The sequence below is a fragment of the Erpetoichthys calabaricus genome, chromosome 7 (genome assembly GCF_900747795.2).
Source record: "Erpetoichthys calabaricus chromosome 7, fErpCal1.3, whole genome shotgun sequence".
NCBI lineage: Eukaryota > Metazoa > Chordata > Cladistia > Polypteriformes > Polypteridae > Erpetoichthys > Erpetoichthys calabaricus.
In genome coordinates, this window is record NC_041400.2 from 147262568 (window position 1) to 147334656 (window position 72089).

The following is a 72089-nucleotide window of genomic DNA, read 5'->3' on the forward strand; positions in this document are numbered from 1 at the left end:
CACATACAACTTTGAGGCAGCTTTCTCTACTGTGAATATTATTAAAACTAAATATCACTCCAGGATCACAGATGAGCACCAACACATGTGTGAGAGAATGGCCCTGACACCATTCCAGCCCAGATTTTAAATCCTGACAGCACAAGGTAGAGCTTACTGCTCTCGTTGAACAAGAGAAAGTGGGAAACAAAGAGAAAAAGAGGTGTTAAAGCTGTTTAGCTGTTAATATTTGTTGAGATTGTTTATATGTGAAAAGTGGTTAAGAAAAAAGAAGAGGGAAAACTCAAACTACACCTTTTTATTTATTTTTTCTAAAATTAAGCACTTTATTTCAATATGCCTTTTTCAAAAGCTCTTTATTTTATTTTTAAATGGAAACTTTATTTTAATTGAAACAAAAAAAGAACATTCATTTACCCTCCAGTTCAATGTGAAACTTAATAATAAGCATTATTTAAATACAACTGAATTGTACTTCTTTATTTTATTAGACAGTCAGTCGTTGACTACACACAGACGCTGATACAACTACTAGGCTACTTCAAAATATATGGCACTAAATCATAATGCACATTAGACATTATGATGTTCCGAACCTTTGCTTAAGCAAATTTTCTCTTGCTGGACCTCTTTGAATTTTAATTGAAGACCCCTGTTTATGTGATCTAGTTGGGCATAGGGTTACCAGTCGCCCGGTAAAAGGAGAGCATGTCCTCATTTTGGGCTTCATGTCTTCTGTCCGAGAGGTAGAGCTAAAAACCTAGAAAATGTTTGGCTTTTTCATGTTTATAGTATGGCTCAGGGCTTGAACTTTGCCGGTACTACTCAGTTTAAGGAACTTAAGTACCAGCAGTAAATGGTTGCATACTGGTGCCTCTCAACCTCTATCCATGTTCAAAACTGCAAGAGGGACACAGCAGCAAACATCAGCCCCAAAGGTGTCATTTGATATAATGCAGGTGTATCAGCACAATCAAAGTTCAAGGGGGATAAACCCCATCTCACCAATGTATAACTGCACTGAAAACTCTCCAGCTCAAGCACGCAATATATGCCAACAAACAGACAGTGCTGGCAATTGTTTGATTCCACTTGAAGCACTGCTTAGGAGACCCCCTAGCTAAAACTTTCAATGCGTCCTCCTTTGGCTACTGAGGTATCTGGCAAATCTATTTGGGTGGGGAAGGGCAGGTTTAATTCATATTGGTTTTTGATTTTAACCGCCTTTTTGATTATTAAAGGCAATTACAAACCGGCAAAATTACAAATCCTGTCTTTTTTTAGCTTGCTTGTATGTTGAGATATTAAGTTCTAGGGATCGCGAAATGTTGAGACAGGCGCTAGATACACCAGCCTTTCGTGCTCAGTAAGAGATCATTTACTTGCAACATAAGATGTTGATAACAATTCGACCAAAAAAAAATGGCACGTCACAAATTCAATTAAAGCCATTAAAAAGTATAATACACAATAATGCACATTACGTAAACAAGGTAACATTAGGGTAATGAAATTGTCGTTCATTTCCTCGATCACAAAAATTTTGATGCAAACATTACCAGAAAAAAAAAATCTTAAAAAAGACCGTTCCAGGAAGTTGGAGGTGCGGTTGAAGGGAAACGCCACCAATCAACGTCCACGCTCTGTGGCGGCGTAAGGCTTGTCGGGAAGCCGAGGCCCAAGGAGTAACGACCGCCTTTTTGTCGAGGTTGGGAGTGGAAAGGTAGGTGGAAATTACTGGCGGCTATGAACTATCGCCAAGCGCCTAAACCTAACCAGGGGTCGGTTTATTTTATATGTGGATAACTGATCTGCATATGGCATGGTCTTTGTTTGGCATTCAGTGGGTAGAATATATATATTTTTATGCGCGGTTTGATGACGTAACGTCGACGGTCTGTCTGACAGGCAACATTGAATGGCGAGGGGGGCTTAAAATATGTCATTTGTAAATGAACCCTATATAATAAATCTTTAATTATTCGCCTTGAAACGGTGCTTTTAATTTCCTGCAACAAACATAATAGATTTATTTTCTCTCTTTTCAAAAAGTAATTTCGTTTTCTGAAATGGAACGTAACGTAGGCCTTCCGTTCAAGGCCCCTATCCTTATGTGATGCTTGGATGCTGAAGGCCCGCCTTTTCCTTTCTCCTATTTGATGTTTCCGAAGAAGTGACAGGGCACTCTTTACTTTTAATTGGACAGATTTTACATATCCCGCCGTCAGGGAGCGTACTGTTGCCGATTGGTGGGTGCTTTTGGCTGTGTTTCTGTTTATTGGATAACTGTGGAAGGGAAGTTCTATATTCGCTTTCTCCCGATTGGCCTACATTCAGATGTTGTACAAACATCAATAAGAGGTTGTGTGTTGAATTGGGAGGTAGAAGTTAGTGGTTTTGTGCATTTTGACAGGCAGAAAAGGGTAAAAATGGGTAATTGGAAAGTAAGGAGAATGCAGAAGCAATCAAATTGAAAATTAAGGGTTTAGGTGTTCTTTAGGTTTCTTTCTTTATTTCTTATTAGCAGTACCCTGGGAAAAAGAGCTTTGTATTTTCTTTATTGCCTCTGAATTTTTAATGAGTTTATTGAGAATTGTTTGACGCACAGTATAATATAGATACGCTGCAAGACTCGCAAATAAATATTTAAAAGTGTCGTTTATATTGTGTACACATGCGCATGGACAACTTGCGAACAGCTCCCGAGAGTAGCTTTGGCGCTGTTGGTTGTTGCTTAAAGATTTAATAATGCAACTTGTTTTTACCAAAGAACACTTAACTGGCAACGATAAGTGACCCATTTCACTTTGATTTTAAGAAAGGCTTGAAGTATTGAGGGTTGCAAGATGTAATTTGTTGCATCAGCAACTTTTTAAAAAATATTTTCAAGAAACATCGTTATATATTTTTTTAAATGAGGACTCTGTCGTGGTATTTTTTTTTAAATGATGGCTATGTCTGATTAGGGTCAATGCACGTAAGAGTCAACCGAGGCATTCCGACCAATTACTTCCGATTTGCTTCATACTTGCTAAAAATAATGTCATTGTACCCAATAAAGAGCGTGCATGTTTTAGGCTTATATGTTAATTAGTTTCTGAGATACTGCGGTTTTAAAACGGGGTGTGGCCCTACTTTTATTTGAAAACGTGCTACTAAAATACAGTGTTCTGTAACTCATAACTTTTTAACTGTTAATGCTAGATCCATTAAATTCTATGGGGTTGTTGTGTTTAGATGAATTACTTATGAACACTTTGAAGTAACTTTTTAGTCCGGCACCTCCTGACTCAACTGATATAAGAAAACTTCCACATATGATAAGCCGTTCGAATCATCATCTTGTCAGCAAGACGTCAAACTTTTTGGGGGTTCCACTGTATTTTTCGGACCTTATTTTGTGTAAGAAATTCCACCCTTATGATAAAGAGTAAAGCAATAGTTAGTAATCTTCAGCACATATAATCAGAAGGATTGGAAGTTGTGCATTCCACATCAACTTACACCAGGGTTTTTACCTTCTATTGTGATATGTGTGACAAAGTTAGTCTATTTCCCGAAAAAATGGGAATCAAGAATACAAGCACATGGAGTGTTGACTTATGCTGTTTCAAGGTTGCTGATCATAAACACAATTTTGGATATTTGATTTTTTGCCATTGGTTGTAGCCCTCTAAGGGCCACTCTTGGAAGGTTAAAAATGACAAATATCAGACATGATCATGTAGGGTATCATTTTAAACTACCTCATGAAGTAAATCATTACATTTCTTATCAACACCCCAAATTAAGGTGGCTTATGCCAATTAAGACATTAATTAATTAGGTGGCTTATGCCAGTTCAGACATTAATTAGTATTAGATGTCTTTAACACCTAAAATAGTCCAGTTTCATATTTGCTAATTTGTTTGCTGAAAATTGTATTAAAAAACTCATGCTTTAGCAAAACTTTGTCCCTCTGCATCTCCACATTAAACCACATCAGATCTTTTACATTTTGATAGGTATTACTGATGTTATAGTCCAGCTTTAGCACCTAGTTGCCTACCAGAAAGAAGTAAAACATTCTGATTTCTAAGGTATTAAAAAGGAAAACTAATTTCACGTCTATGTTTCAAATGCATATTGCCAATGTATGACAAAGTGTGCCATAAAAGTAATTGCATAACTGAAAATTTTGTGGATTTGCAGGTTTTAAAGTTTACTTGTAGAATCTACAGTGCATCCGGAAAGTATTCACAGTGCATCACTTTTTCCACATTTTGTTATGTTATAGCCTTATTCCAAAATGGATTAAATTCATTTTTTTCCTCAGAATTCTACACACAACACCCCATAATGACAATGTGAAAAAAGATTACTTAAGGTTTTTACAAATTTATTAAAAATAAAAAAAATTGAGGAAAGCACATGTACATAAGTATTCACAGCCTTTGCCGTGAAGCTCGAAATTGAGCTCAGGTGCATCCTGTTTCCCCTGATCATCCTTGAGATGTTTCTGCAGCTTCATTGGAGTCCACCTGTGGTAAATTCAGTTGACTGGACATGATTTGGAAAGGCACACACCTGTCTATATAAGGTCCCAAAGTTGACAGTTCATGTCAGAGCACAAACCAAGCATGAAGTCAAAGGAATTGTCTGTAGACCTCCGAGACAGGATTTTCTCGAGGCACATATCTGGGGAAGGTTGCAGAAAAATTTCTGTTGCTTTGAAGGTCCCAATGAGCACAGTGGCCTCCATCATCCGTAAGTGGAAGAAGTTCGAAACCACCAGGACTCTTCCTAGAGCTGGCCGGACATCTAAACTGAGCAATCGGGGGAGAAGGGCCCTAGTCAGGGAGGTGACCAAGAATCCGATGGTCACTCTGTCAGAGCTCCAGAGGTCCTCTGTGGAGAGAGGAGAACCTTCCAGAAGGACAACCATCTCTGCAGCAATCTACCAATCAGGCCTGTATGGTAGCGTGGCCAGACGGAAGCCACTCCTTAGTAAAAGGCACATGGCAGCCCGCCTGGAGTTTGTAAAAAGGCACCTGAAGGACTCTCAGACCATGAGAAAGAAAATTCTCTGGTCTTGATGAGACAAAGATTGAACTCTTTGGTGTGAATGCCAGGCGTCATGTTTGGAGGAAACCTGGCACCATCCCTACAGTGAAGCATGGTGGTGGCAGCATCATGCTGTGGGGATGTTTTTCAGTGGCAGGAACTGGGAGACTAGTCAGGATAAAGGGAAAGATGACTGCAGCAATGTACAGAGACATCCTGGATGAAAACCTGCTCCAGAGCGCTCTTGACCTCAGACTGGGGCGACGGTTCATCTTTTAGCAGGACAACGACCCTAAGCACACAGCCAAGATATCAAAGGAGTGGCTTCAGGACAACTCTGTGAATGTCCTTGAGTGGCCCAGCCAGAGCCCAGACTTGAATCCGATTGAACATCTCTGGAGAGATCTTAAAATGGCTGTGCACCGATGCTTCCCATCCAACCTGATGGAGCTTGAGAGGTGCTGCAAAGAGGAATGGGCGAAACTGGCCAAGGATAGGTGTGCCAAGCTTGTGGCATCATTTTCAACAAGACTTGAGGCTATAATTGCTGCCAAAGGTGCATCAACAAAGTATTGAGCAAAGGCTGTGAACACTTACAGTGGTGTGAAAAACTATTTGCCCCCTTCCTGATTTCTTATTCTTTTGCATGTTTGTCACACAAAATGTTTCTGATCACCAAACACATTTAACCATTAGTCAAATATAACACAAGTAAACACAAAATGCAGTTTGTAAATGGTGGTTTTTATTATTTAGGGAGAAAAAAAAATCCAAATCTACATGGCCCTGTGTGAAAAAGTAATTGCCCCCTGAACCTAATAACTGGTTGGGCCACCCTTAGCAGCAATAACTGCAATCAAGCGTTTGCGATAACTTGCAATGAGTCTTTTACAGCGCTCTGGAGGAATTCTGGCCCACTCATCTTTGCAAAATTGTTGTAATTCAGCTTTATTTGAGGGTTTTCTAGCATGAACCGCCTTTTTAAGGTCATGCCATAGCATCTCAATTGGATTCAGGTCAGGACTTTGACTAGGCCACTCCAAAGTCTTCATTTTGTTTTTCTTCAGCCATTCAGAGGTGGATTTGCTGGTGTGTTTTGGGTCATTGTCCTGTTGCAGCACCCAAGATCGCTTCAGCTTGAGTTGACGAACAGATGGCCGGACATTCTCCTTCAGGATTTTTTGGTAGACAGTAGAATTCATGGTTCCATCTATCACAGCAAGCCTTCCAGGTCCTGAAGCAGCAAAACAACCCCAGACCATCACACTACCACCACCATATTTTACTGTTGGTATGATGTTCTTTTTCTGACATGCTGTGTTCCTTATACGCCAGATGTAACGGGACATTTGCCTTCCAAAAAGTTCAACTTTTGTCTCATCAGTCCACAAGGTATTTTCCCAAAAGTCTTGGCAATCATTGAGATGTTTCTTAGCAAAATTGAGACGAGCCCTAATGTTCTTTTTGCTTAACAGTGGTTTGCGTCTTGGACATCTGCCATGCAGGCCGTTTTTGCCCAGTCTCTTTCTTATGGTGGAGTCGTGAACACTGACCTTAATTGAGGCAAGTGAGGCCTGCAGTTCTTTAGACGTTGTCCTGGGGTCTTTTGTGACCTCTCGGATGAGTCGTCTCTGCGCTCTTGGGGTAATTTTGGTCGGCCGGCCACTCCTGGGAAGGTTCACCACTGTTCCATGTTTTTGCCATTTGTGGATAATGGCTCTCACTGTGGTTCACTGGAGTCCCAAAGCTTTAGAAATGGCTTTATAACCTTTACCAGACTGATAGATCTCAATTACTTCTGTTCTCATTTGTTCCTGGATTTCTTTGGATCTTGGCATGATGTCTAGCTTTTGAGGTGCTTTTGGTCTACTTCTCTGTGTCAGGCAGCTCCTATTTAAGTGATTTCTTGATTGAAACAGGTGTGGCAGTAATCAGGCCTGGGGGTGGCTACGGAAATTGAACTCAGGTGTGATACACCACAGTTAGGTTATTTTTTAACAAGGGGGCAATTACTTTTTCACACAGGGCCATGTAGGTTTGGATTTTTTTTCTCCCTAAATAATAAAAACCATCATTTAAAAACTGCATTTTGTGTTTACTTGTGTTATATTTGACTAATGGTTAAATGTGTTTGATGATCAGAAACATTTTGTGTGACAAACATGCAAAAGAATAAGAAATCAGGAAGGGGGCAAATAGTTTTTCACACCACTGTATGTACATGTGAATTCTCAGTTTTTTTATTTTTAATAAATTTGCAAAAACCTCAGGCAAACTTTTTTCACGTTGTTATTATGGGGTGTTGTGTTCAGAATTCTGAGGAAAAAAATGAATTTAATCCATTTTGGAATAAAGCTGTAACATAACAAAAGGTGGAAAAAGTGATGCGCTGTGAATACTTTCTAGATGCACTGTATATATACTACCACTAATAATAATATTTAAGTACCTTAAAAAAACATTTCTGTGCACAAGTTGTATAATATGCCATGATACCTTAATAAATAAATATAGTTTAGTTCACGGAACCAACGTCACATTTTGTACATTTACTATTTAAAACTATGCTGTTTCCAGTGATATGTTGACGTTGTGATGTGTGAGCAATATGGATTTGAAATATATGCATGAGGGCGGCACGGTGGCGCAGTGGGTAGCGCTGCTGCCTCGCAGTTGGGAGATCTGGGGACCTGGGTTCGATTCCTGGGTCCTCCCTGCGTGGAGTTTGCATGTTCTCCCCGTGTCTGCGTGGGTTTCCTCCGGGTGCTCCGGTTTCCTCCCACATTCCAAAGACATGCAGGTTAGGTGGATTGGCGATTCTAAATTGGCCCTAGTGTGTGCTTGGTGTGTGGGTGTGTTTGTGTGTGTCCTGCGGTGGGTTGGCACCCTGCCCAGGATTGTTTCCTGCCTTGTGCCCTGTGTTGGCTGGGATTGGCTCCAGCAGACCCCCGTGACCCTGTGTTCGGATTCAGCGGGTTGGAAAATGGATGGATGGATGGATATATGCATGAAATGTTTTTTTTCTTCGTTTTTATTGCCTCCTAAATAAAAAAAATTGGTATGTCTCAAACAGGCTGCTAGTTGCTAAAAATACTGTAACATGAGTAATACCCTTTAGAATTTGAAATGTCTGATATGGTTTAATATAGCAATAATTCAGGCCAAAGTTTCTCTAAAGTACAAAAGAATTTGTTTTTACACTGTTTTTACCTAACTATAAACTGGAAAATACAGTATACAACTGTGCACCAACTATTTTAAATACATCTAATACTAAATAACAATCCCTGAAAATTGAATGCATTAACAGTTAAAAAGTTGTGACTTATGGAACAAGTCAAGTCAAGATGGGGAGCGTGCACTGGTACAGTGCATTGCCGCACCCACTACACAACGAAACAACTTGGGATCCCGGTTTGCAACCCCCTCAGGCAGACACGCGGTCCAGTCCCACCCTGCGGAAATGACCCTCTATCTGCCGCAGCCAGGTGTTACGTGGGCGACCCCTTGGTCTGGTCCAGCCACTTGGGTCCCCAATAATGAGGATTATGAACTGGATCACCCTCTGGGAAACACGCCACATGGCCGTAGTGCCGTAACTGACGCTCCCTCACAATGCAGGCAATGTGCCTCATTGGGGACTCCATGAGCAACCGCTCATTTGACACAAAGTCAAACCAATGGTACCCAAGGATTTTCCGGAGAGACACAGTACCAAAGGAGTCCAGTCTTTGTCTCAGGTCACTGGTTAGCGTCCATGTCTCGCAACCATATAGCAAGACAGGAAGCACGAGGACTCTAAAGACTTGGACCTTCGTCCTTTTACATAGATATCAGGAGCGCCACACACCCCTTTCCAGCGACCTCATGACCCCCCCATGCTGCCCCAATCCGTCTACTGACTTCATAGGAAGAGTCACCAGATACATGAATGTCACTGCCAAGGTAAGTAAACCTCTCAACAAGGTCAACACTCTCTCCGCAAACAGACACACTGCTGATGGCTGTGCCCAAGAGGTCATTAAAGGCCTGGATCTTGGTTTTTTCCAGGACACTCGCAAGTCCAGACACTCAGACTCCTCGTTCAGTCTCTCGAGCACCCTGATCAGAGCCTCAATTGACTCCGCGAAGATCACAGCATTGTCCGCAAAGTCAAGATCCATGAACCTTTTTTCACCAACAGATGTCCCACAGCTGCTGGACCCCACGACCTTGCCCAACACCCAGTCCATACAAGCATTGAACAGAGTAGGAGCAAGAACACACCCCTGATGAACCCCAGAATCAACTGTGAAAAATGCAGAGGTCCTGCCTCCACTTTGCACAGCACTCACTGTACCAGTGTACAGGCCGGCCATGATATCCAGCAACCATGAGGGGATCCCGTGAATCCTCAGGATGTCACACAGGGCAGCTCGATCAACTGAGTCGAACGCTTTACGAAAATCGACAAAGGCTGCAAAGAAACTCTGCCAATGTTCGTGTTTGCGCTCCATGAAAACCCTCAGTGCCAGGTTGCGGTCGATGGTAGACTTCTTAGGCATAAAACCAGACTGCTCCGGTCGCTGGTAGGTCAGCTAGTGATCACAAATCCTATTGAGGATGACCCTAGCAAGGACCTTACCCGGCACAGAGAGCAGTGTTATTCCCCTGTAGTTGATGCAATCCAGGCGATCACCCTTCCCTTTCCAGATAGGGAGGACAAGTCCCGTTTTCCACTCAGTTGGGATGATGCAAGTCTCCCAAATGGAAGCAAAGATTCCTTGCAATGCCAGGAGGTCAGCCTTACCACCAGCCTGGAGAAGTTCACCCCGGATACCACAGATCCCTGCAGCCTTTCCCCCCCTCAGCTGGTTCACCACCTGTGCAATCTCAGTGAGACTGGGTGGTTCACGGTTAATTGGAGGATCAGCCTCAAGAACTGTGGACCCAGAGATATCCAATGTCCTAGCCGGAGGATCAGCTTTGAACAACTGCTCAAAGTAGCCAGCCCAGCGGGTCACAACTGCAGTGTCATCCGTATGTCATCCTTATGGAACATGGTCTTTTTTTTAAATAACTTTTGTCTTTTTTTCTTTTTAACCAAAATTAGAGCCATACCACCTTTTTGAAAGCCCCCATATCTCAGAAATTAAAGAACATCCAGCACACTAGTTATTAGGTACAATGACAGTAGTTTCAGCAAGAACAAGGCAAATTGGAGATGGTCAGTTAGAAATATTTTCCAAAATCTGTTTATTTTGACACAGATTGACTCATTATCGTATTTTTTTTTAACACAGTACATTTTTTCCTTTGGAATTTTATGTACCAGGGCGGCACGGTGGCGCAGTGGGTAGTGCTGCTGCCTCGCAGTTGGGAGACCTGGGGACCCGGGTTCGCTTCCCGGGTCCTCCCTGCGTGGAGTTTGCATGTTCTCCCCGTGTCTGCGTGGGTTTCCTCCGGGCGCTCCGGTTTCCTCCCACAATCCAAAGAAATGCAGGTTAGGTGGATTGGCGATTCTAAATTGGCCCTAGTGTGTGCTTGGTGTGTGGGTGTGTTTGTGTGTGTCCTGCGGTGGGTTGGCACCCTGCCCAGGATTGGTTCCCTGCCTTGTGCCCTGTGTTGGCTGGGATTGGCTCCAGCAGACCCCTGTGACCCTGTGTTCGGATTCAGCGGGTTGGAAAATGGATGGATGGATTTTATGCACCATTCAAAGCATACCTTTTATGAGTGTGATAATCTCGTCCAGAAAAAGAAAAATTCCATTGTTGAATGATTCTTTCATTGGCATATTAGTTTTTAGAGTCTTTGCTTACATGTTCATCTTAACTGAGGGCATCAGTTATTTAATGAACCCAACAAATAATAAAAACATTTCTTTAATCACCTTAACTGTCATCTGCATTTCCCAAAATGCATAAATGATTGCCATATAAAACCTCTGATCATTTGTTTGCTTTGTATAGAAGTGAAAAATCCCTTTCATTTATTAACTGGTCAAAATGGTTTTATTTAGCAAATCAATCTGTTTTCAAATTTGCTTGTATTGTTTCAGGGCTACAGGAACTGAAACCAGTCCTGAACGCATTAGGCACAAGGAGAGGAACAACCCTGAATGGAGTGCCAGTCTATCTTGAGATATATTCATTCATACACCTACTCTCACATTGGACCAATTTAGAATCATTAGTTAAACTAATTTTCACATCTTTGTACGTTAGGGGAAAAAACAGAGTACCCAAAGAAAAAAGCCTAAACACACGTAGCCAGGATTTAAAAAAAACTGCAGGTGTGAGGCAGCCGCAATAACCATCACTATACTGCGCCACCCACATATACCAATTTATTAGTGTATTACTGGAAAGTCATTTACAAATTACAAATGTGAGTCATTCATCTGCTTTATTGGAGTATGGTCTTTGTAATAGGTACATTGCTTCTTATTCATTGCCACTGAAAGCAAGGTGGTCAGACTGTCTTCCTTGAGGACCATAGGTCAAGAAATGGGATTTACGTTTCAATTAAACCTTTAGAAATTCCTCCATATATCTCTAAGGTATTTATAAAGGGAATTTCTCTCGAAATGTAAGAATTATTGTTTTTGATTATGTGTCTTTTCATTATCACAGACACTTGTACAAAGGTAAGTTGCATCAGATGTACAAGTATGTGAAAGATTGGTGTGAAAGGAACCAACCCCCCTCGAGCACTATGGGATTTGTGTTTTCTTATGTTAATGCCCAACTTATTTTTTTTTTTTTTAAGACACCGTATTTAATCATGTCTACAGTAGAGACAACAGACAGTGAGAATGAGTTTCCAGACCATTACAAAGTCATGATGGACAGACTGAATGAACAACGGAAGTTGGACCAATTCACTGACATAACTTTAATTGTGGATGGTATGTTGTTTTAAAACTGTTTTTAAAATATCCATGATGGTCTCTAATCCTGTCCTTTTTACCTCATTTAGTCAGTGAGGTAATATACCCAAAGCATTCAATTAAGTTTCTTTTACCGATGTTTGATTTTTCATGGTAAGTTTGATATTTCCAATTTAGGCCTTTTTTTCCTCAATTTTTGTATTTTTCTGAAAAATGCCATTTCATATTTACTTTAGTCTCTTCTCAGCTCATTATATTATACGGCATGATTTTTACACTGTCTCCCTTGCCCTTCTGATGACATAGTAACTTGACCATTTAACAGTTCTGTCCTAGGCACTGAAAATCTTTTATACATTTTTTATTTATTTTCATATTGTATATGATTTTGCCTTAAGGTAGGTAGTATAGATTTCATGTATAAATTTGCTCCACAGAAAGAATGCATAAGCGGAGAAAAACATTGATACAAATTAATCAGATGAGTACAATTATACATGTTTAAAGGGATCTGAGGTAAAAATAATCAGGTACCTGCCTACTCAGTCCAGCGTTCAAATTAACCAGAGCTTTTCTTGGCTGCAGCTCCTGCAAGGTAGTAACCATTCCTTGTTGTAGTACCAGTGCCAAGGAAAGTATGAACTGACACAGCAAAACATAACTGAGGATCTTGGAATGGTCACTTAAACTGACAAGTGTGTCTTTTGACCATGGAAGCAAGCCAATGCAAAGACAAGGAAGACATATAGATTCCATACTGAGGCTGCCTTAACTTTATATTGAACTTGAACACAAAGAATAATTCCAGCCCATTTTCTATTTTTGCACCTTATATACAACTTCACCATTTCTGATTTGCACAATATTTAACTGGAGCCTAGATACGACCATATTTGTCTGTCAAGGGTTGATCATTTTAAAAGTCTTTTTTTTTTTAATTCTTTCATTATTAGCAGTTTGTATTATGTTGTAAGTAAATCACTGACTTCATTAGATCAATAAAGAAGAAACTTTATTGTGCTCACCAAGCCTTGAGCTCTCTCTTCTTCCTGATATTGGTGCAGTTAAATGAAAACATGGGTGACATATTTAATTTTTGGCATGTAGGTTAGAGCAAATTTATGCAGGCCTATGCATTTAAGCAGTAACCACCTGAAAAATGTGTTCCACTGTAAAGTGACAAATATCTCCAATAAACCCAGCTGTTGGGAGTTTGAACAAAATTATATTTTGACTTGCAAAGTTTTAATTGTACTATTTACATGAATAAATAATGAGTAAATGTGAGGTTCAGTAATTTAGGAGAATTGTTTGGATAGAGGAAGTTAGTGTATAAGCATTACCATGATTCTGCTCAGGTAGACATTTTTAAATGTATACCTCATTATAGTTTTGCAGGTTGTTGATAGCTATTTCTGCTTTCCTAGTTGAAATTCCTAGAATTCAGATATAAAGAAAATTACCTCAATATAATGGGACGTTGAACTTCTGCCTACAGAGCTGTGCAGTAGAACAAGAAAGTGTATATCTACCCTGTATACTCTAATTTTGTTTAAATATTATATACATTGTCAGGTTTGTGGTTCAGAGTTGCACAAATCACACTCCAGAAAATCCTTTTAAGTACACTTTATTCTTGAACTTGAAAGGATAATATTGATGTCTATTAAAGGCACACAGAAAACCTGATAAACTGCATGGAAGTACGATATTCTTTAGAATCAAGTATTTTGCTGTTTCTGTTGACCATAGTGATAGCTGTGTTTTTTTTTCTTCTAAAACCTTATTGAAGTTCATTTGTCCTGTTTTTTGTTAGTTTGGGTTAATTTAAAGTTATTGAATATTATTTAAGTTCTCATTATACTGGTGTGGTTCAGTGATCTCAAGGATCCAGACATTCGAGTCTGCATGTTCTCCCCGTGGTTGCATAGGTGTTCTTCTCACATCCTCAAAGACATGCATGTTTGGTTAATTGATAATTCTAAATTGAGCCAATGTGGGTGGGGGTTGTGTGTTAGTCCTGTTACTAATTGTTGTCCAATGCTGCTGGGATAAGCTTTGGCTTTCCCAGACCATTAATTGTGTTGATAATATATGTGTACATGTATATCATTTTACTTTTCATGATCTGTAACATTACAGGTTTACAAGAGTCAGGTATTCAAGAAACCAGAAATAATCATCTCACCATTATCTAAATTTCTTCAATACAGTTATGGGGTGGTGTCACAGTCTGTCCTAGCAGCTTTGGGCTTAAGGTAGTAACCAACAGAGGACAAGATGTTCACACATATTCACTCATATCATGTTGTTTGAGAGGAAAAAGGGTAGTACCAGGAAGAAAATGCATGATGACACAAGGAGAATGCCATCATATGTTTTAACAGCAATTACCAGTAGCCTTTCTACAAGTTTGTTGTTGTGGCTTCAGAAACTTTAAAGGTAAAATTATTACCCATTACTTCAGCCTAATAATAAAGTATTTCCTTCATCTTCCTTCTTTTTACTTTTATTTCTTCATTGTGTTAATTGTAAACTCTGCATATGTCTTTAGTAGAGCACCTGATTACATTCACAGATAATCCACTTTGTTCTTTATATACCACAAAGATTGAGTTTCTGCACTTTAACATATATGCTGCTGACTTTCCTTTTTTTATAAGTTACTAATGCCTTCTTTTCATTTTAGGTCACCAGTTCAGGGCTCATAAAGCTGTCCTTGCTGCCTGCAGCCAGTTTTTTTACAAATTTTTTCAAGATTTCAAAATGGAACCTTTGGTGGAAATTGAAGGTGAGTGTTTTAAAGCTCAAAATAGATTAACAATCAGTCCACTCATAAATGCTTATCCTCTTGGATTTTGGGGAGCCAGAATTTGCCCTGGGCTGACAGCATTAGGCACGATCCAACCTTTGACTGAATACCCATTGTAAAAGCTAGCCCGGCCACAGACCGACATGACACCAATGTCCAAAACACACAGGTTTATTTACAGAACTATTTACAGTTGGTTCCACGCACTCACACACTGCTCCTCGGTCTCTATCTCTTTTCGGTTGCCTCCACTCCTCTCTTGCAAGCTCCATCTTCCTCCTCCCGACTCCGGCTCCTCGAAGGGAGTGAGGCGGCCCCTTTTATCATGCCCCGGATGTGCTCCAGGTGCTTGGTGATGCCCTTACACCCGGAAGCACTCCGGGCGTACACAGTTCCTGGAGCGGCAGCACTTCCTGGTGTGGCGGAAGTGCTGTCCTCCAGGTCTCAGGAACCGTCCAGGCAGCCCCTTGTTTGGGCCACGGATCCCCACAGGGTTGAGCTTCTAAGCTTCATATCCATGACCCTTGATGGAAATCGGGGGGGCTGCCCTGTTGCGTTCAGGGAAGATATTGCCTCTTTCCCAGTCCTTCCCTAATCCAGGCATCCCGGTGGGGCAAAGTCCCTGGCCGTCTGCCACACCATCCATTGCAAGTCAGGTGCACACATCTGCAACATGTACAGTTTAGAGTTCCCTATCACCTTAACATGAACATATTTGAGATTTAAAGAACCAGTCTTTCTAAATACAGTCCAAACAAACACTGAGATATCATGCAGATTTAACAAAAACATTGACACAATTGGGAAATGAGGCCCTGGGTCCATGGCAGTGAGGATGCATTGATTACCATTGCATCACCATGTTGCACCTAGTCTAATAATTAATTATATGTAACTGTGTTTTTCCCACTACCTGAGATTGTTCATGTGATAAGCAGTTTGTCCACAGAGGTCCAATGGCAAAAGATAGACTCACAGGAAAGTGAAAATGTTTGAAATGGAAGAGTAATTTCATGGAATAAGAGAGATCCACTGCATAAGTAAGAATTTTCATTTATCTCATCCCAATAAGATTTTGGCCACTCATTCTGCTCCCAGGCTTTTTTGGTCAGACTGTCTTTTGCCTTCAACCAATAAGCTTTAAGTTATGTTTGACATCATGCAGGAGTATCTTACCGCTTGACAACAAAAGCTCTATGATATCCGGTTCACTGAACCCACTGTGTCAAAGATGCCATATAACCTACAGTATATTCTAAATTGGACTATCCTTAAGTTATTTTCCAGTGTTCATGAAAATATGTGCAGGAAATTTGAGTGATGCTGGAATAAACACATGCACACAGACATGCATGTGAACTGATTGCTGGGTCAGCCATTGTCATTCAAGCATACTGTAGCTGTGATTCTTAGCATTGTTCTAAAATTCTATTCTTAATTTGAATTGGGAAACGTTCTGTTTAGGCTAAATATTTTTGGATATACCAAAGCATTACAAAATGTTACCAAGCTGTGGTGTTATTTTTACTAGCTAGAAAAGTACTTCCTCAAATATGACAGAGAAACAATGCTAGGCAGGTTGCAGTGGAGGTGTAACGATGATAAATTACACTTGTGACCTCAAACTGCAATAAATAACTTCATATACTAAATGGTCACACTCCAGTGTCTTGGGGAAGTGACAAAACAGTAAGGGAAAAATGTTAATTTTCAGGAATTGAAAATGGGCTCTCCGCTTGAAGAGCTCTGCGTGGGTTTTGTATGTGTTATCCCTGCGATTGCCTTACACTGCTTTTTCATTAGAGGTTTGCACAGTAAAGATTTTTCAGTCCTGCTTAGAGGTGGGCAGTATGACCAAAATTCTATATCACGGTATTTTTCTAAATTCTGCCGGTTTCACGGTATTAGACGGTATTTTTTTCCCCATGCACGAGTGGATGTTAACCACATTTTCCACTGCAATTACTGCAGTAGACTGGCTAAGAATAACCTATTAGACTGTTATGAGAATTGTACATCGTACAAAAAGACATTTTAATGTGCACACAAGTATTAATCCAGGTTTGCATGGCCCCATAAAGTGATAGTTTTCAAGGGGGTGGCACTAAAGAGAAGGAATCACATTGCATGACAGATGCAGTCAAAATATAGAACATTTAATTGAACAAATTTTGCAAAAGCTTAAACTATGATTTTGACAACATATTTTCAACCATCCAAAGAGGCATTTAGACTTAGTAAAATATCCAGAGGTGTTTGTCAAAAGTTGGATTTCACTGAACACATCTTAGAAAAGGAATAAATAGTAAATATTTTTTGTAAACCAACTACACTTTCTGTTAATGTTAACAATCTCTGTCCACTGTCACGTTAAAGTGACTTTTTAAACAATTTTACCATCGTTAAACTGCATAATATTTAAACTAATAAATAATAACAATAAAATAAATAATAGTAGTATTACTGATAGTTGCATCATTACTTCAAGGCTTCAAGCCCAGGTGCATTACACAGTATTCACCAAATTAAAATAAAATAAAACAAGTGCAACTTGGTGATGACATCTTACCAACTGTACCATCATTTAGGCAAACTGCATTAATATGGGCCTTGCTTCAAGCTAAGCTATATACATAAACTAGCAAAATACCCGCGCTTCGCAGCGGAGAAGTAGTGTGTTAAAGAGGTTATTAAAAAAAAAAAAGGAAACATTTTAAAAATAACGTAACATGATTGTCAATGTAATTGTGTTGTCATTGTTATGAGTGTTGCTGTCTTTTATTTATATATATATATATATACAGTGGAACCTCTAGATACGAGTTTAATTCGTTCCAGCACTGAGCTTGTATAGCGAATTTCTCGTATCTAGAACAAACTTCCCCATTGAAAATAATTGAAATCCAGTTAATCCATTCCGCACCCCAAATATATTAACATAAAAATCAATTTTCCTAACAAATAACACTGATAAATTATATATACTGTAGTCTACCTTTAATAAATAACACTGGTAAATAATATAACTGATTATTAAAAGAATCAAAACAGGTGTCCAAAGTGCAGTAGAGCATTCAATAAATGTTTAAATAAATAATCCTTAAAACAGTTGTGAATTGGAGGTTTAAAACACACAAGAATAACAATCCTTTAACACGAGGTTAAAACGTCAAAAGGATGCAGTCTTTAAAAAACAGACGACAATCCCCGGTGCTTCTTCTCTGTTAGCGTCTCACCTGCGGGCTCTGCAACAGGCGAGACACTCTTAATGCAGCTGACCTTCTCTACACCGTCCTGCTTCAGCTGTTTGGCTCACCTGTTCAGCTCACTGTTCAGCTACACGCGAGCCTGCACTCCTGCCCGCCTGCCTGCCTGCCTGCTCTCTCTCTCTCTCTCTCTCTCTCTCTCTCTCTCTCTCTCTCTCTCTCTCTCTCTCTCTCTCTCTCTCTCTCTCTCTCTCTCTCTCTCTCTTTTCTTTTACTTCTTCTCCCCCCTTAACCGGCTCGCGCTTCTCAATATATATATATATATATATATATATATATATATATATATATATATATATATATATATATAAATATATATATATATATACACACATACATAAACACACACATATACATACACACACACACACACATATATATATATATATATATATATATATATATATACACACACAGACACATATATATATATATATATATATATATATATATATATATATATATATAAATATTTACATATATACATATATACACATCTAGATATATATACACATATATATATATACATATGTACACATATATATATCTAGACATACATACATTACATACATAGATAGATTGACACATATATACATACATATGTACATATATATATATATATATATAATATATGTAATTGTGTTGTCATTGTTATGAGTGTTGCTGTCATATATATATAGCAAAATACCCGCGCTTCGCAGCGGAGAAGTACTGTGTTAAAGAGGTTATGTAAACATATATATATACATATACATATATATACATATCTACATATACAGATATCTACATATAGCAAAATACCCACGCTTCGCAGCGGAGAAGTAGTGTGTTAAAGAGGTTATGTAACTATATATATACATAAACATATATACATATATATACATATCTACATATATACATATCTACATATACATATATATATATATATATATATATATACATATACAAATTTACATATCTACATATATATATATATATATATATATATATCTACATATACAGATATCTACATATAGCAAAATACCCACGCTTCGCAGCGGAGAAGTAGTGTGTTAAAGAGGTTATGTAACTATATATATACATAAACATATATACATATATAAAACATATCTACATATATACATATCTACATATACACATATATATATATATATATATATATATATATATATATATATATATATATATATATATACATATACATATACAAATTTACATATCTACATATATATATATATATATATATAAATATAGACATACATATATACATACATACATACATTCACATATATATATATATATATATATATATATATATATATATATATATATATATATATATATATATATATATATATATATACTGTATATATACATATCTACTTATTGGCTCCTGTATTTAGGATATAACGGGTTGGATAATGGATGGATGGACATCTGTATGCATAGCCCTATTTGCCCGTTTTCGTTTTTTTTCTTTCTTCAGTAATATTTCAGTAACCCGGAGCTTGTCAGTTCAAATCCTGGTACTGACACCACTGTGTGACCCTGAGGAAGTCACTTCACCTGCCTGTGCTGCAAAAAACAAAAGTAATGTAACAAATTGTACCTCAGATGTTGTAAGTTGCTGGAATAAAGGCATAAGTAAAATAGATAAATATGTATTATTCACATAGGAACTATTGATTTATTTTCAGTTAAGTCATCTGCAGCAAACTTTTATAAATGAGGGTTTCTCATTTTTAGATAGTGCAAACTGTTTCTTCTTCATTGACGTTTTCTCTTGGAGAGCTTTTTTCATTTCATTGAAAATTAAAGCAGCAGCTGCCAAAATATGTAGCTTTCTTATTAATTTTTCAACATTGTGTAAAATAAATGTATAAAGTAACATAAAAGGTTTAAATACTGGTTATCCTTTTACACTAAAATATTACTAAAGAGATACAAAAAAAGTAAAATGGATATGTTCTTTTTCTTTAAGGAGATTAAATATTACTGAAGAAAGAAAAAAAAAAATTAAACAGCCAAATGGGGTTATGCATACGAACTTAAAAGGTTTAAATAAAACAGAAATATATATTTTATTTTTACTTGCTTAACTTGTGGAGGGTGTATCCTGTAGCAAAGCCCTAACTTTTTTCGTGAAAGCCCGTTTCAGTCAATAAGTCTTAAAAAAACGTGTAAAGATATTGACAATAAGCTAAGCAAACCCAGGAAGACATGGAATCGTTTAAATCAAGTATCATTACATCTTCCTTTCTTAAAGAGAAGTAAGGCAGTACTTTATATGTATGTATGTCTATATATAAATATGTAAGCTTATATCTATATCCGAAGCCGTGCAAGCACACTCTTGAGAATGCAACGTATAGTTGTACAGAAGAAAAGCAATCTTGCCTCAAATGAATGGCAACCATTTGTAGGTCTATGAACTTAATTTAAACTTTAGGTTTACACGGTGCTTTCTTTCCGAAGTACCTGCACTCATGAATATGTCTGTATGTGTCAGTCGGTCAAATCCACGCGCTTCGCACCGGCGAAGTACCGCTTTTAAATTTTTATTAAGAAGAAAATAAAACCTTTTTAAATTGAGGGAAAGTATACTAATAACAGTTTGTTAAGGATCTGTTTTTTTGTGAAGCTGCCTTTACTCGAGTGATCACTTCGACCTGACTTGGTGGCCAACTATAAGCGTTACCTGGTAGGTAACCACCCATACAATCAGATTGTGAATCAGACTACGAATGCCGTGAATGTAATTACACACTCACTGCACTTGCTTACGGTAATCGAACCTCGGACGTCAGCGCTAGAGGGGCTTAGCAGCGGTGAAGTATTGCTTTTAAATTTTAATTAAGAACAAAAGAAAACGTCAGAGGTTCGATTCCCGTAAGGGAGTGAAGTGAGTGGCTGGTTACCTACCAGGTAACGCTTATGGTTGGACAGCAAATGACGTAACATCAGCCACGGTGCCTTCAGTTGTGAGAAGCAGATCATAGAATGATTGAAAATAGTTTTGCATTTACCTTTTTAGTAAAAGGCGAGCTTTTAAGCCTGAGAAATCACCCCGTAAATGCACACGTTTAATTGCACATGTGTTAATATGTATGGTTACACAGTATTAAAAAGACAGTGAACAACGTCATTTACCTTTGTTCCCGCGTTTGATAAAAGGCGAACTTTTAAGCCTGAGAAATCACCCCGTAAATGCACACGTTTAATTGCACATGTGTTAATATGTATGCTTACACAGTATTAAAAGACACTCAAAAATTAACGTCACTTACCTTCGTTCCCGCGTTTGACTCGTGCTGTAAATCTCTTCCTTGTTTTTAGTTCACGTGATTACGTAGGAGGCGTGATGACGCAATACGTGACTCCACCTCCTCCATTAGAGTATATGGACAAAAAACTTGTTCCAGTTATGACCATTACGTGTAGAATTTCGAAATGAAACCTGCCTAACTTTTGTAAGTAAGCTGTAAGGAATGAGCCTGCCAAATTTCAGCCTTCCACCTACACGGGAAGTTCGAGAATTAGTGATGAGTCAGTCAGTGAGTCAGTGAGGGCTTTGCCATTTATTAATATGTATAGATAATAAAAACTGCAACTTGCATTTATAATGCTGTTTGTTGTATAGCCCTATGGAAGCGCATTAGGGCCATTGTGAAGAAAAAAAAATATGGACACAGAAGAAAAAAACAAACTATATGTCGAGAATAAATTCGACATGTTGACTATGTCAAGATTAAAGTCAACATTTCCACTTTAATTCTCATAGTTTATTTTATAATTAAAAGTAGAATGTTGTAAACTAAACTTCATCCTAAAATCAATGTTTAATTTATTAGATTTTCTCAAACCCCGTCACAAGTTAATGCAGCACATCAAATACTTTGTGTTAAGTGTTCCCCGACCCAGTCGTTAATCACTCTCTTCTTAAACTGACTTCCTCCGCACTAAGAGCAGGCGCCTGCAGCAATCACCGCACAGATAAACGTCTTTGTGAAATTAAAACTAGTTATTAACTTAGCCGACGGAGTGTTCAGAACTTTAAAAATATCTTCGTTATACATGTTTAATTATGCCATCCATTCAGAGTCTGAACGAGTCGCCACCACATCGCAGGATCAATACAAGCAAAACATACACTAGCACGTACAAAAACAAATATAACTTGGCTTGCAGTATTATCCAGTAGTATAGAAACAGTATTTACACATCTGACCTTTTAAAACTAAAGCATCTCCAGGCGACAGACGTGACTGCTTTTTTTCGGCTCTCTGTCCATTTTCACCGCGCGGCATTCCTATGCTACCGCCCACTATTTGGTGGTGTAGCAGTGAAAAAGAGCCCTAGTGCAACAAATCTGTGTTTAGCGGTGTAGCAGTGAAAAAGGTCCCCACTTGAACAGTTTCCCGCTGCGCCATGTTCCGAACGTCGTTTAAGCAATTTAAACCGGTGTTGCGGTATAAGAAAAATCCATATCATAAAAAAAATAAAAAACTGTTTTCGGTATGAACCGGTATACCGCCCAGCACTAGTCCTGCTCCTGCCATGGTTTCATCACACTTCTGGCCAGTCCCAAAATTACAGATGTTGTCAGTTTACTTAAAAAAAAAAAAAGTTTTTTTTTTTGTTGTTATTATGTAAGAGAATTAGCAGTCCTACAAGTCCTTAAAAGGTTTGCTTAGTAGTTGAATATAAACTAAGACATTGAAATAATTGAACTGTTAAATTAGAAAATTTAATAAACATCTATTGTATATGTAGGCATTTGTCCAGTTTTGATTATACCCTGCCCCAGGACCTCTTCATTGAAAAACAAAATCTTACTACCTTAATTGATACATAGATAAGCCTGTTTTGGCCTGGGTGCTGCAAAGACAAGCATTTACTGTAAATATGCCAATACACACACACACACACACACCAGGCAAAATATAAGCTGAGTGCATCGCAGCAGCACACCTCTGTAACCTGAATACACAAAGGTCAATACAAATAGAAAGGAAAGGAAAAAACAGTACTGCAACCAGTAATCAAATTGTGCACATGGCTTTACAAGGTGCCATGAATATGCACGACAATGACTGCAATGATTCATTAGAAAACTTGGTTAAAACAAAAGAAACAAGACACCACTGCATTACTGCTGTATGCACCTTGTCATTTTATTTTCTGATTGTATGTGATGTGATGATCAATTATAATAGTAAAATAACTTTATATACAATTTATTTCTCAAGAATTTTCTCAGAAGTTTATCAATGCACTGACTGCCCACAGGAATATAATCGACTCGCCCGTATCTGCTCACAAAAAATTTAAGTTAGATGTGTATTTTCCACTACCATTGTAAACTGTGTGGAGTTTTTTATCTGTTGATACATCACACTTTACTGTTTCTTTCCACTCAGGGAGATTTGTCAAAATGTAAGGGGAAGTAAATGCCTTTCCAAGCAAGTGAGTTTTTGTTTTTTTAAGTCAACTGATCTAAGTTCATTTAGGGAAGTCGTTCTAAAGTCCGGGTAGAATAGAACTGAATGCTCTGCCACCCTTGGAGGACAGGTTAGTTTGGAGCACAACCAGTTTGCTGGAATCAGTGGACTTTAGTGGGTGAATAGGAGTATAGTGATGGAGTAGGTTACTGGTATGGTCTGGAGTAAGGCCATTTAACGCTTTTTAAGTTAGTAATTGAATTTTATATTCAGTTCTGTATGGCACAAGAAGTCGGTGAAGGTGGAGCTATTCACAAAAATTTGGTGCATAGTATGACAATATAAGTAACTTTCTATGATAGACAAAATTATCCATATTTCTCATCAATTCAATATACAATAGTATAGTATCCTAGAGTTACAGTGACAAATGTTACTTCTCCTGCGGTCACAATTCACATTTCCTTTTAAACAATCTATAAGAGTTTTGTTGAGTAAATTTCAGATTTCACCTAGGCTGACAGTAATGTCAGCTGTTTTTTTTTTTTTTTTTTTTTTACTGTTTTAACATTTAGATGAAAAATAAAAATTCAGGAATCGATTGTTTTCTGTTAACTACTGTGTCAAAGTGGTAATGAATACCTTTACTTAATATGAAATGATCTTTTCATATCAGCAAAGTAAAATTCTGAAACATACAGTGGTGTGAAAAACTATTTGCCCCCTTCCTGATTTCTTATTCTTTTGCATGTTTGTCACACAAAATGTTTCTGATCATCAACACATTTAACCATTAGTCAAATATAACACAAGTAAACACAAAATGCAGTTTGTAAATGGTGGTTTTTATTATTTAGGGAGAAAAAAAAATCCAAACCTACATGGCCCTGTGTGAAAAAGTAATTGCCCCCCTGAACCTAATAACTGGTTGGGCCACCCTTAGCAGCAATAACTGCAATCAAGCGTTTGCGATAACTTGCAATGAGTCTTTTACAGCGCTCTGGAGGAATTTTGGCCCACTCATCTTTGCAAAATTGTTGTAATTCAGCTTTATTTGAGGGTTTTCTAGCATGAACTGCCTTTTTAAGGTCATGCCATAGCATCTCAATTGGATTCAGGTCAGGACTTTGACTAGGCCACTCCAAAGTCTTCATTTTGTTTTTCTTCAGCCATTCAGAGGTGGATTTGCTGGTGTGTTTTGGGTCATTGTCCTGTTGCAGCACCCAAGATCGCTTCAGCTTGAGTTGACGAACAGATGGCCGGACATTCTCCTTCAGGATTTTTTGGTAGACAGTAGAATTCATGGTTCCATCTATCACAGCAAGCCTTCCAGGTCCTGAAGCAGCAAAACAACCCCAGACCATCACACTACCACCACCATATTTTACTGTTGGTATGATGTTCTTTTTCTGAAATGCTGTGTTCCTTTTACGCCAGATGTAACGGGACATTTGCCTTCCAAAAAGTTCAACTTTTGTCTCATCAGTCCACAAGGTATTTTCCCCAAAAGTCTTGGCAATCATTGAGATGTTTCTTAGCAAAATTGAGACGAGCCCTAATGTTCTTTTTGCTTAACAGTGGTTTGCGCCTTGGAAATCTGCCATGCAGGCCGTTTTTGCCCAGTCTCTTTCTTATGGTGGAGTCGTGAACACTGACCTTAATTGAGGCAAGTGAGGCCTGCAGTTCTTTAGACGTTGTCCTGGGGTCTTTTGTGACCTCTCGGATGAGTCGTCTCTGCACTCTTGGGGTAATTTTAGTCAGCCGGCCACTCCTGGGAAGGTTCACCACTGTTCCATGTTTTTGCCATTTGTGGATAATGGCTCTCACTGTGGTTCACTGGAGTCCCAAAGCTTTAGAAATGGCTTTATAACCTTTACCAGACTGATAGATCTCAATTACTTTTGTTCTCATTTGTTCCTGAATTTCTTTGGATCTTGGCATGATGTCTAGCTTTTGAGGTGCTTTTGATCTACTTCTCTGTGTCAGGCAGCTCCTATTTAAGTGATTTCTTGATTGAAACAGGTGTGGCAGTAATCAGGCCTGGGGGTGGCTACGGAAATTGAACTCAGGTGTGATACACCACAGTTAGGTTATTTTTTAACAAGGGGGCAATTACTTTTTCACACAGGGCCATGTAGGTTTGGATTTTTTTTCTCCCTAAATAATAAAAACTATCATTTACAAACTGCATTTTGTGTTTACTTGTGTTATATTTGACTAATGGTTAAATGTGTTTGATGATCAGAAACATTTTGTGTGACAAACATGCAAAAGAATAAGAAATCAGGAAGGGGGCAAATAGTTTTTCACACCACTGTAGCTGCTCTAAAACAAGGTGACAAATATTTCAGTCACTTCTTTCCTTAGAATAGCTGATTTTTTTATTATTTTTTTTTTATTTTATAATTATATGATATATATTTGGGGCATGCAGATGAACTCCTATGATCGTTCCTTTCAGCGTTTTACTATAACTTCATATACTGGTACAAGTGCCTTTGTTGATGATTATTTATAACATCATGAGCCTTTCCAGGCATGTTTTTACCAACTTCAAGCATAATGGATTATTCTAAGTTTACCACAGTAATCTTTAAAATGGTTAATGTTGGTTTTATCTGTAACTTACTCAAAGAATGGGTAAATGTCCTCTAAGAGGAGCTTACAGAGTTTTACAGAGTAGTGTAGCTGTATTAAGAAGTGTGCCAATTATGTGTGTTTTGTTTTTTTTTTTTTAAGTGCTTTCTTAACAGCTATGGTTAGAGAATGTTGGTATTTTTCAATGCTTGTTGAAAACTTAGGTATTTTTGTCAAAGTTATTTTATGTATTTAATGACTGCAATTCCATTTAAGTGTAAAATGCATTTTCTGTTGAACTGAATACAAGTCAAGCAAAAAAGGAGTGTCCATTTTGTTTAGTTTTTAAAATATGACTTTCAGTTATGGAATATTTTTAAGTTTGAAACAATAGATCTTTCCTTTTTCTTCTTTCCTTTTCTTAAAATTTTAATTATGTTTTCATCATTTACTTGCTGCTTTTTAAAATATAACATTTTATTTATTTCATACTTCATTAAATGTATTTTTACAGGTGTAAGTAACATGGCTTTTCGTCATTTGATTGAATTCACCTACACAGCTAGACTTGCAGTTAATGGTCATGAAGAAATAAATGATGTATGGAAAGCCGCAGAGTACTTACAGATGCAAGAGGCAATTAAAGCACTTAAAAGCAGGTACTTAAAGGTTTCATAATGGATTTTATGACTAGTTAGTTTACTTAATTTGTAAATTTTATAATATGATATTACATAATTTCCCTGGTATACTACATAATGTAAGTGTATTATAAAGTTCTACTGTATTTATTGATATAAGGATTGCAAAACAGATCAAACAAGATGCTGTTTATTAGGGTTTACCTAGGAGTTTAAGAATAGTGACACCAAAGTCCTGGATGTAGCTTAGTAATCCTCAATTGAATGTTTGGAACAGATTCTATGTAGTGGTTTGTTTAAATAATTATTGATATATTGCTAAAAGACAATTATATAGTAGTTGTGAAATGAGAAGGTGCTTTTTTTTTTTCTTTCATATTCTTTATTCTTTGAATCCGCTTATTTGAATACATGATTACAAAGGAGCATGAAAATACATCCATATTTCTAACGGGCCAACTCACAGTATGCACTTTACACCTATTTGTTTAATTTATAGTAATCAATCTAACCTACGGGCGGCACGGTGGCGCAGTGGGTAGCGCTGCTGCCTCGCAGTTGGGTGATCTGGGGACCTGGGTTCACTTCCCGGGTCCTCCCTGCGTGGAGTTTGCATGTTCTCCCCGTGTCTGCGTGGGTTTCCTCCGGGCACTCCGGTTTCCTCCCACAGTCCAAAGACATGCAGGTTAGGTGGATTGGTGATTCTAAATTGGCCCTAGTGTGTGCTTGGTGTGTGGGTGTGTTTGTGTGTGTCCTGTGGTGGGTTGGCACCCTGCCCAGGATTGTTTCCTGCCTTGTGCCCTGTGTTGGCTGGGATTGGCTCCAGCAGACCCCCGTGACCCTGTGTTCGGATTCAGCGGGTTGGAAAATGGATGGATGGATGAATCTAACCTACAGACAGAACCGATGTGAAAAATTATGCAACCACTGGAAGAATTAACAGATTCCAAGGAGACAGTGCTAAGTTATAATTTGAACTGTGGGACAAATAGCTATAGTATTGGCATAATACTTTCACAGTGCAACATATCTCAAAACAGCCAATGAAGAACAAAACACTTTAATATTATCAGAAAATTAAAAAAAAATTTTACTATATAATAAAACAAGACCCTCAGAGAAATCTGATTGGCCAGGTACACACTGAGAGAGATGCCTTCAAAAGTGGAAAGTATAAAACAGATCCGGAGGTTAGAATGGTGCCTCAAAAATTTTGACAGTCTGAGAAGCAGGCTTTACAGGAACACACTCAAGAAAGGGAGCGCCAGTGAACAGAGATTCAGATGCATCAGAATATAGAGGAAAGGTACATGTAAGGCAAGAGACAGCAAGTATTTTAGATTATTCTCTTAATAAATAAATATATGATGATGCACTACCTCTTTGTGCCTTAATCATTATTTACAGTATATGAAGAAGTTATGTTAGCAGAAAAAAGTTTTTTTTAAATTTAGTTTTTTTTTTTTTGTTGTTTTTTTTTTTACAGAGTAACATGGATTGTGGAACAGAGGTGAAAAAAAAGAGTGCAGGCAGGGTGGAGTGGGTGGAGAAGTGTCAGGAGTAATTTGTGATACATGGGTATCAGCAAGAGTGAAAGGGAAGGTCTACAGGACTGTAGTGAGACCAGCTATGTTATATGGGTTGAAGATGGTGCCACTGACCAAAAAACAGGAGACAGAGCTGGAGGTAGCAGAGTTAAAGATGCTAAGATTTGCATTGGGGTGACAAGGATGGGCAGGATTAGAAATTAGTACATTAGAGAGTCGGCTCAGGTTGGAAAGTTGGGAGACAAATTCAGAGAGGCGAGATTGCATTGGTTTGGACATGTGCAGAGGAGAGATGCTGGGTATATTGGGAAAAGGATGCTAAGGATAGAGCTGCCAGGCAAGAGGAAAAGAGGAAGGCCTAAGAGACGTTTTATGGATGTGGTGAGAGAGGACATGTAGGTGATGGGTGTAACAGAGCAAGATGCAGAGGACAGGAAGATACGGAAAAAGATGATCCACTATGGCAACCCCTAACAGGAGCAGCCGAAAGATGAAGGAAGAAGTTTAATTTTTTTTTTTTTTTACATTATTTAAACAAAGTTTAGGCTTCACAATTATTTTCCTTATTGTATTTTTCTAAGTCTAAGTCAAACTAAAGTCACAGACCTATATTTTTTTCAGGTTACCAGTTATTTTAAGAGAACAAAATATCCTTTTTAGTTACTTTTGTGCACTGGTTAAAGGTAGTAATGAATTGACCTGGTCTGCAAGACTTTCTTTATAAATTGTATTTTTTAGAATAATTGAATATGATATTTCTGAACTCTTTTTGTAAAACTTTTAAAATTTAATTTCATGTGCCACAAGACTGCTTAAATCTGAATTTTGCGTGGGCCCACCTGTTTGGATTTTGCAAACCTTGGGATCCATCTAGATTTATGTTGTCTGCATATTTCCTTTTTCAATGTTATGCACATAACTTTAGCACTAACCACTGGGTTTATTTCTTTTGCAGGCATTGTTAAACCATTTTTTTCTGACATAATGTGTTATCCCTGTTGTAGCAGGTCTCTTCAGTGGATTAATAATATTACCTGTTGCTTTCTGTTTCTGGAATGAACTAGTCCTGCTTCATATAACGTATGCTTCAAAATCCACTTCATTCCCTCTAAAATAAATATATATCTAAAAGTGCCTTGTCTAATTTGTTTAAGAAATTATGTCATCTTTAAAAAAAATACCTTTATGAACTTAAGTGTAACTAGTTTACTTTTTGTAAGAACACCTTAATTTATGATATCTATCTGATAGATTTTTAAATTGCATTCTGTCAACAGATTTCTACTGCAATGGTTTTTCTCTAAACTTTAAACAGTTTTTCACTATAAATTTTCTTCTCTTATGTAATAATACTCTTCAGGCTACTGTATAGTACTATGTGCTGAAATTAAGCAAACCATGTTTAATGTAATTTCAGGCATTGTCTGGGTGGAGTTTTCCCTGTATCTGTGTGGGTTTTTCTTTAGATTTTCAGTTTTTCCATCCGTATAATAATGATAATACTACAGCGTTAAATGTTTTAAATTTGATAAGAGCATTATTAAATAAAATAGCTGAAATTTCATCTACACATTGTTACATTTTTTCACCTTAATTTCTTGTAGGATCAAAGCTGGTTCCCCAGTTTCAACAACCAAGGGACCAATACAGAAGAGCAAAGCTAAAAAACGAAAGATTGCTGAAACATCAAATGTGATTACTGAAACTTTGCCTTCGGTAGAAACTGAGCCAGTAGAGATCGAAGTTGAGATATCAGGTGGAACTATTGATGTGGAGGAACGAATTGAAGTTTTGGGTGAGGTAGCAGAGCCAGTAAAAGAAGCTGAGAATTCCCAAGGGAACTCTGATGATTCTGCATTAGCTTTGCTAGCTGATATCACTAGCAAATATCAGCAAGGGGAACAGAATTTGCAAGCTGCAAAAAAGGATGAAATAGAAACTGTTTCAGAGAATCAAGAGGAAACTGATGTGGTCAGTCCCCCAAAAGCAGTCGAGAGCATTGAAGTTGTTGAAGTACAAATCTCCCAACTCAATAATGTGTTTCATTGTGACAAATGTGATCGATCTTTCAAACTATATTACCACTATAAGCAGCACTTGAAGTTGCACTCAGACAAAGCCTATGTTTGTCCTCACTGCAGCAAGATATATTCACGTGAAAGCGCTCTCAAACATCACGTGACCTGCAACCATTTTGATGTGGAGCAGGCTCGTCGTCACCGGCCTCAGAAGAAGGTTCATGTGTGTGCTTATTGTGAAAAACAGTTTGACCATTTTGGCCATTTCAAGGAACATCTCAGGAAGCACACAGGTGAGTACTGTTTTGATTTTTTTTCTTTTTAATATATTTTGTGTGAAGAAAAAATCTAAACTTTCTTTTAGGATATTAACCAACAAGTAGGGCAAAATGGTTAACAGTTTATACTTTTTTCAAAGCACTACTTTATAATGTAATCTCTTTAATTTCATATGCATTCTGGTTTACATACGTTGTAATTTTTGTTTCGGACAAGGTTAATTACCCAGAACAGCTTGAGTGTTCAGTTGCTTAACTTTTGAGGTTTTTCTCTAAACTAAAGAAGTATTTTGATTTAGGGAACACCTCTCCATTTGAGGTACGAAGAAAATTATTAAGCCGAAAGTGCACCTCCTTCTCAGACACTGCCGTCAGCACAGGCTAGGCCATCACTTACTTACTTTCAAAGAATGCACATTTCAGTAGAATAATTTAAATGTATCAAAGACAGTATTCTCACATTTTGGTATGATTTTAAAATAATCTTAATTTCTGACATTAAAGTTATTTCAGTAGTGCAGTGAGAAAATCAGGACTGTGATGGGTCTAATTAAAAATGATGATTATAACTGTTTAATAGCTAGGGGTGTCGCAAGAACTCTAATTACTTGATTACCTGGATTAAAATAAACCCTTTACTAAAATTTTCCTCGAGTAATTGGGTAATGATGTTAAGCAAACAAAGCATATATAATGGTTCCAGCAGAAAACATCAAAAAGTGTCAGTGGTTTAGGTGTATTTCACTTTAAAAGAAAATGTAGTTGTCTGCTGACAGTGCAACACTAACACAGCATACCATCACAGAAACAGCATCTATAAAGAATGCATCTGGGTTTCACTCTAGACTTGCCTGACACCACAAGTTGAGATATGACTAACCACAGACTGTGGTTGTATTGCCTGCGCATATCTTGCCAGCTGCCAATATTTCTAGCTGTCGCTTTCATACCCTTACGTTAAAATGAAGTTAGACAAATATTTTATCCTCATTGTTAGACTAACAGCCTCTCATAGTTTCACTTTTTTTTCTACTATAGGATAATAGTTTTTTTTTGGGTTGTGTAATCCAATGAATAAACTTCATGAGTATTTTCAAGAGCACGTGCATGCAACTTGATTATTTCCCAAACTTGTAACTACTGTTTGAACTTTTTAACCTCAACGAAGCTGTCAGATGACTCGGTTTCTCACAGAAATACATGGGTAAAGGGTTAATTGTGTTATGGTTCCTAGCTTATATGTATTTTTCTTCTTTGTGTTTATAAGGTTTTATTTTTATGTGTTGCAATTATGTACATTTTGTTACTATTATTTTGTTTATTTATTATTTACTTTCTGTGTGTGATATGCTAGCCTATGCTCCTAGTGTGTTGTCGTTGGAATCCCCAAGAGGTGGGTTCAGTCTTTATGTTCATAGGTTGTGGAATAGATCCTTCAGTGGTTCGTTGTGGTTTATTGTGAGTATTTGGAGAAGTGCATAGTTTTTGAGTATTTTTTTTTTCTGGGGTTTAAATTTTTGCTACTTTTGTTTGGTTTACAATTACTGGATTTCAGATTAGGATTTTTTTGTTGTATATTTCCTTTTTAGGAAAACCTTTTGCCATTATTGCTCCTTATTGATTAAATTCAAATAAATCCTTTTTTATAAAGTTTTTTTGGACTTTCCTCTAAATCTAAAAGTTTGACGGCTTTCTCTTGCCTTCAGAGGCATTTTGGTATGTTTTGGGACATTTAAAGTATTTTAAACTTTAAAAGCCTGTTCACCATTTTTGGGTCCTGGACATGCTGAAGCGTGTCAGTAGAGTTTGGGTTCTGACTGCCTGGGTTGAGGTCTATCATTAGGCAGGCCAGTAGACACTCTGGCCTGGTTTTGTGTATCTTTTGGAGGCCTCGCATCTTTTTGCTGTTTTGAATACAATCGGACCTAACAATAAGGGGGAGAAGGTGCCTAGATGTAGGGTTTAGAAAAAAAAATGTTAGCAGTGCAGTATAATCCTTTGGGGAATGCAGAGAAACACATGTGCTCATCTACTGACAGCTCAGATTGCTAGTTTAAGAGAAGATTCAATATTTGCATACCACATTCATTTAGACTGTTTCCTGCTAATAGGTTGAGATACTGATTGAAGTATGGCACACCTGTCACTTTAATATGAAAACAAGCAGTTGAATCCATGAACAACAACAACAACATTTATTTATATAGCACATTTTCATACAAACAATGTAGCTCAAAGTGCTTTACATGATGAAGAAAGAAAAAAGACAAAATAAATAAAAATTAAAATTAGGGAACACTAATTAACATAGAATAAAAGTAAGGCCTGATGGCCAGGAAGGACAGAAAAAAAAAAAAAAAAAACTCCAGACGGCTGGAGAAAAAAATAAAATCTGTAGGGGTTCCAGGCCACGAGACCGCCCAACCCGCTCTAGGCATTCTTCCTAACATAAATGACCTCAATCAGTCCTCATTGTATTCAGGGTTCTCCTGGAAGAATTTGATGATGACGCTAATGTGGAAGAGCTTCATCAGACCTGCACCCAATCACACTACATCAAAAACAAGTAAATTTACTTTGGTTTGAATGCTAAACATCACATTTTTTTTTATTAAGTAAGACTTTCTCTTAACCATAGAAACTCCAATTCCCCTTCTCACCCAGAAACAGCTGTGCAGTTGTCTGTTTTGGAAAGATATCAGAACAAAGGAGGGCTATAGAAAAGTATGGAATATGGCATTTTAACATGAAAGTCTTGTGCATCTAATATAGCATTTAGTTACTTCAGACAGCCTGCTCCTTTGTCCTATAGTTACATACAGTATATTGCTCCCATTCCACTGAGTATTTCTGCTGCAAATGCAAGAATAAATTTATTGAGTTACCACTTTTGCAGTCATTTTCCACTGTTAAAAATTAAGTTAGTATGAATGAGTCAAGGACTTAAAGTACTTTGGGTTCATACTTTTCAGCAATGGTATAGGTGATTAATGAAACTGACCAGTAAGTTTGTGCAGAATCCACATGTAGTGTTAAAGCTTTTGATTTACCAGTCATTGTACAAGTGGAGGACCCAAGAATTCCTGGAGCTAGTCAATAGCACATGAGTAGGGCGTAGTTATCTAATTTACCACTCTGTATTATATGCCTACAGTCAGGTTCATCATTCCACTGAGTGCCATCATGCTGAGTTGACCAAGTACATATATGTATATTTTTTTCTACAGTTACACAGGTGACAGTGACTTTTTTTTTTCTTCCTAATCACCATGGCAGATTTTTAAAAGGCAATGATGAAGTTTTTAGACACTGATGGACCTGTTCATAAAGAGTTTGTTACCCATGAACAGACCATTAATCAGTGACTTTACATTGAAGTCTGCAATGCGCTGCTGCCCTGTCTATGCTATCATTTGTCCAGGGTTTGTTCCTGTTTTGTGCCCTATGCTAGCTGGGATAGGATCCAGGGTTTGGATTAAGTATGTTAGAAAATGACTTCACATTGAAGTACGGAGGCATCTATGTGAAAGCATTAGGAAAAAACATCTAGAAAAGTGGCACACAAAAAATGGTATTTTGTACTATGACAGTACAGCACCATGCCACTTATCAGTTTTTGACCAAAGAAAATGTGATTGTTGCGTCACCACATCACCACCCTTCACCCCAGACCCCTGTGTTTTGCCAGTTCTCATTCCTTATGACTTATTTAGTTCCTGAAATTAAAATTGTGACTGAAAAGAAGATTGGTTTCCTTAGAAGAAATCCAGTAAAGTCCATCAGAGACTGTAGATATAGTAACAAAAGAGGAGTACAGGAAATGTTAGCAGGAATTCGAGAAGGTCTGGGACAAGTGTATTGCATCACAAAGAGAGTATTTTGACCGTGACTAAAAGGTAATTGCTGTAAGTTTTATAATAATGTTTTTTGAATAACGGTTCCAGGAGTTTTTGTGTACTCTTCATACATCTACATACTCTCCTATGATGACAAACTCTGAGAGTACCCAAGGAGCACAACTCCTTAATACACTGGAAAGATTTAATCTCATAGTTGGCCTGGGGGAACCACAGAACTTTTGCTTAAGCATAATGGGTGTCCTGTGGGCTCAACATTGCTTAGGTGAGCATGGGAAATGTGCTGTCAGGTCAGGTCAGGTTTGGGAGCATGCACTGGTACAGCGCGTTGCTGCACCCAACACATGACAAAGCAGCTTGGGATCCTGTTTGGCAACCCCTTATACAGACACGCGGTCCAGTCCCACCCTCCGGAAATGACCATCTATCTGCCGCAGGAAGATATTACGTGGGCGTCCCCTTGGCCTTGTCCAGCCACTTGGGTCCTCAACAATGAGAATCCTGCGAGCCGGATCACGCTCAGGAAATTGTGCCACATGGCCGTAAGTTCTGTAACTGACGCTCGCAATACAGGTAATGTGTCTCATTCGGAACTCCATGAACAACTGCTCATTAGACACTCAAGTCAAACTAACGATACCCAAGGACTCTCTGAAGAGACACAGTACTGAAGGAGTTCAGTCTTTGTTTCAGGTCACCGGATAACATCCATGTCTCACAACCATATAGCAAGACAGGAAGCAACAGGACTCTAAAGACTTGGACCTTCATCCTTTTGCAAAGATATCCGGAGTGCCACACAGCCCTTCCAGCAACCTCATGACCGTTAATGCGTTTCCAGTCCATCTACTGACTTCATAGGGACAACAACAACATTTATTTATATAGCACATTTTCATACAAATAAAAATCAAAGTGCTTTTACATGATGAAGAAAGAGGAAAAAAGACAAAATAAAGAATTAAAATAAGGGAACACTAACATAGAATAAAAGTAAGGTCTGATGGCCAAGGAAGACAGAAAAACCAAAAAAACTCCAGACGGCTGGAGAAAAAAATAAAATCTGCAGGGGTTCCAGGCCATGAGACCGCCCTGCCCCCTCTAAGCATTCTACCTAACATAAAGAGTCACCAGAGACATGAACTGCCGAGGTAAGTAAACCTCTCAACAAGGTCAACACTCCCTCCACAGACACACAATGCTGATGGCTATGCCCAAGAGGTCATTAAAGACCTGGATCTTGGTTTTTATCCAGGACACTTGCAAGCTCTGACACTCTGATTCCTCGCTCAGTCTCTCAAGAGCCCCACTCAGAACCTCCATTGACTCCGCAAAGATCACAGCATCGTCGGCAAAATCAAGATCAGTAAATCTTTCTTCACCAACAGATACTCCACAGTCACTGGACCCCACGACCTTGTCCAACACCCAGTCCTTGCAAGCATTGAACAGACGAGGAGCAAGAACACAGGCGTTATATAAATGTATTATTATTATTATTATTATTACATCCTAAAATCTTGCTCACCATAGGCAAAAATAGCATACACCCAAAAAGTAAGATTTATTAAACTGTACGTGTGCCAGGTTCCATGCCAAGATCCTTTATAAATCTCAAATCATCTTAAAACTAAGCACTCATGCACGTCCTATTAGCTACTCCTGGTCACCTTCTGCAAGTAACCAAGTATGGCATGATCTAATCACCATATAAATTAGGCCTTGTTCCTGAGTCACGTCTTTACTTTCAAACCATGGGAGAACACAGAAGATGAAACTTATTGTGAACTTGAGGTGTTACTGACATTTGGCAGATTTGAAGGCATGGCCAGCAGGGCCCAGCTCAATCAATGGATATGTTGTGTTGCTAAAATAATTCTTAAAGGGTATTTTGTTCCTCAATCTGTAAGGCCACAGTTAATGTAAAGATGATAATCAATAAATTAGGCATACAGTGACACAGTGGTAGCGTGACTGAACTCATAGGTACTGCAGTCTGCAATTATGCTAAGATGGGTGTGGCAGTCTTGAGTAAATCTCTAATACATGTCACACTGTGACAATAAACATAAAAATGTCTTGTCTGTTTTCTTTGATGAAGCAACTAAATAACAGAAAAAGCTCCAACTTTCAGAAAGGTTAAGTAAGTCGTACAGGAATGTTACACTATGCATATATTTTGTAACTTATTGACATAAGAAAGTGCTTTTTATGTCACAATTAAAATATGTAGAAAAATGCAAAACACATGGTATTTGTGTACTTTTCGTGATGATTGACTGACCTATGAGACAGTTTAAATTGTCTTGATTTTGTCTGCCGAGTTGGAGCCTACATAATAAAGACCATTATGCAGAAATCACTCAATCCCTGTTCTGTTACAGATTTAGAACAACCAAGTTTAAAAGATGGATGGATGGACTAATCAGATTGTCACTGACAGTTTATTGAAATATGCAGTGTAACCATGTTTTCAGTTCACTTCATTGTCCTGCTGCATGGAGTCAACTATCATGCCAACAGCAAAAGAGTCAACGTTGGACTTATGGATGGTTGTAGCCTTCTGTAACTTTAAGCCAATTTCTGTTTAAAGTTTGGGTTTTATCGATCACATTTTTTTGCATAAGAAATTACTTTTGTATGTTTTAGAGTGTTAAGAAGGTTTTATACATGAGGTCCCTGGTCTTTTCAGATCAGCAGGATGTTATCATTAACACAAACCAATGCAAATTAAGCAAAATTTACTAATTTCTGTTCTTGCTGTTTCAATTGCTCTCTGCCACATTCTACTTAATAAGTGTTGTTTTGCTTTGTCAGTGTGAGCTTAAGATTTGTGTGTGCCTTGTAATGTAGTGGTGTCCATACCAGGGATGATTTTCACTTTTCACCTAGTATTCCTTGGTTTATGCAGTAAATGGATTTATACATATTTTCATGTAACTGTAGCATATTTTTGGCCTTATACTTTTTGTTAAAATATACACCTGTAAACTATTTGAGGCTAAGTCCATCCTTATATCTAACCAGTTCATCCATTTCAGGTTCATAGTAGTTTAAGGTAACATCATTTTATGAAGTTCTACCATCATGAACATAAGTTATCTATGTTTTGTCAGGCATCATATCTTTTAAAGAAATCTGCTAACATTCTTCTGTAGCCCTGTCATTAAAGGTATGGGAGAGCAGCTTATTTTATCAAGTAACTTTACGGTTTGGTTTAAATTTATTTTTCTTGTGAACTAAGAGATTTTAAAATGTTGCTTGTTAATTGTAGACGACAAAACAAAATGTGAAAAAGTTGACATGGTTGTAACATTTCTATAATGAAACCATGAAAATAACTTGTCATGTGTTTGAGATGTTTTACTAAAAACATTATTATTTTAAAATGACATCTGTGATTTTATATATTTAGATGCTTTCTTTCTGCAGGGGAAAAGCCATTTGAGTGTCCCAATTGCCATGAGCGCTTTGCAAGAAACAGCACTCTAAAATGTCACTTGGCAGCATGTCAGAATGGTGCTGGTGCTAAGAAAGGAAGAAAGAAGCTCTATGAGTGCCAGGTATTTAAGCATTTTATTAAATCATAAAAATATTTCCCTAATGGATGTTGTAGCCGAGTGTATTGATTGTATTTTTGGTGAAGGTTATTATTTGCATAATGCCTGAGCTGAAGGCAATTTTGAAAAAGTAAACATGCTTCCAAAAACTAGTGCTGAATTATGTGATTTATTTAATTTTGCCCAACTTCATAATTACTTTTGAAAATTAAAATGCATCCTACAGCTTATAACATTGAATGTATATGTGTGTGTATGTGTATATATATATATATATATATATATATATATATATATATATATATATATATATATATATATGTATATATATGTATATATATATATAAAATCATAATTTTTGAGAGATTAAGGTTTAAATTAAGAGAAAAAAACAGTATTTTAGAGGTAAAATGGGGGAAAAAATACCAATTATACATATAATTATTTTAAATATAATTACTTACAAAAGGTAGTCACTTGGGAGGTTTTTTTTCCCCCCTCCTTTAAACCTATATATAAACTACGTCCAACTTTATGTGCACATGCAGTGATCAGATTGTTTTTGTAAACTGAATGGCTGTTATAACCAAGCAAATTCAAACCTTGTCCTTATTTATTTAAAAAATGCTGCTGTGGTTTTCGAATTTGTGAAAGCTTATGCTTTGATTCATAGTTTAGTTGAGTGATTAAGGCAGTTACTGTGACACTTGGAAGGGACAAGTTCAGTGAATTTATGGTAAACCAAGGTGAAGAAGTTAAGCCTGAAATTTTGCAGTGTGCATTTTCATATATTAGAAATTGTATATTTCCATTTATGATTCAAACATCTTCACCTACAAACCTAACAAATGACACATATTATGCAGGAATGGAAAGTTTCTCCAGAATTCTGCTTTTCCCAAAACAGAAGTAAGATCTACTATAAGATACAGTTTTCATAATTATTAACCGTGAATCTAAAACCAAAACTAATTTTCAGTCTTTACATTCTCCTGTTATCCCCTGTTATATTGTTGTCTCATGTATATACTATATATAAGGAATCTGTACTAATATAATAGTAAAGGTTGATGAACTGGCCAGCTGCCCATTTAGTTCAGGATTTTGCTGTCAAAGCAAGCAAATACTTCAATACAGATAAGCTTCATATCCTCAGAAGTCGAGCCTTTTGTTGATTCTTCTCTCATATCTTTTCCTCATTTATTTCCATTGACATGTCTATTCCACTATGTTGTGGTTCTCAAACAGGTCATGAATGTTTATAGATTTTTTTTTTTTATTGCTAAATCTATAGTTGGGACTTAATAAAGCTACTGTAATTAGGGAATTTTTTTTTCTTATCCAGTGAGAGAGCAGCCAGTCGTATTAGGCTTCAGTTGAGAGGCCTCACAACTTTCTCTGCCCATTTGAATATTTGTCTTGGTAAGAACTGTCTAATGTTCACAATAAGTGTATTTACAAGCACATACAAAATTGGGATAATGTGAGTAACCTGGTTTCTTAAAAACCTCCATCTATATGCTTGAGTCCACTTATGGAATGGCCTTTGACACAATGCTCCAACATCATTAAACTGCACAAAAAAAGAGTTAAAGCATTATTATCACTCACCATAATTCTGAAAACAAGCATGGAGCCAGTGTCTTACAAGTGGTATAGGGAACATTGCATTTAAAAGTAACTAAGTTACATTACTCATTACTTAGAAAAAAGTAACCAAATATGTTATATAGTTACTTATTATAAAATGTAATGCTATACAGTGCGTTACCTTTGTGTTACCTTTTCTTCTTTTTTTATGAAAAACTGCACATTTGACTGGCCAGCATTTGTTATTAAATCCTAATCCCCGATATAAACCTTCATGAAACTGACCAGAAAAACAGCCAAATATGTTCATTTTCTTGTGTTTTTATTGTCCTTCATGCACTATGAAGTAAATAATATCTATCACATTTTTACATCCTTGACCTGATTCCCCCAAACATTTCCGGTGTGAACACTGGCCGCTATGCCATCCAATAACACTGTTTCAAGTAGCTGGATTAAAACTAATCTGAGTCTTTATTATTATTATTAATAATGTTTCTGTTATCAGATTGCACGCAGCACACTCTTTACTGCTTGGCTATGCAATTGAGCCCTGCAAAGGAGCAGCATAGTGATACATTGGCTTCTTGCCTTATGCCCCAGTGCTGCTGGGACAATAATACCGCAAGTAGTTTTACTTCAGTAAAGTAAGTATTGCATTAGATTACTTGTTACATTAAAATGTAATCGGACTGTGTAACGCACGTTACTTTTAATTCATTACCCCTAACACTGCTCCCGAGATTGTGTTGCTGAGGTTATTACTGTACATTCATATTATCAGCATAAATGTAGCAATTTGTGAAATACTGAGACAGATTATTTAACTAGGAGAAGGAATGATGCGATCAGCCATGCATTTGTCTCAGGAAATTTATCTTTGTGGATGCTTCCACTGTTTTAGACCCGTGGCTGCTGAAACTAATACATGTGCAAGCTAACAGACTGCAACAGACATGCACAGACTATGAATCCTTAACTGTATCCTAGTTAAGGGGTTACATGGCCAAATAACTGGGTTTTTCGCAGAAAAATCTATGAGTGTTAACCCAGTTTCTCAGAGACCAGTATCAAGGTTTCTTTAACTGGAATAAGGGTGTTCATGGCATTTCTGAAGCTGTGTGTCTGTGAAAAACCGGGTTATTAAAGTGTATATAAACATATTCACTCATGACATTACATAGCGGAGTGGAGTATACTTTATATTCATTTTGGAGCTGTCATAAAGATATATTACTGGAATACTTGGGGATCCGCATTAGAGTGATCCAGCAATCACCCAAATTCTAATTCTTTTAACGTTTTTTTAGGCTGTACAATCAGTCTACTACCCTTGTCTTTCTTTTACTTTAGACTGTTGGTGCTAATTTGTTAGGAACTGTAAAATCTGTATAAGATTAATGAGATACTTCATCAGAGGTTTTCAGGTAGTTATGCTTAAATCCCTATCTGCAAGGACCTGTCTCCATATGGTTCTAAGAAAAAATAGTCATCTCTTCAGCATTTTGAAAGTGAGAAATTCTGCTATACCTGAGGCTCTGTTTGACCACAGTCCCTTACATCTTTCAATATTTGCTTTTATAGCATCTGTATTTGAGTTTGTGTGAAGTGTTCAGTCAGTCTAACAAACTTGTATTCCTTGATTCATCAGAATAGTTAATAGTGATCTTTCTTTGAACATTGCATAACAATAGACTACTTGTGCATACATATTATTTATTTTAAACACAGCTTTAATGAACATATCAGACTACCTCATCCATTTTTTTGGAATTGGATACATACAAGAGCCTTGGTGCTAGCTTGTTTAAGAAAATTAATTACATTTTGCAACTATACTATATGTTCGTTTCGTTTTTTTCTTTTTAATAAACATATCCTTTTCATTCTTACAGGTATGCAGCAGTGTGTTTAACAGCTGGGAACAATTCAAGGACCATCTGGTAATACATACTGGGGAAAAACCTAATCATTGTACTATTTGTGATCTTTGGTTTACTCAACCATCTGACATGCGCACACATCTTCGAGACTGTCACAATATTCATGAAAGAGTTTTGACTGAGGTAATACTTCAAGATCATGTCACAACAGATGAAACAGCAGAGGCACTGTTGGAGGATGTCCGTGTAGAACATTTGACTGTGGAGGAAGTTCATATTGATCCATCTCAAGTGGTTGAAGCTGTTCAGGTGCATGTAGATCCTGTTGAAGTAGAGCAGAGTAAAGATCAGCATATTCAGAATAATGAAGAAAAGTCAGCAGAGGCTGAAGGCCGTGAGGTAACAGATGGACAGACTACAGAAGCACAGGTGGAAGAGCACATAGAAATTGGTTCAGAACAAGTCTCAGATAGTACTGTACCACACTATTTAGAACATACTGTGCAAGAGGTTGAAATGGAACATGAACAAGTGGAAATTCATGTGGAAGAGACTGAAGTAATACAAGAGGAAGAAGTATAAGCAACATACTGAGAAAGTAGTATGTGAAGAACTCTGACCTCCTATAATGCGGACAGCATAATGAATTTTGCTTTTTCAATTAGAGGGGAATATTTCCTCCTCAATGTGTTTTAGCCTATTTAAAACTGAAAACCTAAACCCCAGGAATATGAGTGTACATTTGAAAAATAGACATGCATATTTAAAAGAATTACTAATTTGCTCCCTGTCATCTTTGTACTTCTCATTTTCTGAAATTAGCTACTGTAATTGTTTTTATGTTTTTGTAGTTTGCATAAATACTGGTATTTTTTTTGTAAAAAAGACATACCAGTTAATATATTTCCCCTACCCAGGGAAAACCATGCTTCTAAAAGAAGAATGTAAATGTATATTTTAGACATAACGCAGTACACAGGTCATGCTTGCCTATTAAAAGGTGCAAGAGACTTCTGAAGCTTAATTATACTGTATGTTCAGTTCTTTATCAAATATTTAAAAAGTAGATTTCAGGCAATGCTGACAGCATGGGGATTTTTCTGTAAAATGATTTGATGGTACTCTGCTGCACTATGTATAAATAACATAATAATTTGTCCCACACTGATTATGATTCAACCAACATTACTAATGTTTATTTGTTATAACTAATGTGTCCATATCATTCCAATTTGGAAGAACACTAGATATTGTATTAATATTGTACATGCTTTTTAAAAATGATAAAATCTTATTTGGCTGTACATTTTTTTTTTTTAAGTGGGGGGGGGTACAATGTCAAAAAAAAACCTTTAAGTCTTCTATGTGATATCCCAAGAATATTAAGATTACATACTTGAAAGTCACTCTTAACTGCTTAGTGGTCTTTGTACATGTCTTTTTCCTGTCTTCCACAGATAAAGAATCCTAAGATACTTTAGGTATATGTAATATTATGGTGGTCTTACATACATTTTAAAGACCTGAATTCAGCTAAGTGCTTGGTTCCTTTTGGTGCCAAAAGAAAATTGGAATAAGTGTGGCCCATTAGGGATGCAGTTTAAATGTCATTAGTTACAGCTATATTTCAAAGTTATTGATTCTTTTAATTGACCCTTACTGTTTATTCATTTTTATTTTGAAGCAGCAAGGTTTTTATTTATTATGCTTATGATTTTTTGTAATCTGATAGAAATGTAAGCATAAATCCAAGTAACCATTCATATTTACATAGCAACTATTCATTTTTGTATATTCATAGTTTACAGTGGATGCTAGTGACCAAATAAATATACATGAAATAACTTCCTGCTCTCAATAAAAGTCAGTATTTTTTCTGTATTGTACCCCAGATCCTAAAGACATACTGAGCATCAAGCAAAGGAAGATTTTAAATAATTATAGACATAAAGCTTTGAACTGGCCTCTATCCAGAATTGGTTCCTGTCTTTAATTTGTTGCTTTTAAGATGGTTCTTTCTACCTGCAGTCTAATAATTGGAAAGGTAGTTTCTAAAAATAAGTGAATGTGCACAAATATTTTAGTGCAAAGTAAGTAAAAGTAACACTAAGCAAATCCAAGTTATATGCATGTCTAAGTCTTTTTGAAACGGCATCTACTCATTGACTATCATGTGCTTACTTCTCATCCTCATGCGATTCAATTTTATGTATACTACTTGCTATTTAAATGGATAGTGTTCCTCTGGTGTTTCAGTGATTCATTGGGAACTGTATCCTCAAGTAGTTTGTGCCAGTCAATGATATTACACCCTTAGACTATAGTATCAAGCTGCTGTGATGCAAGGTATGTGCATAGAATGCACATGCAGACCTTAAAATAGCCCACTGTTGTTGCTGGTAATTTCAGGGCAGTCTGCAAATTCTTATCACATAAATCTACATTGGTCATAGATGTAAAGGCTGGTCCCGCTAATATGACAGTAGAATCCTATGCACAATTTTTACTCTTGTCAGGAGTTCATTATTGTAGCACTCAAGTTTTACATGTATGTGATCACCTAAGCATACAATTTGCTGCATTTTTTTCTAAAGTTGGTATGATTCCTTAATACCAAAACCAACTAATCACACAGTTTAATCAGCCTTTAGTAACTAACACTAGTCAGAAGGATGAGGTGTGTATGATATTATCAGTTTTGCATATTTAAGGAGCTTGATGTGTACTGTATGCCTGGTTTGAGATAATTCACATCCAGTATGGTCCCAAGTTATAAATTTCACTTGCCTTTATTCTCCCAAGAAACAGTATATCCAAAATAAAACTTTTGGAAATATTTTGGCAGTTTTGAATGCATTAAGTGCTGTATTTGGCTATTTTAATTTGTGTTGCTTTTATTTACATGTCAGCTGGAGAATTACTCTACATCAAGAGTGCAAAACGTGCATGTTACACATCGATCTAAAGCTGTGAATCTTTGCTTTTGCCGGCATTTGTAAGTAAAACATTGTCTAATATATAAGATGTCCCAATATATCCTCCAGATACTTTTAAAAGGTTGTCCAAGGTTTCTACTTCAGCTACACCCTTTGTGTGTTGAGGTGTTCCAAGGATTCTATCATGAAAGCATTTCTCCCTCATTTCCACCAGTATTCCTAAGTATGTGATTCACCATTGAACTGAATGAATTAGATAACTGGCTGGTATTTTGCATGAGTGATTGATTTTTAATTGCAGCAGTTTTCATTAGACCACTGTTGTAGTAATTAAAATTCTTTACTAGCATATCTGTCTGCCTGATGCTTTACTGCAAATAGTTGTTGAATTATTGATCATAAATCCACAATACGTGTTGTGTGTGGTTTTTTTTTTTCTTCTTTTTTTGGAAATGTTTTTTTTTTTATTCATGCAAAGTGAAACATTCTAATATAGTTTTTGTTTGGCATACAATTCATTCAAGCTTACTGTGTAGAAAGTCTCCGTGGCTTTGGATCAGTCAGACTGCATGTGTCTATTGTTATTTTTCTACCTTTTTAATATCATAATTTAAAATCTTTGGTCCTGTATCGATTGTTTTATTAACATCCTTCACATGCTCATCCAGTCAATATTTGCTTAAAACTTTTGATTACAATTCATCATTTATGCATCTTCTTACTTGCTAGTCTATCAATATTACAAAGAGTTGATATTATGCAGCCACGTACAAAGTTCTGACATAACCAAATTAAAGGTAAATATGGCTCTAAGTTTTTAGGGGGGTAATTTGCAAAAGTTCTGAACTCTTTAATTGGTTTTATACATGCGTTTTTTTTTTTAAACTAAGTTTTATTTGTTCATACTTTTTTTATATAAATAAATGTGCCTGGTTAATAAATAAATAAATAAATATATGCAGTTGTACAGCGTATAATTCTACTGTAGATTTCACACAAGTCATTGAATAATAGTACTCAGACTGTTTTTGATGGCTTATTATTTCATATTCAGTTTGCTAATTTAGTGTAAATTATGCTGTAAACAGATGGAATTGCTTTATTTTTATTTAGTGTAGAAAACTCCTCAGTATAGATTTTAATGTTAGCACAATTTGTATGAACCTTAGCTATATTACTCTCCTTTACATTAAACTACTTAAGATGATGATAATAATTGATTTTTAGTACTTTCTTTCATCTTTACCGCAGTGTTAGTGTTGTATGGATCCATCATTATATTGGAGTATCTGCCTGTAATTTAATTTGGTAGCAGGTTTGCTGTTTCAGCATTTTTGTGAAGTCTTCATTTGGGAAGATTATACATTTTCTCACCAACGCAAAAAAAAATTTGTGGATTCCCCTCATCATTCCACCTATTTGTGAAACTTTTTTATCTTTGAAAGATTAAATCAAAATTCTTGAGGTCAGGGAAAAAGCTCTTGGTTGCCTCCAGTATTCCTGAACAGAATCATTATCACAAGTATGAAGATAAATGCTTATGTGGCTTCCATTCATTTTATTAAAAAGGTGTACGTCAGTTACCGTGACTCCAGTGTAATGGGCAGGATCCCCTATCTACAGAAAACATTAAGAAGAAAACTGGAAGCCTTATCAAAATGCCTTTTAATAGGCAAAGTAGATAATTGATTAACAATCAGTTGATCCATTTCTCTTCCCACACTTTTGATCTTCAACTTATTTACCTTTGCATCTGAAGCTAAAAAAAACATCCTATACAGTAGAAGACACTTGCATTTCCAAATAAAAGATTTTACCTTTTTGTTACGGTGAATTGTGGAAAAAGATGTCTGTGTTGCTGTGTCTCTGTCGTTCCAACAGAAATTCCATCACAAACATTTTTAATAATAAATTGCATTGTATTTGTCATTCCATTAGATAGTGTGTGACAAACGTCAACACTGCTTTTATGAATCCCATACCAAATGGTTTATAACAGAGACATATGCCTGCCTTGATGCACTGCAAATGTTAACGCTGAGGTCTACCTTGGTTACTTAGATTTAAACCCGTCTTAGATATGCAGCCCTACTAGTTTAATATAAAAAGGTGCTTGGTTTTTTTGGCTGTTGAAATTTGCCAAGGCTTAATTGGATGGCAACATAAAAGAAAGTAGATTCTTAGAACAAATGAATACTTTTAGTTCAAGTTATTGATAAACTCAAGGATTAATGCAATTGGATGATTGCTTATATACAATATATACAAGGGTTGTTCAAAAAGTTTCCGTATTTTTATATTTTCGTTGGAAACCGTGAAGGCAAGAGGAGTAGTAATTGGTCGTGTCTGAGAATGTCATGTGACTAGTTCTGTCTGGTAAGCCGGCTGTCCTTGCAGTTTATTATAAGAGCTATCACCCTGTGGTGAAGATGGCTGTGAAACTTATAAATAGAATTTAAAAAAAAAAGTGCAAAATCTTTTTGAAAGTCCTTCGTACAATATTAATATAAAATGGTTTTGGGGTCAGGAAGCACTTAAAAGATTTTTCCATTCCCATTAACATAAATTATGCGTTAACATTATGAAAATTCACCTTACTAAGAGGTTTCCAGGAATGGCTTGACTGCACAAAGTAGAGGAAGCCTGAGTTCCACATGCATTGAAACCACCATTGATTGGTATTTTTGACAGTGCATCAAAGTATTGTTTTGCGTGTCTGGTGTCCTTACAATGGCACTGGTTTTGGTTTTGAGTGTTTCATGTGGAGACATATTCCAGCACCATACCTCCGGAGTTCTTACTGTTTCTGTTATATTGGTATTTTTTCATTGTGCCATTTTTCATGGCTTCATTCATCTGACATATCATTACTGATGTTGGTGGCCCAATCCATTGGTAATGTACTGTAGAAACACAATGTTTTGCTCCATCATGTTACTGTAGTTTTCTTTAGAGGTTTTATGGAGTTTCTTGATTTTTCAACATTTTGTATTTCATTTTTTCATTTGGAATTGTAGTGTTACATCACAGTCGGCTTGCCTGTGATCAAATACATGGGTGAGTGAGGGCTGAAATGTTAGGCTGCAACTGTAGGTTCTTTGTGTCCTGATTAGTTAAAATCTTGTAAAAGTTAGGCATTTATCTGGCAGTTATTAATGAGCTTGGCACACAGTAATGATCAAACATGAGAAAGCAGGACATTAGCTAGCAGTTTACTAGCTGTTCAGAATTTTGATATACTGTGGTACAGGTCAGTTTTACTATAGCAGATCTTTAAGAATGACATTCAAAGCTTTGTGGACCTGAGCTGCCATTGCTCCTGGTTTCAAGTGAATATCTTTGCAAACAGTAAAGTGCACTCATGGCCCTTTGTTCATGTCTGTGGTATGGCATTCTCCTCTTCAGCTGGTTTTTGGTGTTAGTTTGCCATTTCTCTGTGGATTCACAGGTAAAAGCAGGACTCTGAATGGCACAAGAGTTCAGGTGCTGAGATAAAATTTTCAAAGTAAGGCTTCTTCCACATTTAGCTCAGTCAATAGCATGGAGCTTAGATTGGAAGAGTGGACATTATTCCTAATGATTCCACCCAAAAGGTATTATGCTGCGTTCACATGCTCTTGGACTACTAGGAGCTCTGAGTTGTGATATTTCACTTTCCCACTTCAGTGTGTTCATATGGGATTAATGACAGTTTTAAGAGCAAAATAAACATATTGAATATGCATCACTTTGCTCCAAATGCATTTGGACTAAAATAGCATTTTGAGTTGACCAGGTTATATGTTTTATTTTAAACAATTGACTTAAGGTCAAAGGACAGGGCTACATCATAACTTGGACAATTAGTGTAACTTTGTTTTGTCTGAATTGCAATTCCAAGTTTGTCAAGCGTTTGTGTTTTTTTTTTTCATCTCGATAACTCTGAGTTACCATCTGTACGAGAGCATGTGAATGCATCATTAGATAGTATTCAGAAGGATTTCCAATTCTCTAGCTGCAAAAACTTTAGGGTAGCTTCCAGACCCCAAAGAGAGTGAAGAGATACAGTGCCCTCCATAATGTTTGGGACAAAGACACATTTTTCCTTGACTTACCCTTTTTGCGCCACAGTTTAAATTTCAAATCAAACAATTCAGACGTGATTTTAAATGCTTATTGCAGACTTTTATTTAAGGGTATTTGCATACATTTTGATCACAGCATGTAGAAATGACCCCCCCCCCCCATATTTTAAGGCACCATAATGTTTGGGACATTTGGCGTCACAGGTGTTTGTGATTACTCGGCTATGTTTCATTGCTTCATTAGTGCAAGCATAAGATGCTTGCTTCTTCACTTTTAAGTCTGTATTTGCCTTTGCTCAACATGAGATCAAGAGCTGTGCCAATGAAAGTGAAAAGAAAAAACAGGAATATAGCCATTAGAGACATTGATGATACCTTAGGATTACCTAAATCAACTATCTGGAATATCATTAAGAAGAAAGAATGCACTGGTGAGCTCAGTAATCACAAAGGGACAGGTAGGCCAAGGAAGACCTCCACTGTTAATGTTAGAAGAATCCTCACTATGGTAAAGAAAAAGCCCCAAATGCCTGTCCAGCAGGGCGAAACAGTCTTCAGGAGGCAGATGTGTATGTGTCAGAGACAACTATCTGCAGAAAACTCTGTGAATAGAAGTGCAGAGGCCACACTGCAAGATGCAAACAACTAGTTAGCCTCACAAAGTAGGATGGCCAGATTACTGTTTGCAAAAAGTACTTAAAAGGGCCTGCAGAATTCTGGAAAAAGGTCTTGTGGACAGACGAGACAAAGATGAACCTGTATCAGAATGATGGCAAGACCAAAGAGGGAGACAAGAAGAAACTGCCCAAGGTCCAAAGTATACTACCTCATCTGTTAAACATTGTGGTGGGGGTGTTATGGCTTGGACGTGTATGGCTACCACACGTACTGGCACACATTTGTTCAATGATGATGGAACTGTTGACGGCTGTGTCACAATGAATTCTGAGGTGTATCGAAACATCTGCTCAAGTTCCTGTAAATGCCTCTAAACCCGTTGGACTCCGCTTCATCCTACAAAAAGATAATGATCCAGAACATACTGCTAAGGCAACACAGGAATTTTACAAAGCTAAAAAATGGAAAATTCAAGCTAGTCACCCGGTTTAAATCCAATTGAGCATGTCTTGCATAACTTGAAGAGACAATTTAAGGGGAGAAGCCCCCGAAACAAGAAGGAGCTGAAGATGGCTGCATTAGAGACTTGGCAGAGCATCACCAGAGAAGATTCTCAGCCCCTGGTGATGTCTAGGAATAACAAACTTCAAGCAGTCATTGCACACAAAGGATAGTGTGACAAAGACCTAAATATGACTGTTCTAATATACTTGCCACTGCTATGTCCCAAACATTATGGTGCTTTGAAAGTGTTATCATTTCTACATGGTCAGATATGAGGATTAACACAGACAACCCATCCACAGTCCCATGATGAAAAGCTCATCAGAAAATTCAAAAGACTTTGTTGGACAGTTATCTTATCCAAAGATCTTGACTATACATTGTTCTCCTCTCTTGCTTAATGAATCTTAGCCTGAAGAGGTCTATTAATTTTGTGTCACAAAGGTTTTCCAATGTTGTATCTGTCCTTGTGTCTATATAGACACGGGGAACTCCAATATCTGTATTACAAACTGCCTGAAGAAAGGGCCTGAGTTGCCTCAATAGCTTGCATATTGAAATATTTTTTAGTTAGCCAATAGAAGGTATTATTTTACTCAACTTCTCACTACATTCATAATGGCTAACATAGTACAACACCCTAGTACTACATACATGATGCGACTGAAATATATGCAGATACCTTTAAATTATACTCTGCAATGTGCACTTTAATCATTGCATTATTTGATTTGTAATGTTAAACTGTGAAGCAGAGGGGTAAATCAAGGAAAAATGCATTGTTGTCCCAAACATTATAGAGGGTACTAGACAGTCATCTAGTTTAGAAGGTAAGGTGTAGCTTCCGGTGACTGGATGAGAGCCCACTGCTAGGCACAGGGCTTAATGGGTCAAGAGTGTATCCATCATAGTTAGACAAGTTCACTTAGAAAGTACGAGGGATGTTCAAAAAGTTTCCGTATGTTCGTTGGAAACCGTGAAGGCAGGAGGAGTAGTAATTGGGCATTAAAAAGTTGGTACGGCGCTTGGAAAATTTAATCGCAAAGGAAGGTGACTAAGTAGAAAAGTGATGTAATTTGTTTTTTAAATTCTTAATAAATAGAGTTAAAAAAAAGTGCAGAAACTTTTGGACTGTCCCTCGTATAAATTTAAGATGAATGTAATTTTAGACATGTCTTTGGTCTGTAGACACATCAGCTGATTTGAGGTTAACATCTTTCATTATCCGTTGAAATTCTGAAAGCAGTCCCCAATAGCATTTCTTGACACACTTCTGCTGCATAATTCCTTTGGTAAAAGTGGTCAGTGCTAGTGTGTTAGGGAGACGATGTGCAGCATTGTTCATAATGGCTCTTCGTTTTGTTTTAATTCTCTCCTCCACTACTACTTCCACGGAATCCAGAGTACATACCATAACCAACTTTAATTAGTTTGTTGATTCGGTGGGCCTCTCTTGAAGTGATGCTTCTGACCCAGACCACCACAAGGTAGAAAAACACACTGGCCATCACAGAATTACAGATCATGTAAAGAATAATGTGCTGATGTACATAAAATGCAAGATTGCCAATGATGTTGACAACAGTGGTTTACGAATATAAGCAAAGATAAGTGTAAGACAGGAAAACCACAACATAAATCGCAGAACATGCTGTTCAGTGTTGTTACACACTTCCTGAATTATCAACCAAGTGAAGCATTTAACTTTCACTTGTTGTTTTTTACGGGGTTTTCTGTGACTCAGAGGTGAGATTTAAAAATCGTCTTTTTTTTTTTTTCCCTGCTCTGTGATACTCTTTCACTCACTCTAAAGCACATCTCACAGTGAGAGATGGACTATGTAACTTGTTGTGAAAACCAAGACAGCCCATCCAATCTGGATATTATAATCCTGTGGGAGCCAACAGCTTCACTCTATATAAACCTTATTGATCTTTGTGTGTCAGTTATCAACAGCCAACAATGATTATATGCACCCATGTCTCCAATGGCTGTTCCGCCAGCCTCACTCGGTACTGAACTGCTAAAGTTTCATGAATGCTTTGCCCAGTTTCCATTGACTAATAACATGAATCTGCACCTCTGTGATTTGGGCTCCAGGGGTGTGCAGTCTGTTGGGTGGCGTGCGTAAAGTACAGACAAAAGCTAGTCCCTTGGTCATTGTGACTTGCATATTTGGTGTCTGCTGTCTTTTACTCACATCCAGCATTATGACTTCTGCATTTATTATGTGGTGCTTTCCTGTTGTAAGGCTGGCAGAGTTACAAGTGGTACCCTGCACTGCTACTTAAAACTGAGTGTTGCATTTTTAAATTCAATATGTGCAGACCTCTCCCCCTGTAGCTGGATGGGGTCACTTGCTACTCACTCATCTGCTTATGTTGGTTCACACGGTGCACTGACGGGATTAGCTTTAGTTTAATTGTGTTTTTATTAGATGTAAAGTAGCTTTAGGAGTATTCTGCGGGTTCACCAAGCATTTCCTTGAATAAATATTCAGCAGATGTGCAAGGGAAAAGTTATGTGTGGCTGCCTGTTTAACTAGGCCAACATGTTGTAATTTGTACCAGCACATTTAAAATCCAAGATGAGGTCATATGGCCCTTTAGATTCTGTTAATCCATACTGGTGTTCAAAACAATATACCATTTATCTGTGTGCTGATTAGTGTAAAAGAAAATATATTTAAATATTTATGAAAATGAACCTGATACAGGAAGCTGTTCTATTAGATATGTTCAGTCTTGCCTTTGAGAACTCAGCTGTCCACAGGGCGAGGCTCCACTCTAACTGGTGTAGTAAAAGCCATCCATCTCAATTTCTAGTTTGTAACAGTGACTCATCACTACTCTTTAACTATTGAAAATGGTTTCCAACTGATGAAATTCAGCCTGGTTTTACTACATAGTTCCAGCATGTAAATATACAGTAGATCAGGGGTGCCGACACTTTTTCGGCTTGCAAGCTACTTTTAAAATGACCAGGTCGAAATGATCTACCTGCATTAAAAATGCTATATAATATATATACTGAGTATACTTTATACATAAAATATATGTTGTCGTACCTTGCATAACTGAATAACCTTTATGGCACAATAACAATTCAGTACATTTACAGGATGGCCACTACAGTATTTGGATTTAATAATCTTCATGTGGGAAAAGGCTGACTCGCATAAATTAGTAGAGCCGAATAATGCAGTCAAGGAGGTAGGTCATGTTTGGGTACTTTTCCTCTGTGAGTAAGTTCCAAAACTGTCCAAGAGCCCCAGACTTCAGCTGAATGTCATCCTGTAGTGTCAAAATCTCATCCTCCACTGTAGAGGAGCTTTAGGTGAAACAGTGTTACAATTTTTGATGCAGGTGAATCACCCTCAACATCTTCCCTAAAAGCTGAGTCTTGAAACCGTCTGTCAAAGTCTGACGGCGTGTCAGCCTTTGCTTTTGAATTCAGCCAAGTGAAAAATGACGGCTGTCCGATTAACTGCGATTTTAGTTCCCACTCCCTTCTCTTTCTCAGATCGCTTTTCGGAAGGAAGTCAGTTTCGTAGTTTTTATGAACAGTTCGAAAGTGTCTTTCTACATTTTCCTTCTTTGGAATAGCAATGATAGATTCACAGATCATACAAACGCACTTCGATTGTGACATTGTGAGAAAAAAAATCCTCTTCCAATTCCACATTCAGCCCATACCCTCCCCAAACAATTTTTTTTTAAATCCCTTCTTTAGTCGATATAAATTGGAAGGCTAACTAGATCACTTGGATAGCCAGAGCTTTGCAGTATCGTGCGTGCGGGATGACCAGTGTGTTAGAAGAAAAGAGATCTCAGACTGGCCACCCTGTATGTCAATCAAGTGGCAAATGTCATAGGGAGGATATATATATATTTAAAAAAAAATTTTTTTAATGCAGTGCAATCTACCTGCACTACCTTTGCGATCTACCGGTCGATTGCGATCAACGCATTGGGCACCCCTGCAGTAGATTATCAGGAGCAAAACTGCTTGGTGTGCCATGGTTAACCACCTTTTGACCAATATGGGGCTGCTGGGTGGTGGAGGAGGGTTGTTCAAACTGATCTGACCTTGTCAGAGAGAGCACAAAATTAGTGGGAATTACAGCTGCTGGAAGAGAGAAGCTTACCACAGGAGGGGTGGGTAAAAATGGAAAAAATCTGAAATTTCTGTGGTGGTGCAAAAATGAGTGTGTAAATGTGTACCAGGTTTAAGATGGCCTCAAACCAGTTCATTGGTCTAACCTGCAGATGTAATTTAATTATCTTCTATGTACCAAAGACGTACATGGGAAGTACACTGACATTTTTTGATTTATTTTGGTATGTACAGACGTATGGGCGAGTGTAGCCTTTGATAGACTAATGTTCTGTCATTGCTGGCTACTATTTTACAACTGATGCTCCTGGGATAAGCTCTGGCTTCCTTCATTGCTGTTATAAAGAGAGTTTAAAAAAATAAATGTGTGGAAGACTAAATCAAAAGAATATCTCATTGGGTTTAATGTGTCTACATGCTTTATTAGCCATTTAAAGAGTATGCAAGTGGAAAAGTAGACAGATTTCTTTTAAATGTTAATGTATGAGTGCCTGTTTTGAAAACCACATTTAAAATCCAAATTAACATAATCCTATCCTTTAAATAGTTGTCTGTGTGTTTCCTTTATTATGTAAAATTTATGTGGGCAAATGTCATGTTAGCCAATTAATATGATTATTGTCCCCATGTCATGCTGGGAAAATGTCACTTTGAATTTAATTAGTAGGGTCTGCCTTTGATAGAATGTAAACACTTTAATAGTTCAGCCTGACTCAACCTGGTGAATGTTTCTCTTCTCCCTCAGTTTTTGTGTGCATGTGCCCTGCTTACCTGTCCTCCAGTTAGTGGTACTGAATTAGTCAAATCTGAATTCAGAGTATTGGGGTGTTATGGAATATCATTTGTGCCAAATGAAATAAATAAAAATTCAACTATTAAATCATCACATGAAAAAGGGAATGATTACATTGGTCAACTGACAAAATGTTAACATTAATAAAAATCTTAAAGCAAAACATTTCAGACAACATTGTTATGGAGTTCCTTTCATCCTACCACAAATTGGGCTGTGTATGACTTGGCTCCCAGTTGGACTTTTTTCCTGAAAACTGTGGTGAACTGGTGAAATTTCAGAAATGCAATGGAGATACCAAGGGAAATGGAGCATGGCAATGCTTGAAGACTACTGCTGGATTGTGATAGGAAATGCCTCTGACATTGGCTACAACCACCGAGTGAAGAAGAAGAAGAGGACATTGCAGGCTTGGCCTACAACTTTGTTACAATTATGAAACTATTAATTTTTAACCTAGTTTAGTGAAAATGCAATACATTTAATATGTAATGATTGCCTGAATTTTTATATTTAAAAGAAATGTTTTAATTAAATGTTTGTTTTAACATATTACTTTTTAGTACAATCGAGACGAGAACAGGCCATTCAGCCTAACAAAGCTCGCTTTAATTCTTCAACAAAACAAAACATCAAGTGTAGTTTTAAAAGTCCTACTGTCAACCACACTACTTGGTAGCTCATTCCAAATGTCTGGTTCTCTGTGTAAAGAAAATGTTCCTACTGTTTGTGTGAAATTTACCCTTAACAAATTTCCATCTGTCCCCGTGTTCTTGATGAACTCATTTTAAAGTAACAGTCTTGATCCACTGTACTAATTCACTTTATAATTTTAAACACTTCAGTCATTTCAACTCCTAACCTTCTTTTGCTTAAACTGAAAAGGCTCCACTCTTTAAATCTTTTCTCATAATGATTTATCCCCTGTAGCCCTGGAATCAGCCTAGTTGCTCTTTTCTAGCACTTCTATGTCCTATTTGTAATCTGGAGACCAAAACTGCACACAGTACTCCAGATGAAGCCTCACCAGTGCATTATAAAGCTTGAGCATAACCTCCTTGGACTTGTACTCCACACATCGTACTATAGAACCTAACATTCTGTTGGCCAACTCAATGGCTTCTGAACACAGTCTGGAAGTTGATAGTGTGGAGTCCACTACGACTCCTAAATCCTTCTCATAGGGTGTACTTTCAATTTTCAGATCTTCCTTTGTGTATTCAAGCCTATGTGTAATACTTTACATTTACTGACATTAAATTTCATCTGCCACAAATCTGCCCAAGCATATATGCTGTCCAAGTCCCTCTGTAATGATTCAGTGGACTTCAGATTTTTACCAGTCCAGCCATCTTGGTATCATTTGCAGATTTGACCCCAGCTGGACACCAACCAATTATGATAAGGTTCCTTGCACCATAACCCTCTGCTTCCTGTGTTTAAGCCAATTTGGCACACATCAAAAAACCACACCCTGCGTTCCCACTTCTTTTAATTTGATGCCCAACCTCTCACGTGGCACCTTATCAAGTATGTTCTGAAAGTCAAGATGAATAATATCATATACTCCACTTTGATCATATCCCTTTTGTTGCCTCCTCATATAATTCCAGCATGTTAGTAAAACATGACCTCCCTCTTCTGAATCCATGCTGACTGTTCAGAAAAACTCCTGTACTTGCCACATGCTACTCAATCTTATCCTTAATAATTCCTTCCATTAATTTATCTGTAATGAGTGTTAAGCTTACTGGCCAATAGTTGCTTGCATCTGCCCAGTCACTCTTTTTATATAATGGGATAATATTTGCCATTTTCCAGCTCTTCAAAGTTTCCCCAGTGTGTGTTGCGTCTTCCTAAAAATCTGTTCTGAAGGTTTATATATGTACTCGCTAACCTCCTTAGGAACTTGAGGGTAAATATTATCTGGTCCTGGAGATTTCTTTTGATTTCAGCCTATTTAATCTGCACAGTACTTTTTCCTGTACAATTTCTAAATCCCTCAGTACCTCCTTAGTAGTCCCATTTATGGCTGGGAGGTTATCCACTTCCTCACTTGTGAAGACCTCAGAAAAATGCAAGTTTAGAGCATCTGCTATTTCACTGTGTGTATCTTTTAATTCCCCTTTACTTTTCCTGATGCACCTCACCTCCTCCTTGACTGTTCTTTTACTACTAAAATAATGAAAGAATCTCTTTGGGTCGTCTTTCCCCTTATCTTCTATATTTCTCTCTAGCTGTCTTTTAGCCTCTCTAATATCCTTCTTAATGGGTGCCCTCATGTTCTCACACACCCAACAATTCACTTTGGAGTTATTAGTCTTATACGGGTATGCCTTATACAGATGTTTTTTCCTTTGCGGCTTCTTTTTAAACTCTTCATTAACCCACTGAAGAGTTTTTTTTTTATTTCCTATTAATTACAAATTTAGGTATGTACCTGTCCTGCATTACATGTGAAACGTTTTTAAACCTGTTCAACTGCTCCTCAACTTTCTCCACACTTAAAAGCTTATCCCATTCTATCCTCCTTAGATTTTGCTACATCTGCTCAAAGTTTGCCCTACCAAAGTTAAACTTAACAGTATTAATCTTAACATCCATACTGAATTGTATTATATTATGGTCATTTGGCCCTAATGGTTCAATCACCTCTACAACCTCTGTTCTATCATGATTATTACAAAATACTAAATCCAGACAGGCTGCACCCCATGTTGGTGCTTTAACATACTGTGTTAAAAACAGTCACTGATTACTCCTAAAAACTCCTGTAAACTTTCCTTTTTAATATTTCTAAAAAGATGTGCATTGAAATTACTGTCTGCATTGGATGGTCAATAACACACTCCTAAAATGAGGCCTCTTTCTCTAAGGCTTGCCAGACGAAGTCACACGTCCTCACTAAGATGAGGCTCATCGTCTAACTGAAGAGGATTTACGTTTAAATTCTGTTTGACATAAAGAGCAACCCCACCTGCTTTTCTGTTTTGTTTATTCGTCCTAAAAAATGTGTATCCCTCTATTATACTCATCCCCATCTTTGTTATTTAGCCATTTGAATATGACCAAGGATTATATTTTTAATTAGAGCAAAGTATTTTTTCCTGGGTACACATGTGGGCTCATTACATGTGACATGATATACAATACAATACAATACAGTTTATTTTTGTATAGCCCAAAATCACACGGGAAGTGCCGCAATGGGCTTTAACAGGCCCTGCCTATGAAAAAAGTAATTTCAGAAAAGAAACAAAACATGTTTGAAAATTTGTTGCTCCATGTTTTTGATTTCAGTATTGCCTTTCAGTTTATTTAATTTGGCACAAATGGGGTTCCTTACGGTATGTCTTTTTCTAAGCATATGAAAAAAGGTAAAGTAATTTGGTAAAAATGTAGTTGCTGTTCTCTGTGAAATTGAATTTTGATTTTTTTTTCTCTTTATGAATCATATATACAAAGGGCCTTAGAATGAAAGAATGACTTTTTTAGTTTAGAAGCTAGTTTAGAGCTGTTAATTAATCTAATGACTGAGTCTTTGGAAGAATCCACTCAGAAAAGGGGAGAACATGCAAACACCAGCAGACAGTGGTTAGGGCAAGCATGCAATTCAAGGCATTGGACTTGTTGGGCTGTAGTGCCAACAATGCCACATCAGGGCTGTAATCTGAGTGAGTGTGCATGTGTGTGTGTGTGTCATGTGTTTCATTTTTGTTTGCTCTTTTTTTTGTCTTGGACTGGTCCAATTACAATAAGATTTAAAATACAAGACCTTGTGCATTGACCTATATGACAAAATCTTGTATCTGAAATGTATTTAATTCTTTTAAATGTCGTTTTACACATCTTTGCTGGTGAATAAGTACAAAAAAACTGCATTAGAAATACAGAATATCTGCAAGCTGTCACTGGGCCAGAGAGACATTAGAGCAGGTTGACTGGTGTCTCTAAATTGCATTAAACTCCTAGCCGTCTATGGCCGATTCTTTCAACCCTGTGCTTGACATAAGCTAGTTCATAAAATGGAGGCATATTTTGAACGATTAGAATCTTATTGACTCCTAGTCACGGTATTTCGAGCAATTTATCGTGTTCATTTTATACCATCCTAGGAAACTAGGTTTTAAATCCCCGCCTTGCCACTTTCTTTATGGAGTTTACATTTTCAGTACGTTAATACATTACTGTACGTACGTTCATTTTCTTTTTTATGATAATTTTCTGTCGAACTCAAAAGAATGAACAAGTACTAATGACTAATAATAATTCTTTACATTTATATAGCGCTTTTCTCACTACTCAAAGCGCTCTCCACACAGGGCGGACCTAAAAATCAGTATTTGTCAGAAATGCAATAAAATGGGCAAAATGAGACGTGACGGGCCTGAGAGCAGAAGAGAAAGGGGAACTCCACAACAGGACATCTTAGAAATTACGACCGGCATTCGGACGCAGGATGCCTACCCAGTCGCTCAGCAATGCCGCGTATTGAGTTCAGAATGGCGGGGAGCCGGCAGCATAGCATGAAATGACACTCTCACTCACACCGAACCCGTTTCGATCTACCAAATAACCGAAAACGCGCGTCTTTGCAGTGTAGGAAGGAAGCCGGCGCCGACACCGGAGTACCTTGTAAAACGCCGCACCGTAAACTCTCCACTGCACCGCTTCAAAACGGTCTCGGTGCCGTTGTCTTAATACAAAATCTTGCCTGTGTTCTGTGAAATCGGCGCGGCTCCCTTCAGCACCACGGACAGCTCCGGCGTTTGGTCGCACACCGTCACCTACCTGGTGGGTTTTTATGCCTGTAGTTTCCCGGATTATATTTCAATTGCCTGCACACGTGATACAGAATATAATCGTTTCGCGGCACGGCAGTCTATTCGCAAAAGTGAAATACTTTTGAAAAATATCAACGTCATACTCCGTTCCTAAACTGCAGAAACTTTGCTTGCTCCTTAAATCCATTCACTCGTCATGCAGTCAGAACGGATTCGCCAAGCCGCAAAGACTGCCGGCCTCTCTTCCGCGCCATTGGTTGCTCCTCCGTAGATGGTGACGTGCGGCACGGCGCTAAGTGAAGTGGACAGGCTAAGCAGCTGGACACCAATACGCGAGGCGTGATGTAGCTACCCTGGGCCTGCAGTGGGTTTTGGGGGTGTATTTGTTGCTACCCGTTGGCGTTTGAAAGGCTTTTCGGAAATACAGACTGGAAATTAAACAGGTAAGTACGGCTGCTTTCGTTTATTTTCTAATGTGACCGCAGATGAGAAACGGACGGTGGAGTTTGATTTAATACCCACGGAGAAAGCAGGATATCGGATTGTGAGAATTATTGCTATAAACGCCGTGCATCCGGCTACACCAAGAAAGGGGCGTGGAGCGAGAATCGCGTCCCTGCTTGTCCGCGTTCAGGTTTTGGTGGCTATCCACGTACTGTTCGTTTACTTCGGCTTGAGCTGCAGATGCAACATCTTATTGAATTAAGCATTTATGTTCGCAATACACAGTGTTGGATACGGAGAGTTTATTATTCCACGCTCCCGTTATTCCGAAGCCGTTTAGTTCGAGGTGAGTAGGAGCCAAACCAGAGAGCAGCAGCGCCAGGCAGGAATGCAGCCTACAGTCTCGGACTCACGGACTTTAGCGAGGGCTGTGGAAAGAGAAAGGAGGAATTCAGCACCAACAATATTAATCTGCGTAATTCACACGTGTGGGAGCAGGAATTCAACTTGGGACCGTGCAGCTCGAGGAACATGCTGCCCAAAATGCACGTTGATAGAAACAAAAATAAAGTAAGGCGTTTTTAATGGTTTCTGTAAAATCTATAGACTTAAAGTGTTCTATGGTCTACCTTAGAAATTATTATTATTCATTTCTATATACACTCACTGCGCAAATTATTAGACACACCTGTGCACCTGCTTATCCATGCAGTTCTCTAATCTGCCAGTCATGTGGCAGCAGTGCAATGCGTGAAATCAGGCAGACACCAGCCAGGAGCTTCAGTTAATGTTCACATCAAACACCAGAACGGGGGGAAAAATGTGATCTCAGTGATTTTGATCATGGCATGAACGCTGGTACCAGATGGGCTGGTTTTCTGGGATTTTCATGTGCAACAGTTTACTCAAAAAAAATAGTTCAGAGGAGAATGGCCAGACTAGTTTGAGCTGACAGAAAGGCTACGATAACTCAGAAGAGCATCTCAGAGTGCACAAACCTTTAGGCGCAGGGGCTACAGCAAACCCAAGGACATGTTGGATTCTATTTTGGGGTCATAGTGGGCAGAGGCTCATCAAAACTGGATAGTTGAAGATTTGAAAAACACAGCCTGATCTGATGAAATCTCGATTTCTGCTGAGGCTTATAGATAGCTGGTTTAGAATTTGGCACCAACAGCATGAATCCATGCGTGTAGCCTGCCTTATATCAACCGGCCAGGCTGGTGGTGATGGTGTAATGGTGTGAGGAATGTTTTCTTGGCACCCTTTGGGCCTGTTAACACTAATCAATCATCACTTGAATGCTGTGGCCTATTTGAGTATTGTCGACCACCATCCATCCCTACTTGGCCACTGTTTACCCACCTTCAAATGGCTACTTCAATCCACCATGTCTACAGCTGGTCTTGTGAACATGACGGTAAGTTTAGTGTTTTTCAGTGGCCTTCCCAGTCACTGGATCTGAATCTAGTAGAACACCTGTGGGATGTGGAGGAACATCAGAATTGCAGCATGTGCAGCTGACAAATCTACAGAAATTGTGTGATGCGATCATGTCAATATGGACCAGACTCACAAAGGATTTTTTGCTGCATTCTGTTGGAATCCATGTTACAAAGAAATGAGGTTGTTTTGAGAGCAAAATGAGGCCTTACCCAGTATTAGCAGAATAGTATAGTGTACAGGTCTCAATCCTGGTGGTTCATCATGTGGTGGGTCGAGCGAGGTGCTATCAGCACATGCTTGTAATTCAGTGAGTTTGTTCAGTGAGTGTATATTCATTTCTATAATACAATCACTCTCTTTACAGTTGACATCTTGCTTGCTACTTTGTGTATTTTTCACTGGGGCTGCTCTGGTGAGTCACGCTAATCACAAGGACATAGCCACTACCTATGATGGACATCATTGTGGATTTTTCAGTGACTTCCCAATAATAGGATTGTTTCCTGCCTTGTGTCTGGTAGCACAGAGCGGAGCTCCTGCTTTCAAGTCTGGACTGAAAAAAAAATTTCTGTACAATCAGAATCAGAATCACTTTTATTCGCCGTACTTAATGTACAGGAATTTGAGTTGGTAGATTTTAACAGAATACAACATCACATACAAATAACATAAATAGCATAAGTTAAAAAGAAAAACGTCATACAAAGTCACAGTATAGTACAGTTATAAATGAGATGTGCAAGTGAAAGTGTGTAGTGTGTATGAACATGCACACACATACAGTATACACGTACACATACTGTACACACACACACACACCTTCATACAGTATATGACAGAGCGCATGAATATACAAAGAGGTCAAGCTAAGTTACTGGTTTGAGAGGGCTATGGCTCAGGGAAAGAAACTAGTGAGGTGTCTGTTAGTTTTAGTTTTAACTGACGTGAAGCGTTTACCAGAGGGGAGTTTTGGGAATGAAGCGTTTACCAGAGGGGAGTTTTGGGAATAAGTGATGAGCAGGGTGAGATGAGTCTGTGGAGATCCTTATGACACGGTTAGTGACACGACGTATTTGGGTATGCAAGAGATGGAAAAGCACAGCCAATTATATTTGTTGCAGACCTCACAACACACCGTAATTTAGATTTGGAGTGTGCCGTTGCTGAACCAAACCAGACAACAATGGAGAATTTGATTACATTGTCAAATACGGCTTTGTAAAACTGAACAAGGATTGGCTGGGCAATATTTAATTTCTTTAGTTGGCGTAAGAAGTGCAACCAGTGCTGAGCCTTTTTAGTGATGGAAATGGTGTTAATGTCCCAGCTGAGAGCGTTTGTGTTTTGACAACAGAATCATTGAATTCTAGTGGGAGAGGTTGTAACTACTGTTTGTGGAAGTCAATGACCATTTCTACCGTCTTGGTGGTATTGAGCACTAGGCTGTTGGAAGCACACCAAGACACAAGACGAGACACTTCTTTTTAATAAGGTGTTTCGTTGTCATTAGTAATTAGACCATTAATGGTGGTGTCATCCGTGAATTTTAAAGATTTTAACTGAAGGGTCCATGGTCCTGCAGTCATTGGTATACAAGGAATAAAGTAAGGGGGGGAAAGTGCACAGTCTCGAGGGGCATCTTTACTAATATGGAGACAGTGTGAGAGGTGGAAGCCCACATGAACATATTGTTTCTGGTTTGTCAGAAAATGGAGAAGTGAAAGTAGCTGTTTATCTACTGAGCTACTGTAATCTAAAATGAGGGTCTTTATGAGCCTGGACCTATCCCAGCAGCCTCGAGCACAGTACAGAAACCAGTCCTGGATGAGGTTCGCAGTTCACCTCGGGGTACGCTTACAGACACTTGTAAAGGGCCAATCTTTAATTAAATTTACATGCACATCACTGGGGGCTGAGAAGATAGCCCACACCAATATAGGGAGAACATTTCTAGTCCATGCTGATAGCGAACAAGCTGAGATTCAAACCCAGAGTCCTGGAGCATAAATTTGTCTTGACATTTCCAGACACAGCACAACTCCAGAACACAAAATTGGTGCCTGGTGGAAAAATGAAACAGCAAACATAATTTATAAGGCAATTATAAGTAGATTCTAAACACTGTCAGCTTTGTTTTCTGTACAGAATGTCTTGTAAATCATTACACAATTCTTTAACTCAGTAGCTTTTAATATTCAGCACATTGACACTGTCGCAGTGAAGGGCTCTAGCAGGGCTGGATGAAGATCTTAGAGGCCCAAGCATTGAAAAATGAGTGGTGCCCTCGATATCCATCCATCCATTTACCAACCCGCTGAATCCAAACACAGGGTCACAGGGGTCTGCTGGAGCCAATCCCAGCCAACACAGGGCACAAGGTAGGAACCAATCCCAGGCAGGGTGCCAACCCACCACAGGACACACACAAACACACCCACACACCAAGCACACACTAGGGCCAATTTAGAATCGCCAATCCACCTAACCTGCATGTCTTTGGACTGTGGGAGGAAACCGGAGCGCCTGGAGGAAACCCACGCAGACACGGGGAGAACATGCAAACTCCACGCAGGCAGGACCCGGGAAGCGAACCCAGGTCCCCAGATCTCCCAACTGCGAGGCAGCAGCGCTACCCACTGCGCCACCGTGCCCTCGATATATAATTCAAAAACATTAATAAACCATATCATTTAATTTCACTTTTTAAAGATGAAACAAAACATACACATATGCTAATGTTAAAATATTGTTTTTCTAGATTTCTGAGTTCAAAATCCTGGATAATGTCATCAAATCCAACTCAACAAAGTGTAGTTCATTTTTTTGACTGAGCAGTTAGTAATTCTTGGCGGCACTTTGGAAGTGCGTCTTGCTTCCTGTCGTTCACTAAGGTGTCAGGAAGATTCACTGTGACTGAATTTAGTTTTTTCTATTTCATTATTTTTGCAGATATAATTACAAATATGCAAAATGATTCATCATCAACAACTTCTTCTTCTTCTTTCTGCTGCTCCCGTTAGGGGTTGCCACAGCGGATCATCTTCTTCCATATCTTTCTGTCCTCTGCATCTTGTTCTGTTACACCCATCACCTACATGTCCTCTCTCACCACATCCATAAACCTTCTCTTAGGCCTTCCTCTTTTCCTCTTTCCTGGCAGCTCTATCTTTAACATCCTTCTCCCAATATACCCAGCATCTCTCCTCTGCACATGTCCAAACCAACGCAATCTCGCCTCTATAACTTTGTCTCCCAACCGTCCAACTTGAGCTGACACTCTAATATCCTCATTTCTAATCCTGTCCATCCTCGTCATACCCAATGCAAATCTTAGCATCTTTAACTCTGCCACCTCCAGCTCTGTCTCCTGGTTTCTGGTCAGTGCCACCATCTCCAACCCATATAACATAGCTGGTCTCACTACTGTCCTGTAGACCTCCCCTTTCACTCTTGTTGATATCCGTCTGTCACAAATCACTCCTGACACTCTTCTCCACCCATTCCACCCTGCCTGCACTCTCTTTTTCACCTCTCTTCCACACTCCCCATTACTCTGTACTGTTGATCCCAAGTATTTAAACTCATCCACCTTCACCAACTCTCATGTGAACAATGTAGCAAAAGTGCTTTACAAGATTAAATAAAAAGGAAATTAATATAAAACATAAAAAATAAGATTAGGCAGTAATATTATACACTGTGTAACAAAGAAAAAGGTAAGGTCGGTTGGGAAGGAGGACAGAAAAAAAACAAAAAACTCCAGTTAGGCTCGATTAAAAAACAAAATCTGCAGGGGTTACAAAGCCAAAAGACCACCCAACTCCCACTGGGCATTCTACCTAACATAAATGATCTCAAACAATCCTCATGGTTTTCAGGCTTCACATGGAAAAATTTGATGATGATGGTCATGTGGACATCAGGGACACCCGCCATTCAATCCATAAACGCAAGGATCAGCGTGGTACCTTGCTCAGGTGGTGGTGGCACAGAAGAACTGGAACAGACAGCAGAGAATATCACAGATTAGTACAGAATTGCACAGCCCAGATGAAAATGATAATTCATTGCCCATATAGTCTATCAGCTACAGCTAAAATGTAGCTACAAAAAGCCATTTTAAAATAATGGGTTATTAGCAGTTTTTTTAAATTGTTCTACAGTACTAGCCTGGCAAATTTCATATTCATTTTGTGTTCGAGTCAACACGATATTAAGTCAGGTAGCTTTTGGGAATCTTGCAAATAGTGTTTGAATTGTTTAAGATATTACTGTAAGTGTCAAACATTGTTTTTGTTTTTTTTTTCTAATGTGTTTGGTGTTCTAAATGTGTGTAATCCGCCTATAGGAAGAGTCCATGGCAGGTTTGTTTGTATATATTTGACGCTAGGTGATGCTTGGCAAGAAAACTGACAAAGCAGTCATGCAGATGTTTAATTCCAGACATGCTAGTCTTGTTTCTTCGCATTCTCACTTTCTTTCTCCCTCCCTGTCGGGCCATAACACAGTTGGGCTCTTTAACCTCCTTGGCATCTCAGTAAACAGCACGACAGTTGTTATAATATTCACAGAGCTCTCTTGTTTGACTTGTACAAGCGTTCTTTTCTAGCTGACTTAACATTTTCTTCCTTGACATAGCACGTTCCACAGAGGTAGCCTTTCAGATTTCTGAACCTGTGGTAGTCACATGTGGACACATCTAGAGAACTGGTTGGGTGTGACATGATTTTGAATGCTCAGAGGAGCCTGTACAATCTGCGCAGTGTGAGTTGGTGGCATTGTCATGAAGCTCAAGGGTAATGGTTAACAGATTTCCCATGTACTTTTCCCTGATTGACTACTGCAAAGATTAAAGCAAATTGCCATAATAATGACTGGTTGTGTCAAGTTTTTGAGACATGTATTTAAAATGGACTTCAGTGCACAGCCAATTGTAAATATGATCTTGACAATAATGGTTTAGACTTTAAATTTCTTGGGTGCTGGAGAAACAACATGCATCCATTGTTTCAGTTGTTGTTTGGTTGTGAAACTCAAGTTTCATCCTTATTATAGCACGGTATTTAAATTTCTCCCTGTGCAAACTCATTAGCTGAAGATTCTTCTTAGAACATTGAATGTGTTGTTGCTTCATTTCAGGAGTCAATATTCTGGGCAAGTGATTGTCATGAATCTTATTATTTTCATCTTCTGATGAAATTATATATCACATTTTTAATTTAAGTCCATTTTTGTGTTTTTTTATCATTTTTGTTACTGTCAAAACACCACCGTTTTGTAGAATTTTCTTCCATTCACACTGTAGGTTTGTGTTGGTTGTAGTAATCACGGTCGTATGGTTTACTGGTCACTGCCATGTAACCAGTGCTGCCACCGCATGATCAATGTGATATTAGATAGATAGATAGATAGATAGATAGATAGATAGATAGATAGATAGATAGATAGATAGATAGATAGATACTTTATTAATCTCAAGGGGAAATTCACATACTCCAGCAGCAGCATACTGATAAAATAAATATTAAAGAGTGATAACAATGCAGGTATACAGACAGACAATATCTTTGTATAATGTTAACGTTTACTCCCCTGGGTGGAATTGAAGAGTCGCATAGTGTGGGGGAGGAACGATCTCCTCAGTCTGTCAGTGGAGCAGGACATTGACAGCAGTCTATCGCTGAAGCTGCTCCTCTGTCTGGAGATGATACTGTTCAGTGGATGCAGTGGATTCTCCATGATTGACAGGAGCCTGCTCAGTGCCCGTCACTCTGCCACAGATGTCAAACTATCCAGCTCCATGCCTACAATAGAGCCAGCTTTCCTCACCAGTTCGTCCAGGCGTGAGGCGTCTCTCTTCTTTATGCTGCCTCCCCAGCACACCACCACATAGAAGAGGGTGCTCGCCACATCCGTCTGGTAGAACATCTGCAGCATCTTATTGTAGATGTTGAAGGACACCAGCCTTCTAAGGAAGTATAGCCGGCTCTGTCCTCTCTTACACAGAGCATCAGTATTGGCAGTCCAGTCTTAATTTATCATCCAGCTGCACTCCCAGGTATTTATAGCTTTGCACCCTCTGCACACAGTCACCTCTGATGATCACGGGGTCCATGAGGGGCCTGGGCCTCCTAAAATCCACCACCAGCTCTTTGGTTTTTCTGGTCGCACCATTTAACAAAGTCCTTGATTAGGTTCCTGTATTCCTCATCCTGCTCATTCCTGATGCAGCCCACGATAGCAGTGTCATCAGTGAACTTTTGCACGTGGCAGGACTCCTAGTTGTATTGGAAGTCTGATGTATTTAGGCTGAACAGGATCACAGAAAGTACAGTCCCCTGTGGCGCTCCTGTGTTGCTGACCACAATGTCAGACCTGCAGTTACCAAGACGCACATACTGAGGTCTGCCTTTCAGACATTATCACATCTTGAAGTCATACATTTTATGTCATTGCTCAGCAGTAATTACAACAGTATTCAAACTTTTACATAATTTTCAAACAAACTCTGTGTGTCTAAATCAATTTCGTTTGAGGTTTTCTGAATATCAGTTTGGTTTTAATTCTCTACTTTGCTTACTGGTATTTGAATTAGTATTGTCTTTACTATTGTTTAATTTTCTGGTCCTAACTTTCTGCCTGTCGTTATGACTAAAAGCTTGCCTTGTTCCAAATTTAAACCCCTATTTTTATTTTCTGATCCTACTTTATTCAGAATAATTCAATTAGAGGGTTCTGGGTACTAGCTGGACTGGGCGTAACACAGGGTTGCACGGTCATGGAAATCCTGGAAAAGTTATGGAAAATGAAATGTGTTTTTCCAGACCTGGAAAAGCTTTGAAAAATTATCAAATGACAAGTTTTGGAAAGTTATGGATTTTTTTTAATGTACAGGAAATAAGGTCTATGTTATGCAATTGTGTAAATTATGAAAATCTTGTAATGAGGATTGCGTTTATTAATGTTATGAGATCTCATGACAATTCTGTAGCGGGCCAGCCTATAACGCATATGCCAAAATGCTGGGTGAATATCTCTGGTTAGTAAATGAAAAACTCAAAAAGTTTGACTCCATAAAGATGAAGACACTGGACGTGCGAAATGTAAATTTTGCAGGAAAAAGTTTGACGTGAAGAATATGGGTGAAGTGGCACTACCAAGTCACTCGAAAGGTAAAAAAACATTGAGATGGCGTCAAGAAAAACGATTGGTATTGACACCTTGTTCAACTCCTCTTTAGCTGCACAGCAAAGGTTGGTACAATTCCTCATGCAATAAACTATCCAGGCAAACACAGAAATACAATACTGATACATTATCTTCTGAAGGTTTGTAGGCGATGAAAGTAATTGATTCACACTATTATTATAAATTATGTACCAGCCTCAGACAGCTGCTTTAAACAGTATTGGCCAATAGTGAAATTGCGGCTAAATTTTCACATAGTGAAACAAGTTGTTTATATTTTGTTATATTAGATATTCCTCCTTATTGTAAATAGTAAATCATTTCTTGTCAGAGAAGTGTCTTGGCAAGCTGGGGATGCCCTACATTTTGATAAGACCCTTAATTACTAAGCTTAAACAAATGGAATAGCGGAGAAGTGAAAACTAGGTATGTAGTTAAAAAGAAGTGAAAATTGCACAACTGCAAAACAGTAATTTTCAGATTACCAAAGAGCTTTTTGTGTCAGTGACAAGAGCTAGTCAAATGTACCATGTGTATAGTAATGAACAGAAAAGACAGAGGGAAGGACAGAGGATTAACGTAGAGGAAGAGCCTCATGGATGATCTGGACAAGTGGAAAAGCAAGAGAGCTCAAGTGAAGGCTGATGTAAAAAAAAACACTTGAGCATGCAGCAGATGATTATGCTGTCAAAGCAGAAACTATAAGCAAACAGACTTAAAATGCAAAATGAAACCGTCTCTGTCACACTGCAAAATAAAAACAGGCATATTTAATGGTCATCAGCAAGCAAATTATGGAGAAACTGATTGAAGTAAAGCAGTAATCATTGAGACTGATCCGATTCACAAAATACACCTATCAATATTAATATTCCACTTACCACATTCAGTTTTTCACGATGTTATTCATAATGAGAATAGTTTGTGTTAATGAATGAGAAAAGTCATATAGCAGTTGACCTGTTTTGGCTAACCATTGAGAAATGTTGCTAATTTTCTAGGAATTGTTGTGATTAACAGCTACGATCCCCATTTGGGGATCATGTACTTTAAACCGGGAGGAAATCCTTCTCCAAACCATCCAAGAGTCGTGTTCCTGTTGATATCAGAACCTCTGGAACTGGTCACTACATTGAACGCACAGAAATGGGCAAACAAAGGACGAGTGCATTGTGTAAGACTAACGCAAGAAAACAGTGCTGTAAATGTAATGTTGGACTACATGTTGAGTGTTTTCCAGTATGGCACCAAAACTAGGTAGTATGTGTCATGATCCCCATTTGGGGATGGGCCAAAATTTTGAAATTTGGAAAAAGTACAAATGTTGAGATTCAAAATATATGTTTTCCTTATTATGCAGATGTTAGTCTATAACAATAAAGCGAAAATATTCGGAAAAAAAAATTGGCAGTTAATGTGTTAAAGAGTAATGCCAAGTAAAGATGTTTTTCTAATTAGTTTTAACTCCTCAAAATCTTTGGGTACTATACCCCATTTTATTTATTTATCTTTGATTTTTATTGTTTTTTTAAGTTTAATGAATCATTTTTTTCACCTTGCACTGTTAAAGTCTTTCTTCATGTTGTAGTTCATGGTTGTAGCCAGTTCTTACAAATCATTAGCCCCTTAGTGGAAGTAGGTGGGCAAGAGATGAGCTAGAGGAAGATTTGCAAAGCAGGAGCCTAAAGATATAATTAATTAACTAACATTGTTTTAAATCTCACAAACCTGTCACATCTGTTTTATTTTTGCAGCAGTTGTAAGGGAAACTGTATTCACAAAAGTGCAAAAATTAAGTCGTAGATATTGGGTTAGAAGCTATGGAAAAGTACTGGAAAGATTTTGGAATTTTTCTCGTAAATAATTGTGGGAACCCTGATAACAGCAATGTGCGCAGCCCTTGCTCATGGTTAATTGTTTATGACCAAAGCATTCAACCAACCCATAACTAAACCCTATAGTGTTTCTCATCCCATATGCCATCCTACTTTAATTCTCTATCATACTGTCTTCCACAGTGGCAGCATTTTCTTGTTTTGTCTAGGTCGAATACTGGCAATATCTTAGGTCATTTCTCAGAGACGTTCTGAGATTCTAAAAGGGACTGGTGCTGGTACAAGTCGATTAGGTGAAAAAGAGTCTCTGAAGACATAGTGTTCTTTAGAGTTAGAAAATCAATGACAGCCAACTCTCGATTTTGTAGTTTTCAGTGTCCACATTGACTTAGTTCTAAAACAAGAAAACTACACTGTAAGCTACAAATGCTAGATACTTGTAATTTGGAAATTTAGAAAACCCTTACAAAATCTTTGAGCATAACACAAAATCTTGTCAAACCTTCTCAGTCCCATGGGCATTTGGCTGCAAAATTAGTTAGCTCAGTTGTTTTAAGTTTGTAACTTTTTTTGTTTGTATTGGTTCATTGATCACATCATGTTGTCAAAAATTGTTGCAATCCAGTCAGCTCCACAATTTATTGTCAGAATGCATACATACATTGAATCAACTAAACGCAAATGATGAAAAGTTTCACATGTTCTGGTTTGGTAGAACTAAATTACCAGTGCATGCAGGTTGTTTGATTTTAACTTAAGCTACATAATACATGAAAGCACTGAATCACTTATTAATTATGTAATGCATCAGTTGTAACACATTTACAAAAGTCACATCTTTGCGTGCAGTCCCAGTATGTCTTTCCGACACCTGACTACTGCAGCTGAGCTGCTTTATTAAAGAGAATAGCAATGCAGCTGTTTAATAAGCTTACTGTATATTAATAAAAAATGAGCATTGTGGAAATCATATACACCTTGTGAAGATGAGTGACATCAGTAGTCAGACTTCAGTATTAAAACTGACTCTGCAAACAAAGGTGTGCTTATAGGCTTTCAAAGCCTGCTACCCACCCAGTCATTTTCAGGTTGCAGGACAAATATGGGTGTTTGTATTCAACATAATGTCATAGTGGTTTTGGACCGGTTACCTATTTTCAAGAACAAATTCCAGTCACCCTATAAATTAACTTAAAATAATGGCTTAGAAAGTGTTCGTTAGCATGAGAGTGGCTCTCCTAATTATTTAGCTGTGCAGCTAACAAGGAAGCCACTTAAGTCCCTATTTAAGGGTGTCGCAGACCCCAAGCTAATGGCTGGGGTATTGAGACTTTTCTCTTTGTTTATGGCACTTTTTTCTGTCTTCACGAAATAATGAATAATATTAGTTGAAGGTTATTGTTGGAAAAGGGAAAAGGAAAAGGGTGGAGTGCCCTCTCAGGGTTGGGAGCGAGATCCTGCCTCAAGTGGAGGAGTTCAAGTATCTCGGTGTCTTGTTCACGAGTGAGGGAAGAATGGAGCGTGAGATCGACAGGCGGATTGGTGCGGCGTCCACAGTAATGCGGGCTCTGCATCGGTCTGTCGTGGTGAAAAAGGAGCTGAGCCGTAAGGCAAAGCTCTCAATTTACCAGATGGTCTATGTTCCTACCCTCACCTATGGTCATGAGCTATGGGTAGTGACCGAAAGAACGAGATCGCGAATACAAGCGGCTGAAATGAGTTTCTTCCGCAGGGTGTCTGGGCTCTCCCTTAAAAATAGGGTGAGAAGCTCAGTCATCCAGGAGGGGCTCAGAGTAGAGCCGCTGCTCCTCCGCATCAAGAGGAGTCAGATGAGGTGGCTCGGGCATCTGATCAGGATGCCTCCTGGACGCCTCCCTGGTGAGGTGTTCCAGGCACGTCCAACCGGGAGGAGGCCCCGGGGAAGACCCAGGACACGCTGGAGGGACTATGTTTCCTGGCTGGCCTGGGAACGCCTCGGG

The 72089-nt window shown here is 38.0% G+C and overlaps 1 protein-coding gene across 1 annotated transcript; it reads left to right on the forward strand.

Moving 5' to 3' along the window:
* Nucleotides 1-1620: 1620 nt before the first annotated feature.
* Nucleotides 1621-43226, forward strand: znf131 (zinc finger protein 131). Its single transcript, XM_028805527.2, has 7 exons — nucleotides 1621-1723; nucleotides 11792-11930; nucleotides 14602-14703; nucleotides 26523-26667; nucleotides 29801-30507; nucleotides 37782-37912; nucleotides 41395-43226. The coding sequence occupies exons 2-7, from the start codon at nucleotides 11807-11809 to the stop codon at nucleotides 41962-41964; spliced, it is 1779 nt and encodes a 592-aa protein (XP_028661360.1). The 5' UTR covers nucleotides 1621-1723; nucleotides 11792-11806; the 3' UTR covers nucleotides 41965-43226.
* The last annotated feature ends 28863 nt before the right edge of the window (nucleotides 43227-72089 follow it).

What these genes read in the sequence shown, in the direction of transcription:
- znf131 (XM_028805527.2), top strand. Translation starts at nt 11,807, where the DNA reads ATGTCTACAGTAGAGACAACAGACAGTGAGAATGAGTTTCCAGACCAT. An exon ending in CATAACTTTAATTGTGGATG is followed by an intron (nt 11,931 to 14,601) that starts GTATGTTGTTTT and finishes TTTTCATTTTAG; the next exon opens with GTCACCAGTTCAGGGCTCAT. An exon ending in ATTAAAGCACTTAAAAGCAG is followed by an intron (nt 26,668 to 29,800) that starts GTACTTAAAGGT and finishes AATTTCTTGTAG; the next exon opens with GATCAAAGCTGGTTCCCCAG.